At 39.3% G+C, this 72,089-nt stretch overlaps 5 protein-coding genes across 9 annotated transcripts in view; 4 read left to right on the forward strand and 1 right to left on the reverse strand.

Annotated features, from left to right (window-relative positions):
- The first annotated feature begins 9,139 nt into the window (after positions 1–9,139).
- mrps16 (mitochondrial ribosomal protein S16) lies at positions 9,140–11,747 on the forward strand. The gene is made up of 4 exons (XM_026305801.1): positions 9,140–9,280; positions 9,520–9,550; positions 10,437–10,703; positions 11,082–11,747. The coding sequence occupies exons 2-4, from the start codon at positions 9,538–9,540 to the stop codon at positions 11,210–11,212; spliced, it is 411 nt and encodes a 136-aa protein (XP_026161586.1). The 5' UTR covers positions 9,140–9,280; positions 9,520–9,537; the 3' UTR covers positions 11,213–11,747.
- A 3,495-nt stretch (positions 11,748–15,242) lies between these two features.
- Positions 15,243–23,554, forward strand: LOC113130016 (mucin-3A). The gene is made up of 8 exons (XM_026306302.1): positions 15,243–21,619; positions 21,725–21,849; positions 22,013–22,077; positions 22,172–22,374; positions 22,518–22,683; positions 22,800–22,964; positions 23,091–23,161; positions 23,499–23,554. The coding sequence occupies exons 1-8, from the start codon at positions 15,364–15,366 to the stop codon at positions 23,552–23,554; spliced, it is 7,107 nt and encodes a 2,368-aa protein (XP_026162087.1). The 5' UTR covers positions 15,243–15,363.
- A 3,439-nt stretch (positions 23,555–26,993) lies between these two features.
- On the reverse strand, positions 26,994–33,191 carry errfi1a (ERBB receptor feedback inhibitor 1a). The gene is given in 5 exon segments (XM_026308117.1): positions 26,994–28,920; positions 28,922–29,970; positions 30,174–30,262; positions 30,450–30,655; positions 32,993–33,191. Coding segments are annotated over 4 exon segments (1,320 nt in total). The 5' UTR covers positions 30,602–30,655; positions 32,993–33,191; the 3' UTR covers positions 26,994–28,890.
- Positions 33,192–61,874: 28,683 nt separating this feature from the next.
- On the forward strand, positions 61,875–65,786 carry tas1r3 (taste receptor, type 1, member 3). The gene is made up of 8 exons (XM_026307420.1): positions 61,875–62,077; positions 62,177–62,477; positions 62,829–63,185; positions 63,291–63,707; positions 63,785–63,982; positions 64,095–64,215; positions 64,735–65,105; positions 65,199–65,786. The coding sequence occupies exons 1-8, from the start codon at positions 61,875–61,877 to the stop codon at positions 65,784–65,786; spliced, it is 2,556 nt and encodes an 851-aa protein (XP_026163205.1).
- A 3,217-nt stretch (positions 65,787–69,003) lies between these two features.
- Positions 69,004–72,089, forward strand: part of odad1 (outer dynein arm docking complex subunit 1) — a 5,497-nt gene continuing 2,411 nt past the window's right edge. The window contains exons 1-9 of one of the 5 annotated variants that reach the window (XM_026305891.1): positions 69,004–69,090; positions 69,666–69,749; positions 69,860–69,956; positions 70,043–70,232; positions 70,334–70,459; positions 70,585–70,698; positions 70,808–70,875; positions 70,977–71,164; positions 71,895–72,029. In XM_026305891.1, the coding sequence (XP_026161676.1) occupies positions 69,683–69,749; positions 69,860–69,956; positions 70,043–70,232; positions 70,334–70,459; positions 70,585–70,698; positions 70,808–70,875; positions 70,977–71,164; positions 71,895–72,029 (985 nt within the window). In that variant the 5' untranslated portion in view covers positions 69,004–69,090; positions 69,666–69,682. Of the gene's footprint in view, positions 69,750–69,859; positions 69,957–70,042; positions 70,233–70,333; positions 70,460–70,584; positions 70,699–70,807; positions 70,876–70,976; positions 71,165–71,894; positions 72,030–72,089 lie in introns of all 5 variants that reach the window. The other 4 variants (XM_026305894.1, XM_026305892.1, XM_026305895.1 and 1 more) reach the window with 4 other exon arrangements.

The following is a 72,089-nucleotide window of genomic DNA, read 5'->3' on the forward strand; positions in this document are numbered from 1 at the left end:
TTTCCTAAAGCGTTTTTCCAATTTCTGGGGACATTATTGCCAATGGCAAGATCTGACTTTGTTGACAAGGAGGCAGATGTTTTTAAACATAATCTTACATCTGCACTAGTACTTGAACCATACATAAATCATAAGCTGTTTCTCTCTCATGATAGTTGGCCTGACTTCTGTTGAATTTGAAAGTTCTGCATGCAAAATCTGTCTGCATGAAATGAAATAGTGGCCACTGTGATAAACTGCCATCTAAAGATTTTAAGGAGGAAGTTGCTAAATGCCTTATGTCCCAAAAAATAGTGAACAATTGGCCCTTTTTAAAAAAAAAAACAAAAAACAAAAACATTCAGGCTACTTGTAGTTTCTCTACACTGCCTGGCTCAGTGCTCTGCAGATTGATTCCTGGATGCTGTGACACGCTGCTTCAATAGTGACAATGTCTACACTTCCACCCCAGTCTTGTTAACTTGTTGACTTATTTTCACATCTGCTCATGGTTATCCACTTGTGTAATCACTTCCTCATGTGAATTGTTTTATCACAATAGAGCAAGCAGGAGAGCATATCAAATACACTTTTAGAGGAGACTGGTGAAAGGCTTACTTTGTGTTGTAACTTTAATTAAAGAAAGCTGGGTTGAGATATACATCTCGTTGTATGTGGCACAGGGAGGAGCTGTGAACAGGCATGTAGGGCCTGACAAGGTGATGTTTGGTTAATAAGGAGAGCAAAGATGCAGGAATTCCTCATATCCATTTGGAACAAGTTAAAATATTTGTGAACCTTGCCTGAACTCCCTTGCCCGTCCAGTCTCCACATGGCTGGCTCAATATAGCACATATAAGAAACACAGAAGTATAGCACATAAGTTTCGTAAGGTTTGGAAAATGTAATATATTTTCAAAAGAACAGCAGAGAAATTTGTTTTATAATCTCAGAAAGACTGCACAGCGTTGTATAAAAAATGTCAATACTCCTGACTTTGTTTGAAACGGTCCTTTATCCATTAGTGGGTCCCAACTTCCACAGTGACCCAATGAATTTGAGGGTTCCAAAATGGGAAATATTTGAGAAAAAATAAAATTTATCAAACAGATTTTTTCTTATTATATACTAGATACTTTCATATCAGATGCCGAAAAATCCTTCAAATGAAAAAAAAAAACAGTCAAAAGGGGAAAAGCCACTCTCTGGTTAGACTGCTCAACATGCATGTCCTAAGTCACAAGTTGAGACTCTTTAATTCTGAGATATCTAAAGCCTGAAACCACTGCTTTAGATCACATGGCTTCCCACAACAGCCTTACTTTTCCTACATCGTCATGCACTATATTCACACATAATGTGTGGCAGGGGAGTGGGAAAACAACATATGTTTTGTTGACATCTGAGTCTGGGGTCTGAGTTATGAGTCATGGAGACATCTATAACTCAACCAGTGATCAAACACAGCCAAAGGCCACTCATAGGGGGCAGCCCTCTGAGGATTTCCAAAGAGTTCAGAGGTATCAGAGCGAGGACGAATGGTACAAGGATGTCTGAGAAACAAAAAGTGGTAGCAAGGGTAAAAATGAAAAGACAACGCAGTCATATTAAGCCATGCTTTAGAAAAGTAAGAGTGAAGATTGCCTCCTTTTTGCAACACCACTAACAGGCCGATCGGTTCTGCAGAAAATAACAGGGAGGTGACATCACATAAACAGTCTCAGCTGGATGGGTGCAGGTGGGTGCACGGGTGGCAGCGGCGGGCTGGAGGTTGATCTGTGGCAGAGTGGGTGACATCCTGTCACTGCTCATTATAGTGTGAATTCTGTGTATCCTCAATAACACTTTCGCTTTGCTCATACAGGACAAACTACTGATAGAGGTCTGGGGAAGAAGTAAATAGAGCAAAAATCCATTTTGATCACTAAGGAAAAGATGTAAGACAATAGAAATGGCAGACAATACGCTGCATATAGGCAGGCTGTCTGAAGTCTGGAAATGAATGTGATCTCACAGTTTAAAGCCAGAAATGAACTGGAAACAAAAAAAAAAAGTGGAAAACACAAGGCACATACAAAGCACTGATGGTGACTGTTGTCTCCTCAGTGCTCGTTTATCCTTCTTAAACACCACAATATGCTAAGAAACCTCTTGTCTGTAGATCCTGAGGCTCTTATCACCCCACAGCAGAGCTCACCTGTCCTCTTCTGTTTAATGCAAAAGAAAACCAATAAAGCACCTCTTTCTGTTTTACTGTCACATGAAATCATACTTCTAGTTTAAACACCCCAATGTTTAACATTTGTTTACGTAAGGATGGCGTTGGATGGTCCTGAGACTTTAACGCGGTGCCTGCTACTTTGATTTGTGCATAAACAAGGTGGCATGCCATAGCCAACCACTGATCTCGTGTCTTTGATGATTCGCTTCAGGCCGGCACAACGCGTTGAGATAATGCAACATTTTAAACGGTGTATAACTAGTCATGGCCGCCTACGATGTCCCTAAGATAAGGCTGCTCTTGGTTTAGTGTCAGTTTCTTTAAATAAATAAATAAATAAAAAAGGTATCACTACAGTTACACAAGGAGTAATCTTAATGTTGCTACTGGGTGTTCAATAAACAGGTTACACTAACATTTAAATGTGAAAGTTCACAGATGAACAGATTTCCCTGAAGCATGCGTGAACATCTCTGAGACTAAGTAAAAAAAAAAAAAAAAATAGCAAATTGGATGAATTTGTCCTTGATGATGTTTGTTACTCTCTTCAAAATCCCTTCAAAGGTTTGACTAAAGCAACCAGAATGTGTTTTCTATTAATCCAAACTTGTTTAAGTATTTATTGGTCAAACTGAACTATTATATACATTTACATTTGTCAAATCTAAACTCAATTTTGCTCCATTAAGGAAAATCAAGTATGGCTGCCTTAACATTCCCTTATCTGAAGTAAGGAACAGGTAGATAATCTACAATGTCTTTAAAAAACACAGTTGTTAAAACTCCTTTTTTTGGGCTGTAACAACAACACTGGACACCAAGAGTACACTGAATCCTTTAGTGACTGTAAAGGAATACTGTGGGTTGCTGGCATCATTTCATTACAGTGGCCAGTGTTACAATCCATTTTACACGACCAAGAATGCTGTGTGTGCGTAGTGTACTTGTGTGTGAGTGTGTGTGGCATGTGATTGTACCAAAATGCTTGGGTATCACGCTCTGATGTGCATGCCAAATCCACTTGTCCTCTCACACAACCTACCAGTGTGGCTCTGCCGTTTCAGCTCTGCCAGCAGAGGTCTGAGGAGAGCAGCAGCACTGGAAGCAAGTCACGACCCCCTATAGCAGAATTCACAACGTGATGTGCGGGCTGAATTTGACCAAGAATTACTTTCAACCAGCTATAGTCATCCTGCCTACTTTCACCCTTTGCTGACTGATAAATATTAAGTGGTGTGTAATATAAAATTCAGGTATTTTCCCCCAAAATGAAACTATATATTTACAGTTTTAACCCACATGCAATTATTTTATAGTATATTAGAATAAAGTTAAACTACTACTGTTGAAGTTTAGCATATAGCAAACTTGTGTGAACTTTTTTTGGACTTTGATAGTGGCATAAGAAGTATTCTGATATTTTAGTAGAATAAAAGTAGCAATACCATAATGTAAGACATTGCTTGTCTGGTAAAAGTTATTCATGGCAAAAGTAACTTAAGTATAAATGCAGAATTATTTTCAACAAAGTTTACAAAAAATGTTAAAACTAAAAGTATTAACTTTGCAGCCCAGTGCTGATTGTCAGGTATGTATTATTATATAGGCTAGTGAGGGTCACTGAACTGGAGCCAATTCCAGCTGACACATGGTTGAGAGGCAGGTACACCCTGTGCAGATCACCAGTTTATTGCACATAGAGACACACGCACACTCACACCTACAGACAATTTAGAGTCACCAATTTAACCTAACCCCACAGACACACACACAGACATGGGGAGAACATGCAAAGTCCACTGAAAGGCCCCAGGATCAAACAGGTTTTAAACCCAGAACCTTCTTGCTGTGAGGCAACAGTGCTAACCATTGTATTACCATTCCAATAAAGGCTATTACATTAAAGTATAATTATCACTGATGCATAAACATATAAAAAGCATTTTAATGTTGTAACTGGTTAAGATAGAATTAATTTAAGTATGTTATATACTGTTTGGTAATTTTATCACTAACCTGCAAACTGGTATGGTAGGTAAATATGTTCTGTAGTTCACTCTGAAGTACAGTGTTGCTAAAGTATAAACTACCTGAAAATGGAAACAGTTCAGTCAATTACAAGTTTTGTTATGAACAATCAAACTTTTCGTTTTGTCTTTGATTGAAGTATTTTTATAACAACTTGAATCCTATTAAAATATTATTTTCCACCTAATATAACAATCAATATCATGCTATCTATCAGATAGCATATCTAGCTATGCTATCTGTAGGGAAGCCACTCCAACCTCTCACTGGTTTGAGAAACAGCTCAAGAATTGTGAAAAGTAAATCAGGCAGACATACATGTAAAACATGATCACAAACATTTGCTTTCTATGCGACTTAACTGGATGTGTATGTATTGTACTTTTGTACTCACTCCTGCTTCTAGTGCTGATGAAACAAAGTTCATACAGACATACATGACTATCTTGTGAACTTTGTGTTCCTAAAATGTAAGCTTTATCCTGATATTTGATGCCTACATGATGCCACATAAGACTGTCCCTATGCCTCACAATAAGTCTTTCTCAAGTTTCAATAAGTTTCTCAAGGCCGAACCTGTTGAAAGGGTTGTGTTGTAAATGATGTTAATGATTTTAAATGCAATTAAAATCCATCCATTCTTTGCAGATGTGTGAAAAGGCAGACTAGGACCATTTTTGGCAACCAACAGATTTGCTTTTGTTATTACACAGTGACAAAACAGCAATATAAATGACATTTAATCAGATTGTCAGGACTTTAAGATATTTGTCAAATAAAAAGAGAAGAAGAAGAAGAAAAGTGTTGACTGACGCAAGCAAATATATATATATTTACAATATATACAATACAATATATAATACATACACAAATCTTAGAGAAAAAGTCTCTTTGTTAATGAAGATAAAAGTAATGCCTCCATTTTCCATGCCATCACAATTAGTTTCACCACAACCATCTGAAAGAACTTTCCAGTGAAGGGAGATCACTTGACCCCCGAATCTGTGACCAAATCATGTCCCTCCATTAGGTGCTCTCTGTAACCATAAAGTCCAACTCTGCGCAAGCCACAAGATACAGATACTTAAAAAAAAAAAAAAAAAAAAAGCTGAGAGCATCACAAAGAGCTGATGGACCAAAAGTCACATGATGCTTATGATTGAAAAGATCCATTATCCTGACTAACCCAGCTGAAAAATCTAAAGCAGATGCTGCTTCTTAAAAAAAAGAACTTAAAACAACAAAAAACTGTCATGTGGTTGAAAAACACACATTCAAAATGCTATGCTTGATGCAAATTTATACACACATTTTTTTAAACTACATGCCAGTAGGTTTGGACCAGTTTCGATTAACACCTGCAATACAGCATGAAAGTATACTTCTTAACTTTACTAATTTGTACTGACAAAATGCATTTTCTTATGAAACGCAAAATTTTTCTTTCATTTAGATAAAGATAAACTGAAGCATTTAGTTTCCTTTTATGGGTTGGGAAATCCTCCAGTTCCTTAAGATAAATAAATCAATTAAAAAATTGTAACATATTTTAGTACTGCATAGGAGGACTGCATAAATGCTAATTATTTATAACACGTCATAATGTAGCATTGTAACCATTTATTGATGTGGCTGTCAACAACTTTAAATCCAGGTCAATGTGAATGGCATATTAACAAAAAGATACTCTTGGAAGATACTCTTCAAAAATAAACACTTTAATTGCATATAACTACATAATGCGTTAAGATATTTGTATACTGCATATAAATGATCACTGGTTTAGAGATGGGATAGCTAATAATTATTAATAAATATTTTCCTGATAATCTACCTTAGAAATTTTTTTTTTTTTTTTTTGATGCAGCAATGGTAGTCAGAAATATGTAACGTGAAATATTTTACGTTGTTCGAGAGGCTGGTGTGCCACAGCAATTCAGTACACAAGAACTGAGGTGTAATTTTATATGTGGTAGAGTAAAAAAATTATAAGGAACCTCTGTTTGCTTTGTATGTTTTTCCTCTAGTTCACATCACATCAGAGGTTTACAGTGTCAATATACTTCCCTGCATTATTTTGAGCAGTGCATGCTAGTGTTTGCATGCTCTCCCAGTGTTCATGTGGATTTCCCATGAGTCTGATATTTAGAAACGCTCATTATAAAGTTCTGAATTCAAAGGAAGAGTGAAACTTTGACATTTAGGGAAATATGATTATTTGCGTTCTTGTGGAGAGACAGATGTGAATATTATTATCACTCTTGTATATGCCCAGCAGCTGATAACTTAGCTTAGCACAATCAGTAGAAACAGGAGGAACAACTAGACCCATTCTGTCCAAAGGCTATTAAAATCTGCCTACCAGTATCTCTGAAGCCTATTAAGAAGCAACCAGGGGGGACTCCAGTAGGTTTACTGCCTCCAGCCAAGAAAAAGTCTAACACCCCTCCCCCCACCCCATACAACAGATAAATGCTTTTACACTTCTGTTTACATATGATTAAACAAAAGTGGCATAAGGTGTTAACCTGTGAGCTTTAGAGGTGCTAGCAGGTGGATTTTGTTACCACCAGATGTAGCTATGCTAGCTGTCTGCCTCTGTTTCCAGCCTTTATGCTAAGCTAAGCTAACCAGCAACTTTAAAGCTAACAGATATTATCTGTCTCAAAACATGGAACTATTATTTTAAATTTTGTATTTCTTGTGTTTAATTTGGACCCATTACGTCAAACAGATTCAAACGTTGCCTTAGTTGAGTTTACAGGGGTAATGAGAGGTGTTTAAATCCAGAATATAAAACTCGGTGTTAAGAAGATATTAGTAGCATCTTGCACACAATCAAATTAAATTCATACAACTTGACTTCATCATTTAAAGCAGACTCCTGCTTTTTCCTTAGTAAAATGGTCATCTGAGCGTCTCTAACTGAACTGTCACAGATGATTAGAGGAGGAACAACTCGTCTTGGTATCCCAGAGAACATGGGGTCTTCACGAGAGAGTGAGCCACAACTAGAATCAATGTCACCGTTCAGATAATCACGCATTGCCGATTCACCATGTAAGATGCATTTTGTTTGCTGCCTATGTGTAAAGCCTCTATTCATTTTCAGATTTTTTTTTCCAGAGGAGAAGAAAAAAACATGGTCAACTCAATAATGACAGCTCCCCTTTAAAATTTCAGTCCTGTTTTCTGAGAAGAAAGTGTTTGGTGCTACCTTGTTTATCTGGTTTCTGAATGATTTCAAAAGTTTCAAATCTTTTAAAGACTAATATGCTTGTAACCTCAGTATTCTTTTCAACCAAAGACACACAAGCGTTTGGATAGTGTAATACCATCCATCCATCCATCCATCTATCTATACCCGCTTATTCCTTAACCAGGGTCACGGGGATCTGCTGGAGCCTATCCCAGCTCTTTTTCAGGTGGAAGACGGGTACATCCTGGACAGGTATAGTGTAATACACTAAATCATTTAGATTTGTTTTAAATACAGAATACTGTCAGGTACTTTACCTTCTGACAATTAAAGCATTCTACTTAAGTGTTTGTCATGTCTTGAAAAATTACATTTTGTAATTTTGTACAATTGTTCAAAATGTGGTTATTATCCTTTGCTGAAAGCACTTCAAATAACATTTATTGAAGGGGTTTATGTGTATTCAATCCATTGAAAGATAAGCATATTTTAAAAATATAAAAGTCATTTCTAGCTTTATGTATGAAATGTCACACCGGGGCAGTAGGATATTTTCAGAATTACAAACAAGGGCCCATCTCTTTTATATGTCTGCAGTGACCTCTCTTCAGAGAAAACCATGTGTTTGTCACACACACAGATACAGAAAAACAAGCTTTACACAACAGGAGTGTGAAATCACTGTTCCAGGACTCGGGGTGGGGGGGTGGGGTTTAGTTGGCTCCTAGTGGGCAGAAATGTCTTTTCACTTGAACGATATCAGGCAAAGCAATGACCCCTGAATTCTTAATCACTCTCAGGAAATCAGAGTTATAGCTCTGCAGTGGTCAGCAGCGGTAATTGATTTGAAACTTGCTGCTGCTGTAAGACCTACAACACGTAGAGTATAGACTGAACAATGTGAGGGATAACATTAGTGTGGTAACCAGCACTGTCTTAACCAAAGATCCTTGCTGGTAGATAATATTTACATAGTCATAATGCTAAACGTAACAGCTATTGTTTCTGTTGTATCTGTATAAAAACTAACATTACACAAACTAACAAAGCTTTGTGTCTAGGTACTTTCATAACTGATGTCATGATGTTATGAGACTTACAATGAATGTATTAGTAGAACAAATGTAGTTACTACTAATAAGGCTCAAAAATCTGTGGTTTATTTCTCAGCAAAAGCAATAATACATGAGCACAAGTATTTGTACTTATGTCATGTTTAGGATTTTTACAGTTTATATATTCAGTATGACAAAATACAAAACTAACAATATAAAATATGCCTACTAAACTTTAAATTTATTAAATGATTAAAATGAATTACATGCATTAATAATATTAATATATTAGCCCTACTTTTCCTTTTAATAATCTGAGGCTCATACTGTACATGTAAACTTATTATACCACATAAATATGTCATTTGAAAGGCTACTTCTAATAGTTTTTTTTAATAGCATGGGGTGGCCCACATGTTTGGCCTAAAATAAAAAACCTAAGCAATGTGTGAAGAAATAAAGGACATCTGAATACTTCAGCATGGTCTAATAAAATCACTTCCATTTACAGTTGCAGTTTAGTGTCAGCTCCAGGTTATTTCTTCAATACAGATTCATCATATAGTTTTGGACAGAAACATTCACACAGTAAACCTCAAAGATCTTAGTGTGGCAACAGCGCCATCTAGCGTCACGGTGACACAATAACGCCGAGGCCGTACGTCACTTCCTCCTTAAACATGGCCGCGCAGTGACAAATGTTACACTGTTCCTGCTGAAAATTGACATTTAATAACGTCAGCGACAATAAAGAGGCGACGTCTCGGGATATTTTGATTTACGCCGCTTAACATTGATGTAGGTATTTTCCTTGACTGTGCTCATTTCTAGGTAGTACGTCGGAGTCACACAGGACGCGCTCTACTGTTAAAGCTAGCTGTTAGCATTAGCTTCATGGCTAACGGGAGGCTGTTGCCATGTAGTGACATTGTCAGGGTTTTTGGACGTTTAAGTAAATCTGAAGGTCACATATACACATACACACACACGCACACACACATATATACACAAGTTTAAAAGTGACTTTTGTCTTGCAGGATAATCCGGTGAGCAGCATGGTCCATTTATGTGAGTATGAACAAGCTGAGGATTAGAGGTTTTTTTTAAAATCTTGTGTCCTTACGGACATGGGCGGAGTTTTAAACAGGATAAGTAAATATTAACACTTTATAATAGAGCCTGAGATTTACTGTGGTTTGTTTTATGAATAAGGTCCTAATAAAACACCATCTGGTTGCCACTGATACTTGAATGTAAGCACAGTGGAAGAAAAGAACTCTTTCAATTAATAATACAAATGTTTATTCTGGTAATCTGTGGAGTGCAGTACTTGGTGACCAAACTGAAGTGTAAGAAGGAATAATAAGGGGAGAATACGTTTCATGTACATGTATAATAAGCAGTAGGCATTGACAGGTTCTTGGCGTAAAAGCAAAATAATTTTCCTGCCTCAATCTGAACATATATATTTTATATATTTCATAACTCAGTTTATAGTTCATTAGATACAACACACCGAAATGAATGCAGTCTAGCCCTACAATGTGTCCTCATAAAAGTTACAATGTGAACTTTCTCTGTTATAGAGAGATACTGATGCAGGCAAAAGTAGTTCCTTCAGGTGGCTTGGTTTTAAAACAGTATTGGATTAATCCCTACAATACAACACATCAAGTGAAATAAAGTAATGAACATTTGTTTAGTCAGTACTACTTACCTCACCTCACTTCCCTCCATTTTGTTCAAAAATATTAATTTTTACTAAAGCAACATGTACTCACTTCAGGTCAGTTTTAATCTGTGGTAATCTTGTGTTTCATGACATTTAGTCTGCTTCTCAGAAAATGACTTGGAGACTGTGTATAGTGCCTGTGAAATTACAATCTTTACTGTAGAAAGTGGTTTATCTATCTCTCACACTGACAATCCCTAAAGTGCTCATTTCCTTCTGCAGCATCACTCCTCCTAAAGAAGTACCATGGCGGTTACGTTGTCATCCGGCTAGCTCTTGCAGGCCACAAACAAGCTAATAGACCCTTCTATCGAATTGTGGCAGCTTACAACAAACGGGCAAGAGATGGTAAATATATAGAGCAGCTGGGTTCTTATGATCCTCTCCCTAACATCTACAACGAGAAACTCGTCAGCTTCAACTATGACCGAATCAAGTACTGGATCGGCTGCGGTGCACACCCTACGAAGCCAGTGGCCAAACTTCTAGGTGTGTATTAACTACAGCTTTTAAGCTGGATCAACATTGCACAATTTTATTGTTGACCTGTTCTTGGAACTGCACTACTTGCGTTGTGTTTTATCACGAATATTGTTATGTGCCAAGTCCCGTGCATGCGTGCGTCCACGGTGTGTCCTCAAAGACTTCACCCATGCCCTCTAATGGATCATACCGATTCAAAATAATGATGAGTTGGAATGTTGACATGCTTATCCTAAAATGTAGGAAATGTACAAGGGATTAAAATTGTTTTAAAATGATGTATCAGCTCCCTAAGTACCTGAAAGATTTTGTCAACTGTAGGCAATATCTTTATTTACAATCACTACGAAGTTGTCTTCCTCCTTCCTTTGTCTCTTTCTGCAGGGTTGGCTGGATTCTTCCCATTGCACCCCATGACAGTAACAGAGGCAGAGCGTCGCAGAGCCCAAACACATCTGACTGAAACAGGAACAGAAGATAGTCTGGAGAAGGGACAGAATCAAGCTGAATTATGAGAAATAGATGAGGGACTGTGTTTGTACAAGAAGATGTCACAGTAATTTGGAAAGAGAGCTCATTGATTTGTTTCCTCATTTGTTGGGTGGACTGCAGCATCAAATATGTTGTCATATACCTGTAGTTCTTCTACCATAGCTAATAGCAGCTACTGTATGAACAATTTGTATTAAGTAGATTCTTCTGACGTCAGTGGCAAGTTGTGTTTATGAAAGTGTTATAACAGGCAGTTGTTTATATTAACTATTATATGTGACTTAATTAAAACATTTCAATATTGTCACATTTGTTGGAGGTGATGTTGCAATTTTCTGTTACATTTTTAAGACCTGTATATATGATTAACAGCAAGAATACCAAAAAATGAATTTTTGTTCTGTTCCCTTTGAACCTTATAATCATTCCTCCCTCTTTTGTCTCTTTTTTTTTCTGTTCTTGGCATGTAAATATGCACACATGAATCAACAGTTAACATCAGTAATGTCAAACACAAGGAAAGAAATCAGAAGTGTGTGCGTTTGATATGATTATTGTTAAACTTCTAAGCACTTAATTTTTTTTGGGCTCAATAGCAAGTTCTCCACCCATTCACCGCACCTACTGTTAACTCAAAAAGATGTAATGGAAAATTTTTTTGTAATTTTGACATTGTAAATATGCTTTTTATTTCCAAAACCTGTACATTTTTTACTACAGGTTCTAGCATTAACAAAAATGCACCTTAAACATAGTAAATAGTTTCTGAATATATTTGACCATATTAAAATGGGAAAAGGAACAGTAAAATTATATTGATGTATTTATATAATCACATGACAGTGTTTCCCCATCAACAGGTCATTGCACAAAGAGGTTCACTGACAACTCTGTGTACTTTTTTTGTTAAATCATAACATACCTAAATGTACCTAAAGGTATTTATTTACATTGTTTTGGCTTTCTGTTTTCTCTCAACAGTAATGACCACAGAGACAATTCAGATGATTTAAACAGTAAACACTGGTGTCACCTGTCACATGCTGATCCTTGCATGAATAGTCCCATACTTGAAACTGCTTCAGGTTGTGATAAAAAAAACTAATATGAGTCAAGATACACTTGACAACACCCAGGCGTCCATTTGAAAATGCAGCAGAAACAAATACAAAACTTAAAGTTATGCTGTTGACATTAATTAATTTCCGTTAGATCTGTGAAACAAAAATCTGTAACATGTAGGCATACAGTAAAATTGGCATATTATGAAATTATAGCAATCTACCATGAAGTAGTGAGCAGGAAACAAAATGTTTTTTCCATTTCATAAATTATTGTCTAATAAGTAAACATGGGTGCGGAGAGATTTACCCAAACCATTTGTGGCTTCGTGAGAATTGTATGCTCATATCTCATATAATGGAGCTATTGAAAATGATTATTAACTTTGCTGGGCTGGGTTTAACAGTCTATTTATAGCATTGATTCAGCTGACTATATTGCTGCTCAGTACATGCACACTCACTAACAAAAACAAAATAAGACGTGTTTATATAAAATGGTTTTAAAAACACTGTATAAATCAATTCTGTAGGAAACTCAGTATAAACCCAAGTTACTGTAAAACACTGAGCACACAGTTTATATCAACAAAAACAATACTGAGTAAGACTTGTGCCTTCCCTGTCACAAAATAAACCTTGGGACATGTAATTTATGTCAGCGAATGTAATTTATGACAAAGAAAATGTCATTTAAGAATCACTATAATAATTCCTGTATATCAACCTCTAGGAAATTTGGTTCAACCACAGTTTGTTACTCTTAGCCAAACCAACCCTTAGTGTATGGAAAATGCTAGCAACTACATGACAAGTGTATATTAAATATCACTGGTAACCCTGAAATTAAATGTAACACTTTGTGATTTATTTCTTTGTAGAGTTGCTCCTAACCGAACCTCTCTCCACACCCACTCACATCTTAGTTGTGTTCCGCTTTACAATCACAGTGACCTGGATAAACAAACATTCAGGGTGTGAGTCTACTTACGGTGAACTTCACAACTCTCTGCCGTGCCTATAATAGACAAAAAGTTTGCTTAGGGAGGGCACTATATCAGTAACAAGCCCAGGTTGATCACTGATGACACATAGAGTAGGTCTGATACTGACAAATGTTTATATGGCCTAGAACTGCCAGCTGGATCAAGCTTAATTTCCAGTTCATAGTTCTCCTTGAGATTTTTTATATCCTTGAGATATAAAAAAAGACTGAAAATTACAGAACATCTAAGTTATTCTGGTTCATGAAGTGAAAGACAAGACATGGCAATAGTTATAATACTTCAGTTTTATATATTTTAGATGATTGTGTAAATGTACAAGAAAATGGAAAAGCGGATTATCTTTGGATCCAGTAATTGGAGAAGGATTTTCACTATTCTTACAATCCTTACTTTTTTTATCATAGTCATTGCACTTGGTGTGTTCTACGCACAACAAAGCGGTAAGTATATTATTTTTGTATTTCTGTACTGGATAAACAGGTGAGCCACACTTACCTCAATTTACTAAAAAAGTATTTTGGATCTATCAACCTAAGAAACACTTATATCATTACACAGTGTATTTGATACTGCTTTATTTTGAGATAATTGAAAGCAATGACAATGTTTGTGTTAACATATTAATCCTCATGGAGTTCTTTTTTTTTTTTAATTAGTGTGTGTAACAATAAATTGACCATTTTTGTTTACTGATTTATGAGTTATTTTACCTTACAGATAACCAGGAAAAGTATTTTTTCTGATTAATTTTCAAAACGTGTTCAAAAAAATTGAAGAGCACTGGATGTGAGCAACACTGTTCACATAAATTGAAATAACAGACTGACAGTAGATTAAATGGCATTTAATAACTGCAAAAAAGAAAGAGAGCAAGAATACAAATATTATAAACACACAATATGTGAGAAAAGTTAATTATGACGTATTCAATGGAATTTTTGTTATGTATGAAATTGGGTTTAAAATTAGGACTGCTGCAGTACGTTAATAAAACTAAAACATCCAACAAGATTATATCATTACTGTTAATTTTGCAGACATATATAATTAATAAAACATTAAATGAGAAAGTGTTGAATTGAACTTAAATTAATTTTCAATGTAAAAATGAAAAGTAAGGATGCATGGAAACTAGGATAGACATAAAAATTAATGTAACATGTTCAAATGTTGTATTGTTAAACAGGAAATCAAAACACAGGACAAGATGGACCTAATGAAAAATGGGGAAAAGCACAGAGATTCGAGATTCAAGGCAACAAAATATCACACATGAACGGGACAATAACTAAATTATCAATTTTAAATGAAAAACAAGAAAAAAATGAGGAAAAATCAACAGAAATGGTTAACACCATGCCTGAGATGAACGAAAGTGGCATAAACACACATACTGAAAACTTAATGCTGCATTTAGGAAAAACAGTGACTGCAGCATCGGCAACTGAATCCATATTGTCAACGTCATCTAATATTGTTCATACAAAAGCAGAAACTACAATGAAAAATGCAGAGATTACAACTAGTGTTTCAGAAACCTCTTCAGCAGAGCCTACAATCTCAACTCAGCCTATGACGGTCACTGCAACAGAAGAATCCAAGACTTCTTCACATTCTTCAACAACTTCCAGGTCCACAGAAACATCAACCGGTCATGAAAGTGACCAGACAGAAACAACTCTGCAAAATACTTCACCAACTACAGTTTCAACACCTTCAACATCAGCAGTGATCTCCACTTCAGCAACTGAATCAAATGCTGCTACATCATCTCAAATTACTCATACAAAAGCAGAAACTACCATGAAAAATACAGAGATTACAACTAGTGTTTCAGAAACATCTTCAGCAGAGCCTACGGTCTCAACACAGCCTATGACGGTCACTGTAACAGAAGAATCCAAAACTTCTTCACATCTTTCAACAACTTCCAGGGCCACAGAAACATCAACCAGTCATGAAAGTGACCATACAGAAAGAACTCTGCAAAATACTTCACCAACTACAGTTTCAACACCTTCAACATCAGCAGTGATCTCCACTTCAGCAACTGAATCAAATGCTGCTACATCATCTCAAATTACTCACACAAAAGCAGAAACTACCATGAAAAATACAGAGATTACAACTAGTGTTTCAGAAACCTCTTCAGCAGAGCCTACGGTCTCAACACAGCCTATGACGGTCACTGTAACAGAAGAATCCAAGACTTCTTCACATCTTTCAACAACTTCCAGGGCCACAGAAACATCAACCAGTCATGAAAGTGACCAGACAGAAACAACTCTGCAAAATACTTCACCAACTACAGTTTCAACACCTTCAACATCAGCAGTGATCTCCACTTCAGCAACTGAATCAAATGCTGCTACATCATCTCAAATTACTCACACAAAAGCAGAAACTACCATGAAAAATACAGAGATTACAACTAGTGTTTCAGAAACCTCTTCAGCAGAGCCTACGGTCTCAACACAGCCTATGACGGTCACTGTAACAGAAGAATCCAAGACTTCTTCACATCTTTCAACAACTTCCAGGGCCACAGAAACATCAACCAGTCATGAAAGTGACCAGACAGAAACAACTCTGCAAAATACTTCACCAACTACAGTTTCAACACCTTCAACATCAGCAGTGATCTCCACTTCAGCAACTGAATCAAATGCTGCTACATCATCTCAAATTACTCACACAAAAGCAGAAACTACCATGAAAAATACAGAGATTACAACTAGTGTTTCAGAAACCTCTTCAGCAGAGCCTACGGTCTCAACACAGCCTATGACGGTCACTGTAACAGAAGAATCCAAGACTTCTTCACATCTTTCAACAACTTCCAGGGCCACAGAAACATCAACCAGTCATGAAAGTGACCAGACAGAAACAACTCTGCAAAATACTTCACCAACTACAGTTTCAACACCTTCAACATCAGCAGTGATCTCCACTTCAGCAACTGAATCAAATGCTGCTACATCATCTCAAATTACTCACACAAAAGCAGAAACTACCATGAAAAATACAGAGATTACAACTAGTGTTTCAGAAACCTCTTCAGCAGAGCCTACGGTCTCAACACAGCCTATGACGGTCACTGTAACAGAAGAATCCAAGACTTCTTCACATCTTTCAACAACTTCCAGGGCCACAGAAACATCAACCAGTCATGAAAGTGACCAGACAGAAACAACTCTGCAAAATACTTCACCAACTACAGTTTCAACACCTTCAACATCAGCAGTGATCTCCACTTCAGCAACTGAATCAAATGCTGCTACATCATCTCAAATTACTCACACAAAAGCAGAAACTACCATGAAAAATACAGAGATTACAACTAGTGTTTCAGAAACCTCTTCAGCAGAGCCTACGGTCTCAACACAGCCTATGACGGTCACTGTAACAGAAGAATCCAAGACTTCTTCACATCTTTCAACAACTTCCAGGGCCACAGAAACATCAACCAGTCATGAAAGTGACCAGACAGAAACAACTCTGCAAAATACTTCACCAACTACAGTTTCAACACCTTCAACATCAGCAGTGATCTCCACTTCAGCAACTGAATCAAATGCTGCTACATCATCTCAAATTACTCACACAAAAGCAGAAACTACCATGAAAAATACAGAGATTACAACTAGTGTTTCAGAAACCTCTTCAGCAGAGCCTACGGTCTCAACACAGCCTATGACGGTCACTGTAACAGAAGAATCCAAGACTTCTTCACATCTTTCAACAACTTCCAGGGCCACAGAAACATCAACCAGTCATGAAAGTGACCAGACAGAAACAACTCTGCAAAATACTTCACCAACTACAGTTTCAACACCTTCAACATCAGCAGTGATCTCCACTTCAGCAACTGAATCAAATGCTGCTACATCATCTCAAATTACTCACACAAAAGCAGAAACTACCATGAAAAATACAGAGATTACAACTAGTGTTTCAGAAACCTCTTCAGCAGAGCCTACGGTCTCAACACAGCCTATGACGGTCACTGTAACAGAAGAATCCAAGACTTCTTCACATCTTTCAACAACTTCCAGGGCCACAGAAACATCAACCAGTCATGAAAGTGACCAGACAGAAACAACTCTGCAAAATACTTCACCAACTACAGTTTCAACACCTTCAACATCAGCAGTGATCTCCACTTCAGCAACTGAATCAAATGCTGCTACATCATCTCAAATTACTCACACAAAAGCAGAAACTACCATGAAAAATACAGAGATTACAACTAGTGTTTCAGAAACCTCTTCAGCAGAGCCTACGGTCTCAACACAGCCTATGACGGTCACTGTAACAGAAGAATCCAAGACTTCTTCACATCTTTCAACAACTTCCAGGGCCACAGAAACATCAACCAGTCATGAAAGTGACCAGACAGAAACAACTCTGCAAAATACTTCACCAACTACAGTTTCAACACCTTCAACATCAGCAGTGATCTCCACTTCAGCAACTGAATCAAATGCTGCTACATCATCTCAAATTACTCACACAAAAGCAGAAACTACCATGAAAAATACAGAGATTACAACTAGTGTTTCAGAAACCTCTTCAGCAGAGCCTACGGTCTCAACACAGCCTATGACGGTCACTGTAACAGAAGAATCCAAGACTTCTTCACATCTTTCAACAACTTCCAGGGCCACAGAAACATCAACCAGTCATGAAAGTGACCAGACAGAAACAACTCTGCAAAATACTTCACCAACTACAGTTTCAACACCTTCAACATCAGCAGTGATCTCCACTTCAGCAACTGAATCAAATGCTGCTACATCATCTCAAATTACTCACACAAAAGCAGAAACTACCATGAAAAATACAGAGATTACAACTAGTGTTTCAGAAACCTCTTCAGCAGAGCCTACGGTCTCAACACAGCCTATGACGGTCACTGTAACAGAAGAATCCAAGACTTCTTCACATCTTTCAACAACTTCCAGGGCCACAGAAACATCAACCAGTCATGAAAGTGACCAGACAGAAACAACTCTGCAAAATACTTCACCAACTACAGTTTCAACACCTTCAACATCAGCAGTGATCTCCACTTCAGCAACTGAATCAAATGCTGCTACATCATCTCAAATTACTCACACAAAAGCAGAAACTACCATGAAAAATACAGAGATTACAACTAGTGTTTCAGAAACCTCTTCAGCAGAGCCTACGGTCTCAACACAGCCTATGACGGTCACTGTAACAGAAGAATCCAAGACTTCTTCACATCTTTCAACAACTTCCAGGGCCACAGAAACATCAACCAGTCATGAAAGTGACCAGACAGAAACAACTCTGCAAAATACTTCACCAACTACAGTTTCAACACCTTCAACATCAGCAGTGATCTCCACTTCAGCAACTGAATCAAATGCTGCTACATCATCTCAAATTACTCACACAAAAGCAGAAACTACCATGAAAAATACAGAGATTACAACTAGTGTTTCAGAAACCTCTTCAGCAGAGCCTACGGTCTCAACACAGCCTATGACGGTCACTGTAACAGAAGAATCCAAGACTTCTTCACATCTTTCAACAACTTCCAGGGCCACAGAAACATCAACCAGTCATGAAAGTGACCAGACAGAAACAACTCTGCAAAATACTTCACCAACTACAGTTTCAACACCTTCAACATCAGCAGTGATCTCCACTTCAGCAACTGAATCAAATGCTGCTACATCATCTCAAATTACTCACACAAAAGCAGAAACTACCATGAAAAATACAGAGATTACAACTAGTGTTTCAGAAACCTCTTCAGCAGAGCCTACGGTCTCAACACAGCCTATGACGGTCACTGTAACAGAAGAATCCAAGACTTCTTCACATCTTTCAACAACTTCCAGGGCCACAGAAACATCAACCAGTCATGAAAGTGACCAGACAGAAACAACTCTGCAAAATACTTCACCAACTACAGTTTCAACACCTTCAACATCAGCAGTGATCTCCACTTCAGCAACTGAATCAAATGCTGCTACATCATCTCAAATTACTCACACAAAAGCAGAAACTACCATGAAAAATACAGAGATTACAACTAGTGTTTCAGAAACCTCTTCAGCAGAGCCTACGGTCTCAACACAGCCTATGACGGTCACTGTAACAGAAGAATCCAAGACTTCTTCACATCTTTCAACAACTTCCAGGGCCACAGAAACATCAACCAGTCATGAAAGTGACCAGACAGAAACAACTCTGCAAAATACTTCACCAACTACAGTTTCAACACCTTCAACATCAGCAGTGATCTCCACTTCAGCAACTGAATCAAATGCTGCTACATCATCTCAAATTACTCACACAAAAGCAGAAACTACCATGAAAAATACAGAGATTACAACTAGTGTTTCAGAAACCTCTTCAGCAGAGCCTACGGTCTCAACACAGCCTATGACGGTCACTGTAACAGAAGAATCCAAGACTTCTTCACATCTTTCAACAACTTCCAGGGCCACAGAAACATCAACCAGTCATGAAAGTGACCAGACAGAAACAACTCTGCAAAATACTTCACCAACTACAGTTTCAACACCTTCAACATCAGCAGTGATCTCCACTTCAGCAACTGAATCAAATGCTGCTACATCATCTCAAATTACTCACACAAAAGCAGAAACTACCATGAAAAATACAGAGATTACAACTAGTGTTTCAGAAACCTCTTCAGCAGAGCCTACGGTCTCAACACAGCCTATGACGGTCACTGTAACAGAAGAATCCAAGACTTCTTCACATCTTTCAACAACTTCCAGGGCCACAGAAACATCAACCAGTCATGAAAGTGACCAGACAGAAACAACTCTGCAAAATACTTCACCAACTACAGTTTCAACACCTTCAACATCAGCAGTGATCTCCACTTCAGCAACTGAATCAAATGCTGCTACATCATCTCAAATTACTCACACAAAAGCAGAAACTACCATGAAAAATACAGAGATTACAACTAGTGTTTCAGAAACCTCTTCAGCAGAGCCTACGGTCTCAACACAGCCTATGACGGTCACTGTAACAGAAGAATCCAAGACTTCTTCACATCTTTCAACAACTTCCAGGGCCACAGAAACATCAACCAGTCATGAAAGTGACCAGACAGAAACAACTCTGCAAAATACTTCACCAACTACAGTTTCAACACCTTCAACATCAGCAGTGATCTCCACTTCAGCAACTGAATCAAATGCTGCTACATCATCTCAAATTACTCACACAAAAGCAGAAACTACCATGAAAAATACAGAGATTACAACTAGTGTTTCAGAAACCTCTTCAGCAGAGCCTACGGTCTCAACACAGCCTATGACGGTCACTGTAACAGAAGAATCCAAGACTTCTTCACATCTTTCAACAACTTCCAGGGCCACAGAAACATCAACCAGTCATGAAAGTGACCAGACAGAAACAACTCTGCAAAATACTTCACCAACTACAGTTTCAACACCTTCAACATCAGCAGGGATCTCCACTTCAGCAACTGAATCAAATGCTGCTACATCATCTCAAATTACTCACACAAAAGCAGAAACTACCATGAAAAATACAGAGATTACAACTAGTGTTTCAGAAACCTCTTCAGCAGAGCCTACGGTCTCAACACAGCCTATGACGGTCACTGTAACAGAAGAATCCAAGACTTCTTCACATCTTTCAACAACTTCCAGGGCCACAGAAACATCAACCAGTCATGAAAGTGACCAGACAGAAACAACTCTGCAAAATACTTCACCAACTACAGTTTCAACACCTTCAACATCAGCAGTGATCTCCACTTCAGCAACTGAATCAACACTGTCATCTTCACCTTCCACTAGTTTTTCAGAAACATCTTCAGTAGAACCTACTATCTCAACACAGCCTATGACAATACAAACGCCAACCCTTCAGAATACTGAAACTACAAAAACAACTCTGCAAAGTCATGTCCCTACCCCCACTACCACTACTACTGTGATAACACAATCTGTTCCACCCCCATCTACTTTCACGATGAAGCCAAATACTACAGTTACACTCCACACAGCTTCAAGCACCAGTCCGCAAACATCTTTGCCAACTCCACCAACTGCAACGGCTTTAACATCAGTGGATCTCATCAGTGTGAACACGGTTACACCAGTTCATCATTCAACATCCAACATGAGCCCCCTTTCAAACTCTACCATCACTGTCACAACAGTGTCTACAACTCCTCAGTGTAGTGATGAGGACTGTCAGTGTGTTTGGGGTATCTGTAAATTCAATGCAACATTCGGACGATGTCAATGCTACTGTGAAGAGTTTGTCTTTGGAGATACCTGCTCTTTTGGAGTAAATAACACCTCTGCTAATATTGGTAAGCTTTATTTCATCCAAAAAAATGCTTTTTTTTCATCGTGCAACGATAGGTTAAAGCCTTTTAGCAATGTATTAATTTTATTGGTGACATAATGTTTTACAGATTCTGGAGCAATACCAACTCGAAAAGCACATTTTACTTTGGAAATTCAGATGACTTTTCTGGCAGCATTTGACAATTTAAACTCTCCTCAGTCACTAGAATTCATCAACAAATTAGAACTGCAGGTGGACCATCTTTCTTTATTATTATATAATCAGGTGGTAGAGACACTTTGTAGTGTATAGACACTATAAAGTGTTTTTTTCTCTGCAATTTTTCATGTGTATATCCACTAAAACAAATTTGTTACCATAACTGTGCTTAAGTCACATCCGTCCTCTGTTTCAGCTTCAACTCTTATGTAAGGAAGCGGATCCACAAACTTTTACAACAGTAAAAGTCGTAAAATTATCGTAGGTTTTCATTTAACTTCACAGGTTTAAGATACATTTTAGTCAAGTACAAGATCATTGCTTTTGGTAATTAATTTTTTTTTTTTTACTGTAGAAATGGAAGTGTTGTTGCAGAGAGCGTGGCAGAGTACATCTATCCAAACAATGAATCTCAAATTCATTTTGTCAACACCCAGCTTACTGGTGTGTTGACTGATATCCTAAATGACACAAATAACCTCATTAAGATCTCTGAGGCTTTCAATAACAAGAGTGTGACATTAAATAGACTCCACTTCAATCAACCTCCAATCAAAAGTAAGTTTACTGTTCTAAACATGTGTAATTAACTCACAGATCTTTTGTGCAGTGTTCATTTAATATTTGCTTAAAATTATGTATTGGTATTATGGTAAATGTACAAATGGATGCTGATGATTAATATGCCACTTTATCATCAGATATCAGAGACCTGAAGCCTTATGTTAACTGCAGTCAGTTTGCTAATTACACTGCTGAGATCCATAATGGCCAGTGGCAGTGTGTTGGACATTGCAAAACAAACCCTCATTACTGTCATGGAAATGGACAATGTTACAATGAGATTTACAAAGGGCCTATGTGTAGGTAAGACAAACCATCAGTTTTTACATTAACTGCAAGAAGCTTAAGCATATTGAATAAGTTGGCTCAGTATATAAATTTAATTAATATAAACTCACTCTTTTTGTCTATTAACTCAGGTGTTTTGAGTCCAGCCTGAAGCAGTTTTATGGCCCACAGTGTGACCTCCTTCGCTGGGGTCCAGGTTTCTACGCAGCACTGTTTGGCTCATTGGCGGCAGCATTCCTGCTCTTGATTATTATTGTCACTGCTATCATTGTCAGAAATAGAAATATGGGCTTTTGGTAGGTTGTGATGCCTTTAATTCATCTTCCCATATTACAAGATGCAAAAATTCAACATATTTTGTTTTTGTTGGCTTATAATCCTGAAGTCACATTGATATGTAACATTGTCTGTCACTATTTTAGGAGCAGAAGTAGCTCCTATAACAGAAGACTTTCTGCTTTTTCTGAAGATTTCTTTGACTTCTCTGATACAGGTACACAGTATGTCTTGGTGTGTTTTTTAAGCAATTGCTGTTGTGATGGGTTAGATAGATAGATATATAGCAATTTCTCTGCAAAACCACTAAACATTTGCATTTGCAAACATTTCATATTTTTTCCCCAGGAAATCACAATTTGGGATTGGCAGGCATTTAGGCATCAGAGGATTTTAGGCCATGTCTAGAAAATGGTAATACCCAACTGCAAGTATTCTTGTTTACTGGTATAAAGTCTATATAACCACTGTGCACAGAAAAGCACAAAGGCAGATTGGTAAAATTACAGTTAAAATAAACACATTAATATGTGATCTTTCTTTTGTGTCTTCAGATCACAAGAAGACATCCAGGGGTGTTGAACATCATTCGATCATCAACCCTATATGAAGGCTACAGATCAGATAATTTTGTTTTAATTCATGTTTGCATAAAAAAGTATTACAGATCAATATGCAGTAGCAATGTGTATTGTACATGAACTAGTACTACTAGTACCTTGTTGATATGATATATTTATGATTTTATTTATCAGTTGTAATTCACTGTATCTCTTGTGCCCTTGTACTGAAATGAACACAAAAATACAGCTTACAGTGTTGTTATTTCATGCCATAGCCATTTGTTTTTGCAGTCATTTAAGCTTTTTTACATTTTTACATTTCTCTCATTAGGACAGTATTTTATGTGTTGTCCTGGTGGCTTTTGCTGCAAGCACTGAATATCAGCCTAAACTAAGAATGCACAAAATACTTTCAAAAATATAGAAAATGAAAAAAAAAAAACAAAATTTAAGTTACTGGAAGAATAGAATGAGGACTTTGGATGCTTTAGATGAACACTTTGCTGACATGACACAAAGCTGAACATGGAATGTCTATTTGGTATTACTCATCTAAATGCAATGGGCTGTGCCAATTTATCAAGCTGTATACTTTGTCTAATATCTGCAGTATGCTCATACAATGCAGTAAGAATTAGTACAACAAGGTCACAATCACACATAAGCCAAAACACAGTTAACAGGCATATGGCCACTTTGAAGAGTTTTCAAAACGTTTGTTACCAGAGCTCAGAGGTGCAGCATCATATCATGTACCAGCATGACAACTATAAAGTCACCAAGAATTAGCCTTTTAACCATACATACAGGAACAACAACAAACCCGTTAATGAATACTTTACACAACCTGTTTATCAAATACTGACGCTACTGAACTGTTGTCCCTTAAGCCTTTGCCAGCATGACTTCAGGCCTGTTTTGGTCTGTACCTGACTCAACCTTTTACACAGTCAAAAAGCTCCTGCAAAAGAATTTACATTTCCCAAATCACTGCAAAAGCATTTTGTATTATTATTATTATTATTATTATTTTGCAACAGGTTAGCACACACAGTAAAAAAAAAACAAAAAAAAAGTCGATGTTTACCTGTTTGACCGCTTGTGTGGGGAGACATGTATCCAAGAGGTAAATCCAGATTTCAACAAACAAAACGCACCGAGCTTCAGCTTAGTAAATATGTTTGTTTTTTATGGAGAAAATGATCAAAACTATGGCCTTAATATCGTATGGCCATTAACCATCCCGTCCCTATGTTTTATTATCTCGTGACTCTGCCTGAATTAAATTTCGCACCTGAAAATAATTTAGTTTTATTCTTTAGTAAAATTTTGTATGTTTTTTTTTTTGGTAATTTGATAGCCTATTTAGACCATTTTAGATATGTTAATAAAATATATTAGTTTCGTTAGTAACTTTTTTTTTTTAGGTTCCAGTTGCCTCCATCTTTGTTGTGTACAGTTACCATGGTTACTGGTTTCACTCAGCAATGCAGAAGCTTCATATACAGTTTGACTAAAATCCAGCTTTACCAGTTGTACTCACAATTAGTTTTTAGTCAGTAACGCTCTGGCGCCCGACATTGGCGCTTCTTGGGTTTTAAAAGAGGTTTTCGTTATTAGTTGCATATTTCCCGCTTAGGCCTATTAATTTGGAATCATTTTACAACTGAGGTCTGGGGGACGAATGATCTGTGTAGCATACATGCAGCTTTATCATACCCCCCTAATCTTTAGCGAGGTTGCTTGTGAACATCCCCCAGCTATACAGTGTCCTCTCACTAGATGGCACACACACACTCATTTTGATAATGTTTTACTCTTTCAATTTGTGAGGACAGTGGGACTGATAAGGGAACAAAGGGGGAATTAAAGCAAATTCGAGTGGTTAGAAAAGGTTTCATGGTTTAATCACTGTCAGCAGTCTCTCTTTAGTTTTAGGCTTCAAACTGTGTAGGTTCTGTCAGCATTAGATAATAACAGCTGCAGTGTAATATTAGTGTTGCTGTCAATATGACTAATTGTGACTCTGGCAGCGATGAGATCTGTTTTTGAGCTGTCCACAACTCAAAATCACATCAGTACTGCTGGTCCCCAGCAAAAAGTCTCATCTGACCCTTTTATGGCTGTTTGTCTCCACCTAGTGTCTGGAGGCAGAAGGCTAGTTTCTTTACCTTTACTTGATGCACTATATTTTACTCTGACTTGAGTAAAATTTAACCAAAAGCACTTACACTGGAGTTAAATATTCACCACAGTCTATTTGTCACAGTAAAAGATAAAAAAGTCATACCAAAACAAAAAGTCAATGCAAACAATGGAATTAATTAGCAGCTTTTCCAGTTTAGCTGCAAGCTTTTGAAAAAAAAAAAAAAACTGGGTGTATATTGATGCTATAGGAGCACTTTTATCACACATTATGGAGTTATTTCCTAAATTTTATTCCCAGTACCACCAAATCTTAATGTAGTGCAATCTGTGCAGCACAACAGACATGCTAAAAGCCAGACATACAGTCCATATACACAGACATACACTCCTCAAAGACCTGCAGACTAATCGGCAGAGGCTAAATAGCAATTAATGAGGCAGTAGTCACTGTAATAATTCTTATCTTGAAAAATGAGTTTGCGTTACTCGTTAATCCATAAAGGGTGGCAGTGAAGGACTTAGATCTATTTCGCCAAGGCCAAAAAGCAAAGATTTCACAGAATTGTAGTGGCCCCATATGCCTTTTTGGTCCAATAAATTCTGATAAAATGTCTCTCAACTTAAATGTCATGAGGACAATAATGCTTTTAGTTCAATAAAAGTGCAAGTTTGTTGGTTTTTATTCATTTAGAATTAAACCTCAAACTTCGTTAATTCATCTGGCACTGGATCCTTCTAGCACCCTTCAAAAATGAGCTTCAAAATGAGCAGTCTGACATTCTTCAGCTGCTGTAGTCACCACTGAAGGTGTTGCCTGGCAGCTCACCCAGATGAAAGGGTTTTCATTTGGCCTAGATAGTTCGAACTACTGCCTTTGGTTTTATTGAAAATATAAGGCAAAATTGCCGTCAAGGTGGTTATATTGGACACTGTAACTGCAACTGAATTGCAGCTTATTCAGTAATTGTTTGACCTCTAATGCTCTGTTAGGTTCCCTGTGGTTTTGGCTCCTTGCCTAACCACATGGACTGAAGACAAGAATAAAACAATTGCAACATTGCTAAGTGCTTAAAAACCAGTGGGTGCAAAGCTGGTTGCCACTGAACATCCAAACAGTCATGAAGGAGGAGATTTTTTTTTTTTTTTTTTTTATAACCAGGAAGGGGAAGGTAATATACTGTACACCTGTCAGTCGACCATTGTAAGTTACTCTTCCTTCTCTGGATAGAGGCCAGTCACAATAAGTTACAGAATGAGGGTGTGTGGGTGATAAAACAGGCCAAACAGCTGAGTTGAGAGTTTACTCTTGACAGATTCGAGAAACAGAATGAGGCAGGCTCATAAATAAGTCATTTTATTTTGCTTATAGACTATATACTTAACTATTCATAACAAATGGAATTGTTAAATACTGTACACAGCATACTCTCCCAGTGCATATATCTTCACAACAGCAGTTATTTCTTGATAAACTAGTCTTCATTCAGTTCTATCATTTCTATTAAGACATGTGAATACCTTAAGATTAAATAGTGTCAGTGTATGATGTAAACATTTTTCAGACATTTAAGTCAGAAGGAATATTGTGTTGGCAAGGTTTTGTGAGCAAGTGGGAGAGAGAAAAAGTATACTTCAATGACCGTTTGACCTTAGTAGTTCTTAGTATCTGTTTCCCCACACTGAACACCGTGTTTGATACCAATGGTTACTTCAATACCTGTGCTACATTTACTATATCACCCTGATGCTTCCTGAATAATCTACAACAATAAAATGTATATATTTTCTAGGCCGCCAGCAGCCAAAGTCTCTCAGACCACACCCACTGCAATCATGTAAGGCAGGAATGCATGAGCAGAACAGGAAAGTCTGTGTCAGGCAGGTAAACCCTGCACTGTCTTTATAATGCATCTGTTTTACCAGGTTAGCCTAACATCTCTGTGATCTGAGATGTGCGTGATATAAAATCTATTTAAAGATATCTGGTTAGAACTGACTTTGTATTACTCAACTGTATTTCAGTTTTGTCTCAGGTCACTTATGGAGTTGGTAACCTCATGTTTTGTATTAATTTCAATTCCATTGCTATTGGACACAATTTAAATGGAGAGTGTATGAAATACAGAATTAATATCAAAGGGAAGTAGTGTTTTAGCCAAATTTGTTTCAAGCAATGACTCAGATTGACTGAAAATAAGTTCCTCCAGAGTTTAGACAAAATTTCAGTAAGAATAATATATATATATATATATATATATATATATATACATACATATACACATAAGAAAGCCATCAAACGTGTACACTTTTTAGAGCACTGCACTTAAAAGCAGGCATTGCACAACAAGCAATGCATAGTAACAAGCATGGTTGACTTTTCTACCGAATTGTTCAAGTCATTCAATATAGTATCGCCAGAACGCTTTTCCAACTGCTGTTCACATGCATGCATACACAAACATGTTCACGCACATACATACACACACAATCATCAACAGACAACCACACCATATGAGCTGCACTAGGCATTCCAATGGAAACATGCAGAGCTACCAACTATGTACCCACCTTTTCGTACAAAATGTACTATGACAAAGTGCCATGTGGGAAAGACACATTTAGCGTACACAAAAAGAGTAAGACTGAAGCTTCATTAAGGCAGGGAAACCATATGAGTGTTGACATATAGCAAGCAGAATGGAGATTTATGTGCCAGAATCCTTCATTTTGTTAAAAATTAATTGGCCTTGTGTTTAGACTTCATATATTAAGTGATACTTGGTTACATTTTGACCTTTTGTCCTGTGAGACGCAAAAGCATGGTCAAAATGCCCCAGTGTATCTTATAAACCAGCCTCCCCCTTACAGACACAAAACACTGAGCACGAGGTTCAAGGCCTGCTTGTACCTTCTGACTGTGCCACGTCATCAGCAAAAACAAGTCACACAATAAAAATCATATCAAAAATAAGCTCTAAAATGTTGAATTTTGCTCACAATCTATAGTTAGAGATATGATTTCTATTTAAAGTATCTCAGCTGTGAAAGCTATTCAACCATTATCAGTAACTGAATACAGTGCGTGCATACCCTGTGTGTTCAGAATACATAAGGGGTTAAAAAACAAAACAGGAAAAGCAGCAGTTTGAGTGTTTTTAGAGTCCGGTTTCACCATTTTGTCGAGTGGTTTTTGCTTATGTGCAGTACAATCATTTGCTACTTCAGCTAAAACCTTTCAAACTAAGTCCACATGTTTTTCGCCTGGTGTGGCAGTCCCAGTCTGATTCTGGTACATCTGTATTGTGAGCTGCAGGGCTGTCCATGATCCGAAGAAATTTTTCTACATACGGTGAGTCCACGGAAGCAGACTGCTGAGGGAGTAGATAGTAATGTGTGGCGCTGGTCTTCTCGCCATTTTCCATAACAGGAATGATGATGGGGGGGGGCTCACTGTTCTGTCTCTGTAAACTTCGACCTACATAATTAGGATCAGGTGCAAAGCTTTGGGTTGGGGGCATCACCCCATTGACGTATGTTGGGAGGCTCTTTGGGCTGGGGGTACGAGAGCTGGTTCTAGACAGTGGTTCCCTTGGGGGCACCTTGGGTGGTTTGTCCTCATCACTGTAAGCCCCAGATGAGACCTCTGCTGACCAACGGCGGCAGTCTCCTGTCTTGTTTGTGCGGGGAGGGATCGGGGGTGGCACCTCTGACTTATCCATACTATGGGTATAGCGTTTGTAGCATTTGATGTGCAGTGAGGGCTTATTAAAGCATCCAGCTGGGCCAGAAAGAGAGCGACGTACCTTCCTTCTGTCCTGCTGTCTGTGCGGGACCACTGACTCAGCTTGTTCCTGTCGCTGTGGCTCATATTGTTCTTGCACTTCCTGTGGAGGATGTGTCTGATGGTGCTGTTGGCGCTGCCTCTGGCTTTGTTGTCCATTAGGACCATCATAGTAAGCATAGTTAATCTGCCCACAGTCCCTTAAACTCCTTCTGCTGAGGACTCCATATCGAAAAGGAGATGATTTGGGACACTGATCGGCCACCAGACGGCAGCTGTCATCTGAAGTCGTGAAAAATTCTACCTCATTGTCCATAGTCTGCTCAGGGGAGATGTCTGTGCGTGGAGGGATGGGGGGCAGAGGCTTGGAGCATCTTCCCAGTGTCTGTGATGGGTTGCTGCCCTTATACATCGAGAGCCTCTGGAATGAAGGGACCACCTGGTCATCAGCAGGACTTGGGATAGAGGGTTCTGTACTAGAGGACGGGGATTTCTTTGGAGGTAATCTCTGTGTGCTGGGACTGTGGTTATGTCCTGTAACAGCAGGAAATTGAAAAAAATAACATCAGGTTAATGGCAAAGTATTTGATTAACACAGCAGCAATTTACTACTACATCATTCACTGCAGTAAAAAGGACTCCAACTAGCTTTCTATAGATTTCTGGTGGTGGTGGTGGTGGTGGTGGTGGTGGGGGGGGGGGGGGGGGCACAAAACATGCAGATGACATACACTTACTCTCAGAACTCAGAGATGATGGGGGTGGCCCCTTTTGTTGGGTTCCATAGCTGGGATCTCTGTGTGTGGTGTTTATACTGAGGCAGAAGCTGTTAAAAGACAGAAGTTCATATTTTAGAATAATTTAGCTTTAAATTAGCTGAATAAATGTTTCTTGTTATTTACAAGAAATCTCAGAGTGACCTGGACCACAAAAGTTAAGCATGTTATGTAGATATAAAAGGCACCCCCCTTCTTCCTCTAACAGACTGCTAGCCCTGGCACCTGCACACTCACTTGTTCAAATTATGGTGGCAGCTCCAGGAGGGTTTGGATCCAGCCATGCTGTGACAGTAGCTGCCCCGCAGGAAGGGGTTTTCTATGGGAAAAGAGATCTCCTGGGCAGTCAGGCCCACTGTGGACATGCTCCAGGCACACTCGGGTCGCATCAAAGCCAGGAAACACTCAGATCACCCGGCTGGCTGCCCCTACTTCTGGTGTACCTGGAACACAGCCAAGACAGCCATGAATGACGGTGAAAGGATGTTGAAAGCAAAAGCAGCTGAAGAGAAAGAACATGTGGTACCACTGAAAAGTACTCTCAGAAAGCAGAGCCAAATCTTGTAGTAAAGCCAAGAAAAAAAGAGAAAACACCCATATTGGAATATAAAGCAATTTGCAGAAATCTCCTCTGCTGCTCACCAGAGTAAATATTTATTTATGGCCTTGTCTGTTTTCTATAAGAAGAGACAATTCCAACAAAGGAGTGACAAAAGCTCAGTTTGACAGGACTTTAGGACATTTGTGTCCGAATACACCCGGGGCATATAAACTGTAATCTTCAAGGTAGAAGACTTTTATGTATAAGTAACTATAAAAATGTAGAAACTACCTTATCATTTTTAAGCAAATGATGACTTTCAGAACATGGAAACAGTGAGAAAAATGAGTCCTTAATGACTCGAGATATTTAAAAAATAAAACAAAACTACAGAATACAGTACTCAAATTCGACATCACAGTATAACGATTGAACCAACTTTCAAATGTCTATATCCCCTCTTTACAGGTTTTACAGTTTATTTTAAAACTTGGCTGTGCTCCGGTGCTGCAGTCTTGCTTGTCCTGAACAGAGAAGGAAGGGGCTCCTCCTGTTACCAGAGATTTACCAGAGATGTTGCAAGATGTGCTCATGTGAAATGACCTGAATGTTTGCATCATGTCACATATGTGTCAGGGCTGAGGAAACGCCATATAGTTTAGAAAGTCAAATAATATGTTTAAATATGTACAGCCTTTATATTTTAAAGTAAGTGTGTCGGGGGTAACTGTAGGTTTCTTTGTTGTGCGTTATGTCTGGGCTCACTGTGATGCTGGCCGTGCATTGTTGCAACAAATCTTCTAAGGACTTCAGTGCACCAGAAGCAGCCTCAACAGTAATAATTCTATTTTTCAGCATGCATGAAAACGGGTGCATCCATAACTCTGGTGATTATCTCTACTCAAGACCACAAATGAGGTGCATGCACACCCGCAGACCCCCTGTCCTCCTTATAATATAGCAGTGATGACTGAAGAACACAGCCCTCTCTTCCTTGGTCTCCTGTGGGCCATATTTATGTGCTGCCCTGACAGCTGTGAGAAACAAAAGCTCTGAAACAACAGGAAGCCTGGGGCATCAGCCTGAGCCAAACTGCCCAACAAGGCATGCCATCCCCACTGCCCAGGACCGTCGATTCGGTTCGACAGGGACGGGATGCAACATGATCCATGATAATGAACCCCCAGGAGGTTGTGCTTCCTCTTGCAACAGGTGCAAAGACAGTTCGCTCTGGCAGTTAACCATAGGAGCATTTACAGGCAACAGGATTAAATAAATGACATGTAGTCATGCAGCGCAATAAGGATAATGTCTTTGAATCACTAACCCAGATCATTTGCCCAGAGAATCTGACAGTTTTATGGTCAAGTCTCGCCCTTATGTGTTCTGTCCTGTGCGTACTAGGTGGACTGGCTCAATCTGTGCGTAAAGATAACACCGAACCCCTGGGTGCTGCAGAAAGAGGAGGTATGCTCAAAACATCATCAGATAATTCGCCTTTGATACAGGACTGTAATAGTCTCTCACTCTCACACGCGCGCGCGCGCGCGCGCGCAGACCTTGAAAGACGGAGTTCACACCCCGCTTATGACACCCCTGCAGCGGTTTCCGAGCAACCATACCCGCTCTACCTGTGCGGCAAGCAAACAGCGCGCACACCCCCTCACTTTACCGGATTGAGATAATAATGGCTAAAAGCTCTGTAGCAGGCAGGTGACTCACACCACAACACACAAATCAGCTATCTGCCAAGGCTGGGTAATGATGATACAGGATGGATTGTTATTTCCCTTTTTATTTTAGCGGAAAGGCCACAGACCTTGTAGATCCCTAGAATCAAAACCAAATTATTGGACTGTAATTGGCAAAAAAGTTAAATAAGAAACCTAGCAACCTTCATCCAACATTTTTAGTAGATTTTATAGTTATCATACAAATACTAAAATATAATCTCAACAATTTGTTCCCATTTTGTAGCTTGTTTTTGGTAGATCTTTAAATATCATCCTGACTTCGGATTAAACAAATAAACAGTTTCATCATGTAAACGGCTTGCTCTGTCCTTCAATTTATTTAAAAAATAAAATAAAAATTGAAAAAGATTCAAATAAAAACAGTAGGACCTGAGGTTGCATCAATCAGAGCTATGCGTCATGCTGGCACCAACATACAAAACAATAGAAAGGCGAGACATGGGTCCAGCCTTAAGCAGACATTTCACATTACTCTCTGAACTCACCGAAATAACGACGCAATTCTCCTGCACTGACAGTCCCCCACGGACTCCTCTTTGGTTAAATATAGCTCCTCGCTTTTGTTTGGGGGCTCTGATTCAAGTCTGTAATCTTCAGATGTCTTATTGCATCAGGAACAGGGCGCCACAGAATTGATGACGCTCCGGTTATAATGTGACACTTTCAGATAAGTCTAGTATTGTATGTGTAGCAGAGCATGTCTTATAGACTAACCCCACACTAGCTCCGCCTTGCACACTTGCCCTTAAAGGCGCAGTCTTCGTTTTTCCCGACGTGCCTGCAGTGTACGTGCAGCGAGAGAGCATGGCTGCATGCGAATTGCAGAATCGCCTCGGGCTGGGCCAATTTAAGTTAAGTTGCTGCGACCGAAGTCAGCTGTGTAAAATTTCTGTTAACGTCAAAGGACTGACGAGGTGTGTCAGTAGATGTCTTTAGACACTTGTGCCACATCTGTGAATGCATCACGTTTGCACCATCATCCTGCAAGTTTACCCTTCTAAAGCCAGTGTTATGATTTAAAACGTGTCTGTTGTGTGGTTTCATAAAGGATAAGCAGACATGCTGCAGTCTAAAAGTGAACAACAAAGTCAGGGGCACAACGATGTCTCCAGGGAGGATAACACAGGTAAAGACATACAACAAGAAACATTCTTATCTGCACAGTTTTCTGCTACCAAATGAATGGAGCCCAGATTGTCTTGCCTCTGGCTTATCAGATCACCATAGGCCTTTTGTTTTAGCTGAACCTGTTCTCTATTTACCTGACATCATGTCCACTTAAAGAGAGAAAAAAAAATAGATGTAGTTTAACATTCATATATTTTTTTCCCCATTTTGTTGGTGTTTGTTTCAATTTAGGGGAAACACATGACTAAAACAGAATATGCAAATCCTCACGCCCTGTGTTTCCAGTCACTTTTCCTACTTAGACCTTAAGTGGTGTTGTATTAACTATGTCACTTAACCAAACTGTGCTAAACAAACCCAACACTGACATGCACACTAACCAAACACGGCAATACAATAGCTACAAACAACTCGTGTGTTGAATCAGTAATGGCAGAAAGCAGAGGCGTGTGTGTGTGTATATGTGTGGAGAGAGAACACAGTGTTCTTGTTCCTAGGTTTGTAAATCCTTTACAGCTTGGGCACGAGGGCCCCTCCAAACCCAAAAGGCTTATCATCACATACTGGATCTACACTGACCTGGACCTCACTAATCCCCCTTTATAATTTCAGGCACATGCTTGGGATTCCTCTGGGGCAGTTGTGACCAGCAGATGAAGGGGCGAACAGTTTGCTAGGTGAGATTTATAGATTGTGTGTTTTAATGTGAATGAAGAAGATTTAAGAGGGACCTGCTCTAAAATTTGAGGGTGGAAGAAATTCTCATTTGTAGCAACAATGATAAACTTAAAAGCAATTTAAAGGTAATTAAATTCAGTCCAATAGCTGACATTATTATGCATGTTACTTCTTTTCTGTGCTAATTCTATCAAAACTCTGTGCATGTTCCATCGAACAGATGCAGTCAGTGGGATAAATAGGCTTCATGTCCAAACCATCTCTCCTCCCACTTCTGCCCCCTCACCTCCCTGCCTGTGAGCTGCACTGTGATGTCATTACTCACAGGAAGCTCCTTATAAAGTTCGCCAGGGAGGGGAAAAAAAAAATAAAAAATGAGTGAGGGAGGGAGATCAGCACCCATAGTCAGACACAGCGCTGATGAGCTAGAACATATCACAGAGGACATTCTTCTCAGGAAAAATTACTCTGCATTTTTCTTTGGTTCTGCTTCATGACTCATAATGAGATGTAGCCACCACATCCAGCGGTCTCCCCCTCAAAAAGTGACACCTTCGCAGCGTTTTCCTTTCAGCTGTGCTCAAGGCAGGAAGGAATTTCCCTTTGTGGCTCACACGCCAACACAATGGTACACTTATGAAGTGACACCACAGTCTCTCAGCTGATTAATATAATTCTCTCCGCGAAGAGGAAGGGTGGAGTTTAGTTGCATACATGGCCAATAATTCTGTATCGTCAGTGTAAATCATTTATTTACCAAGAAGGTCACAGCATTGATTCCATCTGCCTGCAAAGGTAATTGAATTACATGTATATTCAACCTCTGTCCAAAGTTCACAGTGATATAAAAAAAAACAGCTGCAAAAAGGCGAAGCATATTAGAGTGACATCAAACTGATTAGCCTGTAGAACATTACGGTTTTGTGTTTGATCTCTTTACATTGTTCCTCTTTAACAAAAGCTGTCTCATTGTAAAAAAACCAAAAAAAACAAAAACCTATGTGATGTATTTTGTAGCTACAGCAACTTCAATCCATCCATCCATTATCTATACATGCTTTTTCCTTACTAGGGTAATGGGGATCTGCTGGAGCCTATCCCACCTCTCTTTGGGTGAAAGGCAGGGGTACACCCTGGACAGGTCACCAGTCCATCACAGGGCCACACAATGACAAACAACTCTCACACTCACTCCTAAGGGCAACTTAGAGTCACCAATTAGCCTGACATACAGTGGGTACGGAAAGTATTCAGACCCCTTTAAATTTTTCACTCTTTGTGTCATTGCAGCCGTTTCCCAAAATCAAAAAAGTTCATTTTATTTCTCATTAATGTACACTCAGCACCCCATCTTGACAGAAAAAAACAGAAATGTAGAAATTTTTGCAAATTTATTAAAAAAGAAAAACTGAAATATCACATGGTCATAAGTATTCAGACCCTTTGCAGTGACACTCATATTTAACTCACATGCTGTCCATTTCTTCTGATCCTCCTTGAGATGGTTCTGCTCCTTCATTGGAGTCCAGCTGTGTTTAAATAAACTGATTGGACTTGATTAGGAAAGGCACACACCTGTCTATATAAGACCTTACAGCTCACAGTGCATGTCAGAGCAAATGAGAATCATGAGGTCGAAGGAACTGCCCAAGGAGCTCAGAGACAGAATTGTGGCAAGGCACAGATCTGGCCAAGGTTACAAAAGAATTTCTGCAGCACTCAAGGTTCCTAAGAGCACAGTGGCCTCCATAATCCTCAAATGGAAAAAGTTTGGGATGACCAGAACTCTTCCTAGACCTGGCCGTCCAGCCAAACTGAGCAATCGTGGGAGAAGAGCCTTGGTGAGAGAGGTAAAGAAGAACCCAAACATCACTGTGGCTGAGCTCCAGAGATGCAGTAGGGAGATGGGAGAAAGTTCCACAAAGTCAACTATCACTGCAGCCCTCCACCAGTCGGGGCTTTATGGCAGAGTGGCCCGACGGAAGCCTCTCCTCAGTGCAAGACACATGAAAGCCTGCATAGAGTTTGCCAAAAAACACATGAAGGACTCCCAGACTATGAGAAATAAAATTTTCTGGTCTGATGAGACCAAGATTGAACTTTTTGGCGTTAATTTTAAGCGGTATGTGTGGAGAAAACCAGGCACTGCTCATCACCTGTCCAATACAATCCCTACAGTGAAACATGGTGGTGGGAGCATCATGTTGTGGGGGTGTTTTTCAGCTGCAGGGACAGGACGACTGGTTGCAATTGAAGGAAAGATGAATGAGGCCAAGTACAGAGATATCCTGGAAGAAAACCTCTTCCAGAGTGCTCAGGACCTCAGACTGGGCCGAAGGTTCACCTTTCAACAGGACAATGACCCTAAGCACACAGCTAAAATAACAAAGGAGTGGCTTCGGAACAACTCTGTGACCATTCTTGACTGGCCCAGCCCGAGCCCTGACCTACACCCAATTGAGCACTTCTGGAGAGACCTGAAAATGGTTGTCCACCAACGTTCACCATCCAACCTGACAGAACTGGAGAGGATCTGCAAGGAAGAATGGCAGAGGATCCCCAAATCCAGGTGTGAAAAACTTGTTGCATCATTCCCAAGAAGACTCATGGCTGTACTAGCTCAAAAGGGTGCTTCTACTCAATACTGAGCACAGGGTCTGAATACTTATGACCATGTGATATTTCAGTTTTTCTTTTTTAATAAATTTGCAAAAATTTCTACATTTCTGTTTTTTTCTGTCAAGATGGGGTGCTGAGTGTACATTAATGAGAAATAAAATGAACTTTTTTGATTTTGGGAAACGGCTGCAATGACACAAAGAGTGAAAAATTTAAAGGGGTCTGAATACTTTCCATACCCACTGTACATGTTTTTGGACTGTGGGAGGAGTACCGAGAGAAAACCCACACAAGCATGGGGAAAACATGCAAACTCCAGACAGAAAGGTCCTTGATGGGTTGCAAACCTGGGGCCTTCTTGCTGTGAGGCACCAGTGCAAACCATTCACCCACCGTGCTGCCGCTACAGCAACTTCAAATGAAAGTTCCACGATATGGCCATTCAGATATTTTAAAATTTACCTACAGACATTGTGTGGGTCTGACAAGTTTTTATTATTTATTCTTATAAATTAGTTTGTGACTGTTTCAGAAAGGCTCTTAATAAATACTTTACTGTTACGATAATAATGAATGCCAATCATTTCCTGACTGTAACAGTAGCCACAGAAAGAACACACTTATCATTTCAACATGACTGTATCCCGCCTTCACTTTTCACACATGAGCTGTGCGTCCACTCAGTGCAGCTGTGAGGACCACAGCCAAGGTTCAGGCTGACACATCGCAGCGTATTTCTGCTGGATTGTGGTTTTGTCTGGCGAGCCCACACACACTTGGCTCCTGCCGTGGAAACAAAACACAAATCCCCAGGCAACGGGTTGTCATCTCTCACTATAACGTAAATACAACCATATTAAAATATTTCTCCTTGTTCACCATACCAAATGTCTGAGTGTCCTCCAACTGTTTCATTTATTAATCACTTCCTGTATTGGTACAAAGACTTCTGGGAAATGGAGGGATTTTAGGGTAAATTACTTCACATGCAGGTATTTTTTATTTTGGAAAAAAAAGAATGAAAAGCAGCAATAACGAGTCATCACTACATTACTACTGGACATTGTTATGTTGAGTGGTACAAACACAGCCACAGCCTGCTCTTAGTAATGGGTAGAGCGAGCCAGTCCGCCTTCTTGATGATGACAGGGTGTGTTCAATCCCCAGCACCCAAGGATCACTTTTGACATAGATCGGGGGAGTTATTGGTGATCTAATCTGACTGAGACTGAATCAAAGTCATGTTAATAACTGTTAGTGCAGCTATGATGTTTTAATGTTGGGAAGTACTAAACAGAATGAGAACATGCTGTATATTACATTCACAGTCACAGACAGTCCCATGCAGACACCCACACAAACGCTCGTGATTTGTGGCTGATGTTTGGGGAGAAGCTGTGAAAGCGACAGCTGTGGAGTGATGGAGAAGGTCACGTTGGTTCGACTCTCTCCATTTCTTCGTTAAGAGCCAAATCTGCTCACAGGCTGCTCCACTGGAGCTCTGCAAGATTGACTGACACAGATGGAAACAGACTCCTAACTTGCCTTGTTTCCGCCTCACAACTAATATTCAGTGTGCTCATCAGTTATCTTCTGCCTGCATTTTCATTGTCTGCTATGGCTGCATTATTGAATCCTTGAGGGTCTCATGAAGAAGTACATTACCAGTTTCCGCAACTGTAATGCAGGTATTGTATTTCAAACAGTCAAAACAGGAGTTTCTGGCATTTGGCCAATGAGTATCCCAGGTTTCCGGTGTTCCTGATGTAGAGGAGAGGGTTAAGGCTTCACTTAATGTCGTAATCTATTAATCTTAAGCAAGTGAGTGTTCTGAGAGTTTGCTCTTCCCTGATTTCCTGGTTTAGCCTCACTCATGAGGGATATTAGAAACACAGGACCCCGATTTTTCTGATAAAGATTTCAGATGTTGTCCACCAAGGAGATCACCAGGCTTGCCATCACGGGGGGGTGTTCATGTAGGTATAAATCAATAGCCAGAGGATTAGGAAAGCATTGCTCTCTGGGAATACAAATGTGTAATGAAGGATGCAGTCCACATATGCGCTACAGTCAGAAAGCTGAACAAGTCCTGTCACACACATTTTTCCGTGTGTGAGTGCGTATGGAAATGTGCATGTGGCAGGACCCAGTGACATGGGCTGGGTCATTCAGTGCAGAGTGTGTGTATTGTCAGAGTCCCTTTTGTTTCCCCTGAAAACTACCTGAACTAGCAGTGGGAGCAACCGCATTAATTCCTTACAGCAGAAAAGCTCTGGATCACTGCTCACCCAAAGCAATTAATGAGCGAGTCTGCATGTTCAGAAGAATGCAGAACAAGTCCAGTTCCCATTTTCCGTCCCCTATGAACAGGTTTGACTGTGCAGATGCATATGTTTGGGGCAAAATGTGGTGCTCCAGGGAGAGAAGCATGTGTGGGTGGAAATGCAAAGTCGTGCCCTAAGCTCTATTGTAAGTGTATGAGGACAATAGCAACCTTGGGGCTACATGCTGAAAACTAAGCCAGATGAATAACTAAACTGCCGTCTCCACCGCAACATAATTTGTTACTTTTCTCAGGAGTTTATGCAAAGTCACATTAACTCAAGTCAATATACTGAAGAACAATGAATTTTTGGACAAATACCTTAGAGCTATTAATGCCCAGGAAAATTATTTATTTTCATTTGCTCGTTCATGTTAGACTATTAACATGTATATTGTTGTAATGATTATGAAGTAATGAAATGCAGGGTGGCACAATGTTAAGGCTGTACTTAAGAATAACAATTTAAAGATATATCATTAAAACATTTGTATAAGTATGACAATGTGTGTATAATTGCTGGGTATGTGGGTGCTGTGGTACGTTTCAGTATATAAAAATGAATAACTGTACATATGTCACAATTGTGACACATGTACACACATGGACAGGTGAAAATTTATAAATGTAGACAAAATAAGAAAAACAAATGCTGATGATTCCACACAGTGCAGGAAGGCTCATTAAAAGTTTGGATGTGTGTAGGCAATAATACAAATTATACATATCATATAATGTATGCTTGGGATCATTGAACCTGTTCTGAAGGCTGATGATATCCCAACAACATACATGCTTTTTCTGTAATACAGTATCTACATCTTCATATGTATCATATTTACTGGCTTAGATTGTAAAACAACTAAAAATGGAGAGACTTGTTCTGCAGTTTAGCAGTGAGGCTTCGATAAAACACTAGGCAAAATATAGGCATCACTGGAGCCACCCTTGCTCCTTTGTAAATTTAGCTCTAACATTTAACATTCAAAGTCAAGCTGAAATACGGGCTGTAATTATCCTTGAGCTATCAGATTATTCTCAGCTCTGCTGTAAAATAACGGGTTATCATTGCTGTACACCCTGTTTTTAAAGTGCAGTCTGTAACAAGTGAAGGTGTAGGTTCTCGAGGTCTGATGTCTTGGAATGAACAATTCTGTTCTGTAATTCTGATTTTGCGTCTCAAATATATTCCATGCTTTCTCCTACAGGACTACTGTAAACAGGTAACAGCTTATAAAACAGAAAGATCATTAAGACAGAGGTGATGAAATGCAGAATCAACAATTCTTAGATCTTGTAGATTAAACAAAAATCAAATTTTATCCTTGACTTCTTTTGACCTTCCAGAAAGCTGTGCAGATGCTCTCCCCTACTCTCTGCTTTGGTCCCTGGCAGGAAGTAAATCAGCCAGGGAGCCGCCCCAGACCAAACACTCCAAGGGCCTCTGGTGCCTGAAGGTGTGTGGGAGGTGTGCACTGAGCTCACGGGGCACAGTGTGCTTGTTACTTCCTCATCAAGTAAAAAAACAGATTTGACTGTACACACAGACAGGCACATAAACTCATATTGACTCATGCAAAAATGTGTGCACACATAGACGGCTGCACATACCTGAGTTTACACACATGCAATAGACAAACATACAGACAGAGAGTCAGACATACTTAAGTCAAGCATCTTCATTTTCAGATTTTCCACTTTAAACTGTGCTATGAGAGCAGTTGACTATACTTAAAACCCTTAATCCACACATTTTCCTCTAAAACTGTATTTACTGTGAAGTCTTTGACATAATTACACCATCATTTGGAGCCTTGCCTCAATCTCCTAATTGAAAATCATTGTTAGATATAATCTGCACAGACATAAAGTATCATTTTACACTTCTATAGGATATCATACTTACAGATGTGTCCCTCTGACCTCAGACTGTGTGTGTTGATGGACTGGCTTTAAATAGGGGCTCATGTTGAAGTGGTTAAAACACACTGTGACACATGTATGCTATCTCCCATTACTCGAACCAACCCTGAACATGTCTGACTTCAGAAAACAATTTAAAAGAATAAAGATATGGCAACTTTTCACAAACGCCTTCATTTCAACTATGTCTTTTCAAGGGGTTCAAACTTATTCTTACCAGACAATGGCCCTTAAGCACACCTCTCTCTAACAAAGCACAGCCTGATAATTATCCCTACATAATTAAAATACTGCCATAATACCCTAAAATAACTCAGTATACACTTGAGCCCAAAGCCCCAGATTAAAGCATGTGTAATTTTCCATAACCATGTGTGTCTGTGGCGTCTGAGACATCAGTATCTGTGTCCTTCATTTATAGGCGACAATTTCCAGCCATCTAATTACTAGTCATGCTTCCCTGACAACGATAAGCTGAGCTGTCCTGAGTACCATTGATAACCTACTCCCATTTGATCATATTTATTTCTGCAACTCTTATCTGCTTGCCAGATACATTAAGCTGCATTGGCTTCTGATTATATCCACAAATGCTGACGCATGAGGCTTTACTCTCCCACAGATTGATCATTTCATGTTTTGCATCATGAAAGAAACAGAAGGACACCCAGAGAAAGGTGAAAGACAGACCAGACAGACTAGATGTTTTTTTTTTTTTTCCTGAGTTCAAGCTGAAAGCAAGAAAGACGGTGACAACAGAACAATATCAAAGAGTCAGACAGTAAAGGTAGTTATGTTAGATATAGTATGTGCTAAACACAATTTATACGAAACAACAAACAGATATTTGGCATATCAATTTTATGGAATATTACGGATTCTTCTTGTTTTATATAAAAAGGCTATTGTACTTGTGTGTGTGTGCATGTGCATGTGTGTATGTGTATGTGTGTGTGTGTGTGTGTGTGAGCTTTGAGCTTATCCTGCACAGCAACTCTGTGCAGGATAAGCTAATTAGATGTGTTCCCACCAGAACTCACTAATTATGTTCCTGCTCATTAAAATGCTGAAACTAGCTCTTTTAACATACTGTCTGGAATGCACCAAACACCAAACAAATCCCTTTAAAAACATTTCTGATTAAGAGGCAAACAATTAGTGGTTTAAATGAGTATCCATGCTGTTTGTAATGGGAAAGCGTGATAAAAATTCAGGAGGAAAATGCATTTTTACATGAAGGTCCAGTGATGTGCAGCTTTGCAGACTGTTTATGATTTGTAATGGAGTGTCACTTCTATGACAGTAGGGATGTGTAGCATACTAGAACAATGATTAACTGATCTTTGCTAGACTGTGATTCTGTTAATCTTATCATTTAATTTCCCACGTTGAAAGGATTGCCCTAAATGTAAAAATGGAAGCTCTTGTTTATATAAAAAAAATGCTGCTGCATGCTGAGTGTGTGCTTCGTGTATTTTTGTACAATTGCAGTTTTTGTTGATATGACCTTCTAAAGTTGTCTTACTAGGACCTGCTAATTATGTTCATGTCCTTTAAAGTACTGAAAGTATCCCTTTGAAATAGTCCATGGAATGTTTCAAACACCTGACAAATCCCTATAAAGTTTTTCTTTTCAGATTAAGAGTCAAAAAATCAGTAACTGTAATGAATGTCTATGTTCTGTGCAGTGAGAAAGCAAGACACAATTCAGGAAGAAAAGTTGTTTTCACATGAAGTACAGCTATCTGCAGCTCTGCAAATTGTTTACTATCTGTAATGGAGAGGGGAAGCAGTGGGACTCTAACACATTCTCCCAAGCTCTGCCCAGCACTAACTAGTGGATGCATACCAAACTAAGGTCAGATAAGATTGTAAGTCATTGAAAGGGCTCCAAAACACCCAGCTCTTCCCTCCACTATTCCAACAGCTCCTTTCAGGGATATCTCTACTTGGCCTTTTATCAGGGCAGGAAGCACCCAGCCGAGAGAGACCACAACAGCTCTGCTTCCTATGGCTTTTCCTGCCCTGAAAAACTGGGCTAATAGGAAGCAGATAAAGCATGTTACAAACTGAAAAATGTTGAATTGGTGTCTATGAGAGTCCACATGTACATACAGTTTGTCCAAACCCATATGCGCCTGTGTCATTACAAGATTAAGAGTGGGACAAATAACGTCAGCACAGCATGAAGAACAGAGCTTGGGCAGCACTTCATGGGAGCACGTCAACAGATTGTTGGCACTCTGTGTGAGAAGAAGCAGACATGACACTTGATGTGTTTTCCCAGTCCCCAGTTCCCTTAGTCAGAACAACAGTAAACACACCAAAGAGGAACGGATTCTGTAATGGGAAAGACTTAAGCCTGATGGATGTGCTGGCCGGCACTGAACACCTTACTTGTACAAGAGCACAAGCACCACTCCCTGCTGTCTACTGGTCTTTTTTGTTTGCATAGGCACGTGTCCATGTGATGTAATGCAGATCTCTCATGTGATATGGCTATAGCCTAGCAAACTGAGCTGTGTCATGTTGTTCCAAAGCCAGTGTAGTATTGGTCATATTTACACCTTTAGCCAGGAAGTCAAAAGGAATTTCTAGGGATAAACATTCATCTACTAAATGGGCTTGATGATTCACATGGAAAGAGGGCGTTAGAGAGGAAGAGTGCATGAGGGAGTATGAGAGAGATGGGTCAGGGAGTAGTCACAGGAGGGAAGCCACCCACACTTACCACAAAGGCTTGAGTCATTCGGTTTGGATGGCACACGGCTGTGGGACAGGGACATTACGCAGGGTCTCCCTTCCAGGAGGTGTTGCCTGACCCTGAGCTATAGCAAAGAATAGGACCCAAATCACTGACAGCAGCTTTCCTGATTGGAGGCACAGTAACAGTGGCAGCTGATTAGAGTAGGCACACAATTATCTAAATCATGACACACAACCCTGCAAAAAACAAATTTTCTTGTTGTAATGAGTGTAACCCCTACAACAGACATTACTGAAATCTCAATGACTTTATGATCCTGTGTCTCTATGAAGCTGTTTCACCGATCACATAACAGAATCATTGATTTCTGTGTTGTGCTCAGAAAAAAAAAAAAAAAAAGATAAACTGTCTTCCTGATAGTGACACTACTTTCCTTTATATGCCAAACTAAAACATTTGAGAGAAAAGTGAGCTGTGGTGCAATGTTCATTCTACAAATATGTAGCGTTCTTGTTCAAGTTAGCATGAGTCAACATAACAACATGAGTGGTTATGAGCATATGTAACACCTGATGTTTTTGTTTGTCTTAGCGTGTGGCCTCCCTTGACTGTTTTCATTTCACTGGGTCCCTGGTCTCTCACTGTACGGTCTGTTTCTCTCCAGCTTGCGTAGCCATGCTGATAAAACCCTATGGACACTGAGATAAGAGCCTGTGATTACGACAGGTAGAATACTTGGTGTGCACTATTACCAGGGCACAACTCAGATGGAGTGCACAAATCTATTTTTGTTTTTATCCAGCTCACCAGGGCTGAAGGGTGTTTCCTGATTGGATATGTTGAAATCTTCTTTGCCTGGAGAAGCAACACTACGACACACAATCTAAAAAACCTTCTTGGAGTGCAGGCTTGTGAATGACATGATTACACAATAGCCCACGGGCCACATTGTGTTTTTCACTACATATATTTAATTCAGAGCAGGTACCATTCAGCTGGGAGAGATGCAGAAAACTACTGAAAGACAAAAACTGGAAAAGGACTGTATAACACTGGGGAGATATTATATATTTTGAATTTAACCACCTGCACAAAAACAGATTATTATCATCCAAAAGTTATTGTGATGTGTCATTCTTCCGTGCCAAAGTGTTACCAAAAGCCTGGGAAAAGTTAAACAGTTCAGAGCCAGCTCATCCTGGAGTCAAATTCACTCCTTATGGTAAAGACCTCAGTAAGCTCTGGACCCAACCTGGTTTGTTGGAATAATGTTGCGGCAAACCCGTGTGTTTACAGAGCTTCCCATTGTGGTAAACATGGATTTAAAAAAGTCTGACAGCTTTTAAAATCCCACCACCCACACTGTCTCATAAAGGCAAGACGTGGTTGAAAATACAGCTTGAACTGGGTGCAGACCTCCTTGTCTTTCCACTAACTGCATTTTGTGTGGCTGACTGGTTTGAGTCTAGTGTTTCATACACATACAAAACCCACACATTGTTTGTTTTACTTGTTGCCCTAGTGATAGTGGCATCTCTCAATAGTCGACCTGAATAGATGCTGTGGGGGTAGAGTTAGGCACAGTTTAAATCACTTCTGCTAAACTTATGAGAATATAAATGGATCAGCCATCCTATAATCTACTATAATGGCAATCTCTCCTGGCAAATAAATAATGGTGGATTTATTTCCTCTTTGTAACACTGAGCATACAGGTTCTTCTTTGTTTAGATTTAATGTCAACTGCAGATATATACTTATGCTGCTTTCCACAAAATTTTGTCTTAAAAAAGTAAATAAGTCTCAAACAATGTCTTAAATAAGAAATCTTTCCAATAGTTTAGAACAAAATTACATGGTCCCCCTTAGTGTTTGATTGGTAACTCTACCCAGTGCGAAGGAAGTCTGGAGTGTCTGTATGTGGCACTGGGAGTCTGTTTCTGGAGCGACAGTCATGGAGAGAAACCAAAACAGAACCTCCTGGGCCAAATGAGAAGGGGTGGGGGTTGTATGTTGTTTGTTTCTGGATCAGGAGGCTGTTCCTTTTCTGTTCTGTTAGCTATTTGATAGGCAGAGGGATATATTACTGCTGTATGATTGCTTTACAACCCATTGGCACCAGACCGTCTGCTTCAGGTAGGATCTGCACCTGTGTTCAGCAACTGATAGAGCACAAACACACACACACAGGTCTACAAACAGCCAACTAAGGCTTTCAAGCTGAGTGTCTCCTCAATCATATTACTGACACAATACTATCACTGCTGCAGGCAATAGAGACCTTTGCTACAGATTCTGATAATATGAGCATATATATTCTTAGAGACCATGAATGAAATTACAAAGGGTGCTTTATTTATAAAAAAAGGCTTTGGCAAAGAGTGATCTGTGCTGGGCCCACTGATTGAAAAAATAATGCAAATTCAAATAATTAGAGACTTTTAGACTGAAAATTTTAGCCTTGTTATCAAGAAATCAAAGTGTTTGAAGGAAAGACTCTTGCAGAGGGTTCAAATCCTTGTCAGATAATCGTGGAGCAATACTGAAGGTTTGTCATCTGTGACTGGTTGGACCTGATCTGTCACATGTATCTCTGTCCTCTCGTTGAGCACAGAGGGTGGGGTTCACCCCTGGCCTGTCTGTGCTGCAGAGTTTTAAAAAAATGATTTACACTAAACGTCTCTGTCCATGTAGCTGAGCCTATTCTCTGTTTTGAAAAACAAAATGTATTCTCACAAAGTAAACTGGTTAAAAAGCATTTTCTAAGTAAATGAATTAGAGTTTAAGATAAATGTGCAAACTGAGTAACTAAGTATATCACAAAAAATTATTATGTGGCAACTTTCTACATTAACAGAATTCTCAGAAATGAAGGATGGCCATTACTGGGATGTTCTGACAACACACAACACAATGACAACGTGATGTTTATAAAAAGTGGCACATATATTTCTAGCAGCTTTATCTTCACAGTCTTTGATGCATGACTAGAATCTCCACTGCAAGCACTCACAAAAAACAGGTCAGCATATTGTGCAACCATTTGGCACAGAGAGAACTGTATGTCTTAGGTTATGTAAGTAAATGTGTGCATAAACATGTACTAAAATTGCATTTTGCAATCAGAGTGTGCACACATGTGCATCATAGATTCTGTGTTTGCACATGTAGAATTTTTGGTGTTTCACATTTTACAGACAGTCTGCAGATCGAAATACAACTAGATGGATCAAATGTTGTACCTTGTACTAAGCGTGTATCTAAAGAAAAAGAAAAAAAGCTTGAAATGTCAAACAGGAAAATCAGGATGTATGAAAACAGAAAAATGTGTGGCTGCAAGGTTAACCCAGTGTTGTACAGGAGAAAGGTCCTGAACGTTGCATCCTGATCTTAATAAGTGACCCCTTTTAATGTTTCTTATCACCTGTTGGTCTGTGCTTACACATGTGCACTGCAGACTCTGTGTGTCATATGGCCACGGTTTACAAACACCGTCTGTCTCCTGTTACTGGACACCGGAGCTATTCTGGCCTTCTATTCCGATGTTCACCATCCTAGTGTCCGGTCTCCATGTGGAAGTCTGCAAGCCAAGGTCAACAGGTCACATTCCTCCAGCTCTTTGGCATTCTGCCCCAGGGTTCAAGTAGTGTGGAAGCGTGTGTGTGTGTGTGTGTGTGTGCGTGTGTGTGCATGAGTTGTTTGTCTTGCTACAAACTGCATTCTGTTAGAGGAGAGGCATTGCACTGGTGACAGACAGAGGTGTGCACACATACACACAGAGGCTGTATCTGAAATATAGAGCTTTAAAAGGAGATGTTACACAGGAGCAAGATTAATATGGCTGTCTCCACACATACTTTAAACAGTCCTGGTTGGCTGGGATCTGAATGCTATGACAAACTGCTGTTTCCTCACGGGTGGACACTGATCCCTCAGGATCAATTGCGTTCAAACATATTTTAAGTCTATCTGGTTGATTTAGACTTTGTTTACTTGACACTTGAGCACACAAGTGGAAGTGAAGACAGGACAGCACTACAGTGTTGGGCAGCTGAAAATCCTGTGATTGAGATCAACCAGTGGACCAACCCAGTGGATCAACAAAGAAATCAGAGAAGATTTAATCAGTAAAACTCCACAGAATGCAGCAGGACATAGGCCCTGTCAGATTATGATTCATGTCTATTATATTATTGGATTATTACTCGCCATTTACATATAATAGCATTTTTTCACTGTAGCTAGCAGAGAAGTTACTTACATTTTGAGGAACAGTTTAGTCTATAGGAAGGCATCATTTCAGTCATTTCTAAATTTGGTCATGTGTTCTGTATCTAAAATCATAATCTGCAAAGTAATTAGTAGTAGTTGTTATGTAAATTAATCAAGTTTAAAAGTACAATATTTGCCTTTAAAATATATATTTTGAGTGCATCATCCCTAACTGCGCGCAAATCTGATGAAATAACTTCAAGATACATCTCTGACTGGATACACACAGAGACACACACACACACACGCACGCGCAGTGTGAGGAAACAGTCTGACATGTTTGTTTTGATAGCCCAGGGAGCTAGAGGAGGCCCAGGTAATCCCAAGATGAAAGACATTCTCTTCTGCTTTTCTCTACTTCCCTCGCCAGCATCTGGAAAGGGAGGAACTATCTGATGAGTCCATAGAGGGAGTCTCTTTCTCCCCATCAAACACACACACACACACACACACACCCTCACACACACACACACACAGGACACAGCAGATCTCTGTCTGTGTGGACAGAGTGGCACTGTAATGCTTACTACACCAGAAATCAAAATCATCGAATGAATGAAAAGAGAGACATCTGCTTTTGGACCAAACGACTGACCAGACAGCAGTCTAAATATTTACAGTACCTCTAATGGGACAAAAATGTAAAGTGTGGCCTAAGGGTGGTGCCTGGTGGGATGACCACGTCATTACATACATTTTGAAAAAATGTATCTTCTAAATATTGCACATTTTGGTCATCACATCACAATCAGCCTTTCAGGTTTAGCTGTTGTCTCAGACCTGATGTCTGCTTTGAGCCAAACGTTAAGCATTTATCTTGCCTTGGGTTAGCATTTTGTCATAAGTACTAGTTAACATGTGACACTAGCATTTTAGAATGGTTAACACTAAATGTCACCCAACATTTTAGCATGCTAAAATGCAAAAACATTACTATTACCATAGGTAATATGTAAACATCTGTATTTGCATGAAAAAAAATAATAATATTATATAATAATATAATAATATTTCAAGCGCCTTTCAAAAAACTCAAGGACGCTTTACAAAGACAATAAGAAACACTGATAAAACACAATGATAAAACACAAAAGAACAGTAAATATGGAGCAGTGTAGTTACAGGGAATATGATATTTTGAACAGGTGAGTTTTGAGTCTGGATTTGAACAATGGAAGAGAGTTGATGTTGCGGATGTCCAAAGGTAGTGAGTTCCAGAGTAAAGCTCTGCCCCCCATGGTGCTGAGACGAGCAGAAGTGAGGGTGAGGTGGATGGAGGAGGAGGATCTAAGGGAGCAGGAGGAGGTGGTGATATGGAGAAGGTCAGACAGATAAGGGGCGAGGTTATGGATGGACTTGAATGTATGGTGGAGGATTTTGAATTCACCTCTGAATTTGACCAGTAGCCAATGCAGATCTTGCAGGACAGGGGTGATATGGTGAAAAGAGGGGGCTTTAGTGATGATACAAGCGGCTGATTTCTGGACTAGTTATGGAGGGAATTGTGAGGGAGACCATAGAGGAGAGAATAATCTATATGAGCTGGGTGTCATCCGCGAAGCAGTGGAAATGGATGTTGAATTTGCGGAGAATATTATCAAGTGGGAGGAGGTAAATGATGAAGAGAAGGGGCCGCAAGACCGAACCCTGGAGAACACCTGTGGTGACGGGGAGGGCTGGGATCTGAAAGTTTTGAGTTGGATGAACTGAACTTGTGCCACCTGAAAGATATATAGTCGAGGGGGGTATGAGTGATGCCAATGGAAGATAATCTGTTGAGGAGGATGGAGTGACAAATAGAGTCGAAGGCTGCACTCAGATCAAGGAGAATGAGGATAGTGACTAAACCAGAATCAGCTGAAAAAAGGTCATTCCGATTTATCCTTTGGGTACTAAAGGCTTCATAAAATTTCATATCTCAACTACTTGATGAGGTATGTACTTTAGTAACAACCAACAGTCTGCTGTGAAGTTGCATGATACAAAATTCAGAGACTGCAGACTGGTATCATTCATTGTATTGATGTGTGCTTAAATATAGACGAGCGACACATCAGTCTGTGAATGAAATAATGAAATTTTAACTGTTTTTTACAATTTGAGCACAAAATATACATCATACCTTTAGGGTTACTTCTAGTTTAAAGTTATAATTACCTGTAAAATTACTACAAATTAACAGGGCTCATGGCTCAAACCTCTATATATTCTACTCAACCTTACAGGCCTAATAGGTTAAATAAAAAACATTAGATGTTTTATTAATAGCAGGACCAACTGAACTGAACCCAAACAAGGCTATTTCCACCACTTCCTGGAGGTCTGTTCCCTGAAATTCCGAGAGTCCTGCCGGAAATTCAACATGAAGCAACAGGCTGCCCCCCTGAAAGGGTCGCAGAGTGTGAATAAGTCCACAGAGTGAACATGGCCGTGGCTGACAGACGGACTGAGTCAGCGCCACATTCCAGTGGAGTCAACCATCCACTTCACCCTCTGCACACACACTCATGCCACACACACACTTGCATCACCTATTTATGTGTTTTTGTTCTCTTGCATACAGTACACTTTACAGGTGTGCCAGGTTTGTACCATCCACTTCACTATGACAAAATATTTCCTCATTTCTCACGTTTCCACATTTCCCTTTTATTCACTGCCTCAGTGTTTTTGCCCCTTTGAACATGTGAAGTTTGATATAATTTAGAAATGCATAAAAGATTCTACCTGCTTTTTTCACTGTAATCTCCTGGTTTGTCCACTTAGCTAGAATTTGCAAACACACACACACGCACACACACACACGCACACACACTCACTCACACACAATATCTCTCCGCTCAAGCCAGGGACAACTACAACAGTGCTGCCACATGAAGAGGTCTAGTGCTAAGTAGCTATGTAGTTCCAGCAGGCAGGAGAGGCTGGCATGACTGACTGTAAATGCATCTCTCTGTGGACAGATCAATACAGTATTTCCTATGCAGCTGCTAATGGATGTCTGGATGCTGTACTGTCAAACCATCTCAGCTTGATTCATTTGCTCACAGACTTAAACTGCCACGATACTTCATCAGGGCTCCTTTTCCAATAGTCACATAGCATCTGAAGGCCATCCAGACCTTTCTGAAACTGGACTCCGGGGACTGTGTCCATCAATTTCTATAACTCTCTAAAATCAACAAACTTTCACATCCACTGTGAAAGAAATCAGGGTTTCAACTTTCTAAACTCTTTTCTCATTCGTCAATCACACAACAACTCCTGTCACTTTTCATGTGAATGCAACCATATGAATGACTTCCAGGAGAAAATGTTGAAAAATGTGTGCCATTATTGCCATATTTAAACATTTTTGATTTTTGAAGTGGCCAGGCAACATATCAAAAGTCATAACTAGTTCTGTTTCAGGATAACCTTTCCCTACTCCTATCCTATATCAAACCAGTCAGTCCTACCTTACAGGAATCAGTTTTGTCAACTCCAAAAAGAGGGCACCTGTACATGTGTAAATCTGGTGTTTTTAAAAAACAAAGCTGAATTAAACTTCATGAGCAAATGTGAATATTATACCTCATATTAGGGTCAAGGGTCGTGCTGATATACTGCTGTGCCAGCCTCCACTTTTCTAGGAATGTTTTTCAGGTTTCTGTACAGGCTGTTATTCAACAGCAAATAAAGTTGTTTTTTTTAACAGCCTTTTCCTGTGCTAGGTGTGCATATTTTCAAATCTATCTTAAACCAATATTCACATGCTCAATGTCAGTATAAAGGATGGGCATGTGAATATTAAGACAGACGTATAACATGAGAAGCCATTATTGTTTAAGTATTATTTCAACACAGGGGCCTTGTTGTGTTCAAACAGGAAAGGACTTGAAATAAGATGAGGCCACAAAATTGGAGGCCAATCTTGCCTATAATATGTCGATACTTTTCACATATTTAAATCTTTCTTGGTCTTGATCTGTGTTAAAGTGAAACTGAGTTTCATAATTTTGAACTTTAGCAGTGTGTTTGCCAAAGCGCTGTGCAAAATGTGACACCTTACTTGAAAATATTTGGAAAATGGAACTCTATATACAAATAAGTAAATGTATAGCAATCGACAACTTATAAAACGCTTTTGAAATGTAACTGTAGCATGCTGTTAAACTGTAGGCCTATAGTATTAACTAAACCACAAAGGTAAAACTGCAATAAAAAAAAAAACAGGAGAATCTTATTTTTTATGATGTGTCATCAAATAAATAACAATAACAGACTTCATCAATCAATCATTATTAATGAACGATTAAATGAATTCTATTTTTAAAATGACTTTAATGTCAAATGACTACCTGTCTCATTGTTCTCTCTCTTTCACTTCCTGTAGTGTGAAACAGTGCAGGGCTGTTCTGCTTTGCCGTAAAGGTGTGTGATTAACTCTATGTGAGTCAGATACAGGTGTTTTGCAATTTAAGAGAGGCTTCTAACACCACCCCCTTCCTCAGGTTTTTTAAGCTTATAGCTGTGAGACAGCCTGCATCTTCACACGCAAGCCAGCTGTCAGTCAGGAGAAACCACAGCACACCGGTTAGCGTTCATTACGTGGGAGACAGTTGGAGGGTATACAGCTGGGGTGTCTGTGCTTACACACTAATAAATTTACACCAGGCTTAGATTATGAATAATTCCTCTTATGGGTGGAAAGTAGATAGTAAATAAAGTTTGTACTTACTATGTTAAACAGAAATAAAAAACACTGACAGGGGCAAATATAGACCTTCAGCTAACATATGCACTATATGAGGATCTTAAAACCTTAAGAGACCAACAGGGAAGTCTTCCTAGACGGAGGGACTTTGGACAGGTCATCCAAATCTGGGGTCTTCTTTCAATCAAGTGCCCTACCCTGTATCACAGAGCTAGGCTGTCATCATGACTTCTATTACCAATGCATGATAATGGTGATGACTGGTATTGTCACTTGCCTGGAGTAATGCAATGTGGATTTTCCTGTAAGGTCACCAGAGTGACGCAAAGCCTGTGTCTCAAGAGAACAAACTGAGTCACCTATCCAAATCAAATACAATATACCTGTCTGTAGGTACATCACTTTCAGAAGTCTTTTATCTGGTGTTTGAAATTGAGTTTTGCCAAACCTATAGTGTTCAGTAAACACAAAAAATGGCACCTCTCTTCTCCCCATATGGATTTCCAATTTTACTCCCACAGGTCAAATGAACTGATACTGATACGTATCACATCTTCGACATATGTCAAGTTTATACATGAACAAGTGGGGCAGAGGACTTCTTAAAGGACAATAACACTTTTTTGTATTAACATGCCCAGGTGTATGCTCAGCTCAGGTTTTAGCTAGCAAATGGTGTGGGGAATTTTTTTTGTCTAACTTTAGGCTGTAACTTTGGAAGACAACCATTAAGTTGAACTAGTCCAGACTTCTAAAGCCTCATATGAGCATATGCTAAACTAAAATGCATTTTTTGGACATCACAAGGACAATAAATGTTTTCCCTATTCTTTCAGTGAACTGTACTGTGTATTACCCATCCAGCAGGAAACAGCAGACAAAGTTAGTGACGGAATGGTGAACATAATAGAACAGGTAGCTTAAGAGCCACATAGATTTCTCAAGCATTAGTGGAAACCAAAAGAAAGGTCAAATTAAAGTGAATCTATGTGTAATATTGTTGTGTAACATGTAAGTTTATTACAATTTATAGATAAGATATACTATACACATACATACACAGAAGTAGAAAAAACTGATCAGCTTTTGTAGTTTTAAACCCCAGTGAATTACTGTTCCAAACAATAACTAAAAATTACATTTAGAATATATTGTACAGTAGTGTTTTGATACACTTAACATACTCCCTGAAAACCCTTCTTTTATTTCCCTTTTCTTATTCTATTACCCTTGTCTTTGCTTCCTTGTCTCTCATTTCTGCCTTCTGTCTCTCACCCAAATGTCTGCCCTTGGGCCCGCGGCACTAAAAATAATTGAAATAGTGATACACTGTCAAGCAGTCTTAATGAGCAGCTGGAAACTGCAGTGGCACTATAGTTGCCAGTCATCTGCAACTCAGTGATCGCTGGAAAATCTGGAAAACCAGTGATGGAGAGATAACAGTACACTGTAGGCCACTCTAGTTAATGATGTTCAGAGTTACCTGCTTTGCTTGCTAACGAGCAGCTAGCTAACAGCCAGTGTTTCCATTCATTATACAAAAGGATTTTGTGTTTCCATTTTCATTTCCATTTAAGAGGCTAGCAAATCTAAACTGCCTTTTTTCATATAATTTGGAGATCAACACAAACCATATCTGAAGCTATGCATTTTGTCTTGCCACCTTCCTCAAATAAAAATTATACACAGAGTATTGATGCATCGTGTGATCACATTAATAATGCATTAATATACTGTTACAGGAAATTCTCATTTAACAAGAAAATGCAACTGAAAGCATGAGTCCTACCTCACTCACTTAACATCTTTATGTTTGTGGTGCGAAGCATGAAAAGGACTATGACTGTAGACAGAGTCAGGTTCCCTGAAATGACTGGGCATGTAGCTGCACGGGGCAGCTCCTAACCTGTGCTGAGGAGGACAGACACCCTGAGGGTCAGACTGTGGTAGTTGGTATGTTTCTAAAAAAAGGCACCCCCTTCCTCCTCCTCTGTTCTTCACAGCAGATGTTGATCTCTATCTTTCTTCAGAAGGAAGCAATTATTGAGTCAGAGGGAAGGACGCACCTCCTTTTAATAAACCCACATCAAACAATTAGGTGACTGACAGCCCCAGAGCATGAGTCACATGTTGGATGGAAACAGAGTGAAAAGGTTCAGCAATGACAGAGAGAAAACTGAATTAAAGGTCTAAAGAGAGGCAGAGTCATGCAGTCAGGACATAGACTCAGGCACCAGACATCCCATACCTCCATTCCCCTTCATTTCTCTCCTCATAAACAGCATGTCCCTCCTCCACTCAAGCTGAGTAAGCGGCCACAGAACCTCCTATTACTGCATCTTCTGTCTTTCTAGCTACTCTGACTGTATGACTCTTAACCTCTTTCCACTGTCAGCTCAACCTCTTACATAAGGTTGACCTGGTAAAATTCCACAGTGCCTGCTTTCTCCCTGCTCCACTAATGTGTCTTACCCTGTGGTGACAACAGCTTCTTACTGTTCGAGTCCAGCGGCCCACTCATAGGATGTTTTTCCAGCTGCTCGCAAACAGGCTACCTCACATCAAATGTGGCTTGCAGTCAAACAGAGGATTTACCTTTACGAGAGTACATAATGTGAACACAGTGTGTCATTGTTGTAAGATGTCTGGCCTCCTGTTCTGGAGCATCTACTGAAGGTACGCGTGAACGGGGAGAAGTTTTAGCCACCACTGCTCTGACATGAAACAGCATGTTTATTTTTAGGGAATTAAATGACTCTTGGCTAAATGTGCACAATGCAAATGAAAGAAGTTGCATTTCCTATGGCATGAATTCTATCTATACTATTTCAAGTTTAGTTTATCTTTTAAAATTTCTTTTTAGGTTCTTGAACATCTTAGTGTTTTTTTTTTGTTGTGTGTAGCTGTAATAAAAATAATACAATAAACAAATTCAAATTAACCCTGTAATAACTCAGGCTTTGGGCCACTAGAGGGATGTGTGTTCTTGAAATGTCTTGCTCCTGCTGCTAAATGCACCACATGAAAAATGACAAAAAGAGGCACAAAACACCTACAAGATCTAAAACTTTTGGCCCCACCTCAACCAAATAACACAACATTGTGTTTTCAGTGTTTAATTGCTATATTAATATTATTTTAAATACTACTTTAGGAAAGTCTGCCCATCCATCTATCATCTATCACTTACACTGAAATAGGTTCACAGGTGGGCTGCAACCAATCTCAGCTGCCTCTGGGTAATACAGATCACAGTCACGTTCACACATAGGATCAATTTACAGTCACTAATTAATCTAACCCCCAATCTGCAGGTCTTTGGACTGCGGGGAGGAAACAGGTGAACCCAGAGAAAACCTATACAGACATAGGGAGAACAAGCAAACTCCACACAGAAAGGCCCCAGGGTCGAACTTTAGAAAAGCAAGTAAATGCTTTAGGAAATGGCTCACATCACCAGTTCCCTCATGTGAAAAAAAAAAAAAAAAGTGCAGCAGGAGAGCAGACAGCGATCACAGATAACCCGTCTGATGAGTCACAGATGAAGGATGACAGATGAGACCTATCAGTTGGCTCAGAGATGTAACACAACACCACAACACAAATGTTGGTGCACGCACACGCAGACACAAACACACATATGCATACTCACACAAAGTCAAACACAACACATATAAAGTCAGATTTGAAGTGCTTTATGCTGCATTACTCATGTCCATTTAAAATCCACAGAGTGAAACATCAACAGAAAAGATCAGTTACTTCCTGACTAATGCAATTCACTAAAGAAAGAAATCTGAAAGAAAAAACAGAAAGTGCAACTGTAGTGCACTAATTTGTCCCTGTGCTAGTGCGCACATTTGAAAAGTATATCTGAATTTGTTTGTATATTCTGATCATAATGATGTTTCCTTATCAGAAAACCAAATAACCCCTGTGCTCAAGATGCCATGACATATTTTTTTTCTGTTCAACATATAGAGCACAGTAGCTAGATGTACTCCCCTGCAGCTTTGTGCAGGTTTCCCACTGTTTGCACAGCTCTGGATCTCCAAATGAAAGATCATCATATCAGTCATTATTGTGACATTGCATTTTAAGGTCTTTGGTAATTCTTTCAGTCACTCACTACTCTCTCATGGAAACCTCTGCCCTCAGTCAGAATAAATCATTCAATTTTTCCAACATTTAAAATAGGAACTGTGCTTTTTGCATGAAAGTTGTTTGCAAATCACTTTCCATTTCATTTCACACAGAACAAGCTTCCAGTAGAAGGCAAAACACTTTTTGCTTCCTCATTCAGATTATTCAATAAGGTCACAAAATTGCTATTGCTCCAACCCCATGAACAGTCATGGACTGAGCCACTGCTGTGTAAGTAGCAGAGCAGACTGTCAGAGTGAAAGACTCCTGTCCCTGATTTGAACTGTTGAACTGGTTTTCAGAGCCGAACACTTTTTTTCCCCCCTGACCTGCAGGTTAGCCAATCTAGAGTGCAAACACAATTGTTCCGGTACTTGGACAGTGCTAACACAGTTCTAAGAAGTGAGTTAATTTGTAGTTTGCTCTTTGTGGAATTTTATCAAAGATTTCTCCCTCGCTCTTTATAGCAAAATATTGCTGCTATGGCTAAAACTTCCAGAGAAAAATGTAATAGGTTTTAAGCACTGGGCCACTTTGTTTATATATCTCTGCACATGTGTATGTATGTGAATACACATGTTGCAACACACTTGTGAGCCACACAAACACACACGCTGAAGACACGAAGAAGAACAAGTTTTACTGCTGGAGGACGGGAGGATGAATCCTTCATTTAACCCTTTAGGGGGAGGCAAAAACACTTTCAACATATGCATGCAGTCAGGCTCTGATGATATGCACAGGCTTTTCTGCATGACATCGTAAACTGAGCCGTCTTACACCATCACAGCTGGTTCAATCCTGACCAGCCGCTGACGTACATCAGGATCCCATCGTTCCCACAGTTTCTCCAGCATCATTTCCACAAAGCTGATCAAGACAGATGGTCTCATGTGCAGCAACACAGTTTAGTATTCCATTGCCTGACTGGCTGTCCTCACTCTGCACAGAGAGGCTGGCTAATAATTTGTCAGCCCCTGTGGGGTATGAGGCCAACATGTCAACAACAGGCCCAGTGTTTCTCGGCCAGCAATGGAGATTAGAGAGCAAGGCTGATCCGGCAAGGAGGGGTGAAGGGGGGCAAAAGGAAGCAAGGGAGAGCGGGTGATATTCCTGGGTCATTCTCAGGAAGGGAATGTAACTCAGACTGTGTTTTGCAACAGTCAGAGAAAGAAAGGGCAGTAGTGGTATATTGTGTTTGCCAGACACAGTACATTAACATTGGCACAAAAGTGTCCTAACATGCGAGAGTATCTATTTCTTCACATCAAGACATGCATGGTGTGTCCTTGCTGCAAAGCACGTCTGTGTTTTCTTAATCTGAGAAGCGTTGTGAAATGTTCCCTCCTCTGCAGGTCACAAGGCTATCCCCGTGCAAATCTACAGACATACACAGGAAAACTGTTTCAGAGTTGGACACAACATGCTTCTTCACATCCTCAAAGAACCATAACATGGGAACCAAGAAAGTCATTTTAGCATGTACGCAGGTTGACTCCCCTCTGTTATCAGTTGTTCAAACAGCCCTTTGCTACACAATGTACCTGCTGCCTGCACGGCTGCAGTAAGCTCCACCTTCACTCCATCACCACCAACTCATTCTGAGTTTTCTCACCTGAGCACCTCAGCTCCTAGTAATATAAAATTTCCCATTTGTATGTTCTAGTAAAGTGCCACATTTAAACAGCCCTGCAGGCAATACAGACTGTATGGGCCCTATAGGTGAAGCCAATAAAATGCACACATCTGACATCTAGTGGCAGAGTTAGGTAAGTTTCTGCACTCATGAGGTGGCACTGTATAGTCTAAGTAGGCAACATTCAGAGTCAGGGTACTGTTAAAAGGTTACCCAAAATATCAAAGAAAATTGGCATAGAGTTTTGATTTTAATATATCTTCAGTGCATACAGGGAATATTTCTTTTCAAGAAGGTAGTGCAGTTGAAAGTTCATTTTTCAGTGCACTGAGCAATATGCTGGATTTCTGAACAGTTCACCAAGTAATTCACCATTTGGACCTGAATAAGTAAAGTAAAGGGCGAATTAACCAATGAAAAAAAAAGCTTTTCTAAAACAAAATCAGCACTTGTGGTATTATGACATTATGTGATAGTAGGTAATCTAACTACTTATGTTAGCAGTAGCAAGAGTGTCTACCACAGGTCAGAAACACCTGAATGATTTTATAAGGGAATCAGGAAAATCCTAAAATCTACACATATTAAACGAAACCTGTTTGCATGGCAATTGCCCTTGAATCTAAGGTTTAACATGCATTCAAAATGTTAATAACTGAAACCACATCCAGATCAGCTCTAAACTATCTCCTATCATATACAATTTCATGTACATAGATATGTATGTACTATTATGTATTTTAAAGGATCTCAGTGTATAAATGATGGCAATAATATCCAAGTTTGTACCAGGCTGTTGAGAAATTCTTTAATAGCTGGAAACAAACAGAAAATGTGTTGGCATGTGTGCAAAATAAAATGAAAGCTTTTTTTTTTTCTTTTTGTAGTTGCAAGACAAAAAAGTGAATGTATGTTTGAGGAAAAATAAAACCCACATATCTGAGTTGTTAATCTGAATCTACTGCCTGCACATAAGGAGCAAACACCAAGCCTGAGCCTGCAGCAACCAAGCAAGATCCAATCAGGGACATGAAAGCCGCTTTAAATGATTCTGCAAATAAAGAGACCCTCCTCCACAGGGAGGAAAGAACCTTGAATGGTGGCCTGTGATAAAACAATGAACTGTAGGTGGATCACGCAGACAGGCTGTACTAAAGAAAAACTGACTTTCATCAGCAGCCTTCTTACGTCAAGATGACGAACAAGATAGGGAAGAGAATACTGGCTTTATGTGCCTGAATAAACCCTTCCTGTAACTGATACGTCTAGCAATCAGGCCTGTTCATGTTATAAGATAAGTGTACATGAGATGGTGATACAGAAAAGTTGCATTAATGTATAACTGCAAGCGTCTACAACAGTGCACGCCAAAGACATTCAGGTCTAATATAAAATATAAGTCTAGTTAATAGTTTCACACATCAATATCTGTGAAAAAAATGCGTAACAAAAAATAATAATATTGTGCTAAAGTGTATTGGACAAAGGAAGCTGTTTTGTCTGAGTAACATGAAAAACCATCAACTGTTTTATTGCTACTGCAACCCAAATTACTGTATGCTTCATTTGGACTCAACTCATTGATGAATAACAATTATGTGAGCTCCTGATGCGGTTTTTGGTTGTTCATAACATTAAAATGAACATTTTTGAATAGTTTTGATCTGTTAGTAGGACGTAACAAAACAGAGATGTTGCCTTGAGATTTGGCAATTTTTCACTATTTTCTGACATTTTATGGGAAAAATAATTAATCAATTAGTTTAGAAAATAATTGGTGAATAAATAAATACCATCATTAATCAATAGTTGCATCAGTATTGACTTAATTATATTACCATGGAATGTGAGTGCAGTTTACACTAAGTATAATAAGGTATAAGGGAAAACCTTGAACAAGTATAAAGTACATACCTGAGAGCCACATAGACATGATAGTGTGAATGGTCGTCTGTCTATATGTCAGCAGCGATTCAGCTTAGCACAATCAAATTGACTTGCACTGGCGTTTTTCATGTTTCCCCAAATTCATGTTGGTTTTGTCTGGGCTAATGAATAATAAAGTTTCCACTTTCTAATTATCAATATTTCAGAACAATGTTCTTCAAAGTGCTTTCCAAGATAATACATCAGTAAAATATAATAGCATAATAGTTGTTTTCAAAGTTCTCTTACAGAAAACAGCTTTAAAAACAAACAACCTGGACATGCAAGAAAACAATGAGTGTTATGAAGATCAACTTTAATGCTTGTCCAAATTGTATAAGTCTGCTGTAGGTTTATGCAAATATCCTGGGAGGAAAATATGACAATTTGCTTGTATGGATGAACAACACTGCATGCAAATGAATATACAAAACCAAAACTGAGGTGAATGCAAAACGTGACAAAAAATAAAAAATAAAAAAATAAAAAAAATAATTAAAACATGCATTAAAACATATCTCAATATATATGGCACTTTTAACATTGTGACCAGCAGGGGAAACACATAGGCTTATTAGTGGGTTTCATAACTGTACAATGGCTGCAATAATCGAGACAAAGTAGTATACATTTTCACTAAGATGACATGATAAGCAACCCTCAAAAACTAACATTTGCAAAATGATAAATGTGAGGTTTAGCTATGATAACAACTCTGGGCAAGTAAGCCAGAAGGAATTTACTCTATGTGCTCATCTCCTGACAGATAGTTACAGCAAAGAGGATAAAAGCGCAAACCACAAGCAAATGTCAGGAAAATACTCCGGAAAGATAAACACCACCTGCACAAAACACACACGCAAATATACATGAGAGATAAAGCAAGTCTCTCCATTAATACCATAAAAATGTAAAAACCTATAGTGGTGTCAAATAAGTTGATGCATGATGATGCACAATTTGTTCAGAATTAAGAACAAAATCAGAAAAAATGCCATTAATATGACATTTTTAAAATAATAATAAATTATATCTTTAATGTTACAAGAGGCTAGGGGTGCCTATAGTTTACTTCATATCCATTTATACCACTAATTTAAATGTAGGTTAATATTATAAGTCCCATTTCACACGATTTGCAGTAACTTTGCAGTAACTTTTTATTACACCTTTAGGTAGGCAGGGAAGGGAGGGACCAATTGCACCAATGCCCTTTGGGGCTTACAGGTGATTTTGCATACAACATGTCATGTAGTACTGACACAAAAACATCCTACGATTATTACTGTAGCTTCAGTATCCAGCTTAACAGCATCATGGCTACACCTTTCATTCTACTGCTTCTGTGGTATTCATTTAGACTGAGCCACAGTGTCTATGCTTCCCCTGAATGGTTCCGCAATATTTCTACCAGCCTCTTCAGTTTGCCTGGGGACATTATGCTTGGAGGGCTCTTTCCCATTAACCTGCTATCCAACGTCAGCCAGAGCAGCGAGCCTGACAACATCATCTGTGAAAGGTAATGTGCAAAACATCATTTTGGGGAAATATAGAAATATGTATGCTTAATCTGACTAACAAGGCTTCTACTTTGTTTTTCATGCCTGATGACCCACAGTTTAAATAAATATGGACTGGGCCTCGCTCTAGTAATGAAATATGCAGTGGACGAGATTAATGCAAACCATATTCTGCTCCCTGGCATCAAGTTGGGTTATGAAATCTATGACACATGCAGACAACCTGCCATCATTGTGAAGCCTAGTATTTCCTTTCTCACTGCAAAATCTAACAAGGCACTATCTGTGGACTGTAATTACACTGACTATGAGACCAGCATATCAGCCGTGATTGGTCCTCAAAGCTCAGAAATGGTGTCAGTCATTGGAAAACTCCTGGGATTCTTTCTGATGCCACAGGTTTGATTGCTAATGAGTCATATAGTATAGTTATATGTCCTTTTATATATATTCTCTTTCTCAGCTGATTTGACATTTTGTACAAAAATTATTTCACATGTAAAAGTAAACCTAAACAGTAGAGCTAAACATTTGCACCTATAATGTCCTATAAATCTTCAATTACTAAGGTGTTAGGTGGTGATTTATTTTTGACAACACAATCCCACTTGGAATGCAAATTATACTGCAACCTTAGTAAAAGTACATTAGACCTTGTGTGTCAATAATAGGCAGGGATGAATAACATTATGCAGTGAAATACTCTAATTTTAGTTGAAATGTGCTGTGATATAACTCCTCTCATTTCAGATTAGCTATGGTGCGACCAGTGATAAATTCAGTGACAACATTCTCTATCCGTCATTCTTCCGTACGGTGCCCAGTGACAAACTTCAAGTGGATGCCATGGCACAGTTAGTGGCAAAGTTTCACTGGAACTGGGTTGCAGTGTTGGGCAGTGAAGAAGAGTATGGACAACAAGGTGTACAGCAGTTCACCAAAAGAGCAGAACAGCTGGCTATCTGTGTGGCCTACCAGGGGTTGATTCCAGTATACACTGACCCTCTACCAGCAATCAAAATAATCATTGCCAATATCCAAGAAACCAGAGTTGGAGTGGTAGTGGTTTTTTCTCTCGTAGAGCCAGCTGAAACCTTTTTTAAAGAGGTTAGTGAAGCAGAGAATTCTCAAATGATCAAATAAGTGTTTCATGCTACTCGTAAACAGATTATATGTAATTCACTATCAATCATCCAACCAAATCCTTTGCAGGTTATTAAGAAGAATTTAACAGGTGTGTGGATTGCCAGCACAAGCTGGGCCCTTCATAACCGACTGACTTCTCTCCCCAATATCCAAACAGTTGGTACAATCATTGGATTCATTGACAAGACAGAGATTCTGGATCTACTCACTAACTACACACAGGAGCTTTTGATCAAACTCAGTGAAGAGAGAGCAAATATGTCGTCTCTAGCACCACAGCCTGGCAATCCTAAAAATCCCTGCCCAGAGTGCAGGAACTTGTCACTTGCTAATATTAGTTTGGTAACAGATGGCGTATTGAAGCGAACAGCTTTCAGTGTGTATGCTGCCATCTACACAGCAGCACAGGCACTGCATAACCTGCTGGGATGCAATGCATCTACCTGCATGTGGGGAAATGAAACCAAAATCTATCCCTGGAAGGTGATTTTTGTTTTTTGTTTAATTTAATTTTAATTTAATTAAAATGACTTTTAACAACAATGCTATTCTTTTTGCAGCTGTTGGGGGTTTTAAGGAAGACTTCTGTCAATATAAAAGGAAAAAATTTAGTGTTTGACAGTAATGGCAATCCAAACATAGGATATAATTTGGTTCAGTGGGTTTGGACAGCCTCGGGTTTAGATTTCATAGTTGTTGGAAGTTTTCATGAACAATTGGCCATCAACATGTCCCTGTTCAAATGGCATACTCCAGAGGTAATTTTCAACACTTTATTCGGAAACTGAAATATAATTCTTCACTTAAATTTTGAACTTTTTCCCCCTAACAATCCTAAACATCCTAAACATAATGCCACAATTTTTGCAGGCTCCCCGGTCCACCTGTTCAGGGGCATGTGCAGAAGGACAGGTCCACAGAGTCAAAGGCTTCCACTCCTGCTGCTTTGACTGCATTGACTGTTTGCCAGGCACATACAAGGCAAATCCAGGTAGTGTGGTTGTCCATACGTCACTCATATACCTGACCCCTAACTAAAGGAGAGGATTGTGGGAAATATGTTTATTTGCCACTTGAAGTGTGAAAATGACTATTTAAGGTTTATGTGCAGAACTATTTCTTGCGCAGGCACAATAATTAAGATACACTCCAGGATGTCACATGCGTGGCCAAGAAACAATCCTTGATGTTTTCACGTGTTTATCTACAGTTTAAACAAATGAGATTTTTCTGTAAATTAGTGAGCTTTAGAGGTGCTGATAGGTTTTTATCTTTGGATATAGACAGAGTAGCTGTTTGCCTGTCTCAAACTAACCAGCTGCTGGCTCTAGCTGCAGATTTAGTGCCCAAATATGAGAGTTATATCAATCATATGTATCTTAATAGAAAATACAGCAAAGGTATTTGTGAAAATGTTGATCTTCTTTTTTAATGATATTGCAGTCAAAACATTCATGGTTTGTTTTGTTGGTATGCATATTAATTTATCATGTTGTGCGTTCTGATTCAGATGACATCCAGTGTACTACGTGTCCTAAAGGTCAATGGTCCTACACACGCAGCATGAATTGCACTGTACCCACCTTTGACGTTTTATCCTGGAACACACCTGAGGCTCTGCAACTGCTGCTGACTGGGTTCCTGCTGCTGGTATGTTATGGGTCAGTAGGAGTTGTGTTCCTGAAGCACAGGGGGACCCCATTGGTAATGGCCTCAGGGGGATTCTGGAGTTTTCTGGCTCTGTTCAGCCTGATGGGCACCTGTCTCAGCCTGCTGCTCTTTCTGGGACAGCCAGGGGACATGGTGTGTCGTCTTCAATTGCCCCTCACCTCCATTTTCCAAACAATCACCCTCTCCATAATCACGTCCATTTCACTACAGGTGAGGAATGAGAGGTAGAACATCACAGAAAAACATCGTAGAAAAATAAAGAGTTTACATTGTAATCAGGTTCAACACTCTCTTTTCAAACAGATATTCTATGTGACAGAGTTCCCAGAGACGGCTGCTTCTTACCTGCAGATAATAAGAGGCCCTGGGAGCTGGCTGTTCGTGCTTGTCTGCTGTGCTGTGCAGGCTGGTCTCTGTGGCTGGTTTGTCCAGGAAGGGCCCACACTGTCTCAACATATGGCAGATATGAAAATAAATTTTGTGAGGGCCTTCCTGTCATGTCCAGTCTTACCTTTGATTGGATTTTTTTTAATGCAAGGTTTCAATGCTGCAATGGCTCTAACATCATTCATGTGCACCTTCATGGCAGTGAAGCCTCTTCATCAGTATAATCTTGCCAGGGACATCACCTTTTCTTCCCTGATCTACTGTGTACTGTGGGTGATGTTTGTTCCGATCTACATAGGCTTGACTAACAAGAATAGGACAATTGTCCATGTTTCATTCATCCAGGCCAGCAACTTTGGACTGGTGGCAAGCTACTATTTCCCAAAATGCTACTTGCTGTTGAAGAAACCAGACTTAAATATACCACAGCACTTCTGCACCTTTCTAGAGGGTGTTCCACCAACTCCAGCTGAGGAGGAGCCACAACCACAGTCAGAGAAATAAACAAAGACACACTGTCTCTTTCAAAGTCATTGAGATGTCATATTATAAATAAACGTCCTAATAGAGTATATCTGAAAATCATAAATATTATTTGCATGGCTTGCACACACATGCATTTCTTAGTTTAGGCATAAATGCTATAAAACTTACAGTTCTGTCAGATTAAGATATAAAATGTATTTTCTGCATTGCTGAATTAATATGTAATCATATGCGTTAGACACATTAACTGCTCATGTACCAAGTATAGAAACAGTACATTTTAGAATGTAAATGTACATTTTGCATATTTCCATCCAATAAACACTATATAGTAGGTTGATATATGTAGTTGATTTGTATTAGCAAATAATTTTTTACAAAAAAATCTCTTATTCTGCTGTCAAAATGTTACAAGAAATATTATCGGCAGAAATGTAGGCTTACTTAAAGTGTCAAAAGTAAAACTAAAATGAAAAAAGTAAAGTAAAGTTTTACAAAAGTAAAACAGGTAAAATGGCCCCTGTCATTGTTCTAAAATAAATGACACTATTAGATTATTACTGATGTCATAACATACGGTTTAAGTCAAGGGGAAGTTAATTTTAAACATTGTCTTTTTATACACTGTTGGGCCGTGGTGGAAGATACCCACCGATATATGACTTAAGTAGAAATAGCAGTAGCACAGTGTATAAATACATTTACAAGTAAAAGGGATGCATTTCAAAATGTACTTGTGGGCATTAACCTTAACATGAAAATGTAATTAAACATAAAAAATCTTATGCAGAATTGCCCCTCATGTATAGTGTGCAAAGGTTTAGGTCACAAAAAAATACACTGGCGATGTGTGAATTACACAAATAGTGTTTCATTTATTAATTAACACATACAAAGTGCAGTAAAGGGAACCAAACCTAAATCTAATCACTATTTGCAGCATTCCCCTTTGTCCTTAAACCAGCAGCAGTTTGACCTGCACACAGTTTCTGCACACACTGACTGACTGGCTATGGTTATTCAGGTCTACCTGCAGTTTCTTGCACACCTTCTATGTCATATCAGTAATGTTCTTTGACTTTTCAAGTGCTTTCAACACTATTCAGCCCCACCTGCTAAGTGCAAAGATGCAGGATATGGAAGTTCCCGCAGACATGGTGGAGTGGATCAAAGACTACCTCACTGGGCAGCCACAGTATGTTCGCTTAGATGGCTGCATATCTGATGTGGTGATGAGCAGCACCGGTGCACCCCAAGGAGCTGTACTGGCACCATTCCTGTCTACACTCTACACCTCAGACTTCCGCTACAACTCAGGAACCTGTCACCTCCAGAAGTTCTCTGATGACTCTTCAATCTTTGGATGCATCAGTAATGATAACGATGAGGAGTACAGATACTTGATAAAAAGCTTTGTTGATTGGTGTAACAACAACAGTCTAAAGCTCAATATCAAAAAAACCAGAGAAGTGGTGGTGGAGGAGCAGGAAGACCCCAGTCCCTGTCTCCATCCTTGGAAACGAAGTAGAGATTGTGGACTCCTACAAATACCTTGGAGTCCACATTAACAACAAACTGGACTGGTCAAACAATACAGATGCACTCTTCAAGAAAGGACAGAGCAGAGTGTTCTTCCTCAGGAGACTGTGTTCCTTTGGTGTGTGCAACAAGCTACTGAAGATGTTCAATTAGTCTGCAGTAGCAAGTGCACTGTTCTTTGCAGTTGTGTGCTGGGGAGGTGGCATCAAGATTGGTGAGGCCAACAGACTAAACAAGTTGACCAGGAAGGCAAAATCTGTTTTTGAACTGGAACTGGACAGTCTGGAGGTTGTGGCAGAGAGGAGGATGGTAGACAAAATCAACTCCATACTGGACAATCCTGCCCACCCACTTCATGAGGAACTGTGGCGAATGGGAAGTTCATTCAGCCACAGACTAATTCCTCCTAAAGCCAAGACTGAGAGATTAAGGAAGTCTTTTGTGTCCACGGCCATAAGACTCTATAATTCCACAATATAATCAAAAATGCACACACACACACGCACACACCTCATACACAGGCAAGCACGTGCGCACGCATGCACACACACACACACGCATGCATACACGCACGCACACACACACAGACACACACACAAACCCTCAAAAATAAATAATTACTTTATTACTTTTCTAAATACAAGTTAATTACTTTATTAATTACTATTAATTAATATAATTTAAATAATACTAAATTTAATAATTTTAAATTAGAATAACTGCTGTAACAATTGAATTTCCCCTTGGGGATTAATAAAGTACTTCTTTTTCTTCTTAACAGTGCTACATTTTGGGTTGTCGGCAGGATTTACAATCTTATCCTAAGGACTAAAAGAATCTGCAGTGATGAGGCTTCGGCCTACAGCTGGGGAGAGGCAAAATATTAGTGAAAAAGAAACACAGGATTAAAGCACAAAAATAACCATCTCCACAACAGAAAACACCCAATACACAACCAATGATCACAAAATAATGTCACCACCTAAAGTGAACCTCCACCACCCCATATAAAATACTTAAAAACAAGATAAAAATCTATATAAAACTAACAGCAAGCAGCACTGACCCTCCATGACTTCATGATCTGGACTGTTAGGACCCAGAAACAATCATGTGCACAAACTTGCTCATAGGAAGAGCACCTGTGACCTTTAAAGACTGGGTCAAATGACATGATCACATGACCGTTCCTACCCCTGCCACATCTCTTTGTGCTTGGTTTGCATCTCTTTCATTTTGCAGATGAAGCCCCTGACTTCAATGCCTGTTAAGAATAATAATAATAATTCAGTGTTTATTATTGGAAACAGAGAGTAGTGCATGGGAAATGTAGCTACTCTTGGACCAACTCAAGTTAAACAAGCTACATATAGATCTGTCTGAACCTTGAGTACAATTGATATTTATGGCACTGATGCATTTTCTTACATATTTAGGCTTTATCCAGACTTGTGTATTCTTTTCTTTACATTAGTGACCTTACCCTGACTTCTTGTCTCCTGGCACCGTCATTTCGTTCCCACCCAGGCCAAATAAGTAACGAAGATACAGCCCAGGTAGCAAGGTGTTTGTACAACCTGTGACAGGCATGTTTGAACCTGGATGCCGGTGTCAAGCCTTTACCACCGAACCTGTCAGTTCTTCGACTTTCATGCAGCCTGACAGACTGAGTTCAGGGATCGGCACTCCCATATTCCTAGCAACGGTTGCTAACAACTCAGGCTCCTGCTGTGTGTTTCCTGAGGGCTGTCATTGGGGTTTTACTTTTCCAAAATTTCATCTGGTGAGATCGAATCTTATTTATCCTAAACCACAGGGACTTTTTCAGTACATCTAAATCGGTAACTGTGACCAAGTCAGTTCAAGTCTTTTGTAACAGGAACCAGGCTACAGCTGTTTAAGATCGCTAGTATAGGCTATTGTTTAGTTTTAATGGCCTGTCCCTGTAGATGATGCCTTCATTTTATGGTTAAAGGTGAAATAGCAACATTTTGTATTTTAGGAAGAGAAATAAAACTAACGCAAACTATATGTTTCAAGCAAAGACAAAAATATACAATCTGTGTTTCACTCCAAAATCAATGCAAGGAAAAGGAATAGCTCATTTTTTTCTTGCTATTATACTCTAGTGATTCACTTTAATATAAAACAAAAAACAAAGTGATTATTGATTGGTTTCAAAAAAGCTTTTTTTCAGTTTGAGAGGCTAAATATCTGTGTGATTAAATTTAATGGTCAAAGGGCAATAACGTTTAGATATTTCCAATCGATATTTTTTACTTGTGAAGGTATTTCGACACTGTGCTACTACTTTTCCTACTTAAGTCATAGATCGGTGGGTGTTTTATTTTCATCCAGAAAAGCCCAGTGTAACCATGCCTCGAGGAAGATCAGCCACAAGTGCCCACTCAGACAGCAGTGAGATGGATAGTGATGGTACAGGTAACGTTGCTCATGGGATTATTATTAAACTCTAGATATTGATCCTCTCCCTTGCATTGCCAGCTGCATGGAAGAAACAGCTCTAATGTGTATATGATATTTTTAAACAGAATCAGAGATAGCCAAACTGCAGAGACAGTTCAGAATCATGGAGGGAGATCGACAGGCCTACAACATCCAGGCCCGCGAGCAGATCCGCAAACAACAGTAATGAACTTTATGGTTATATCAACTTGTCAGCAGTGTGTGTGTTTTTATTCATCTGATCAGCTGTTTGTGTATAATGGATAAAGGCAGGAGATTGACAAGCTGCTAAAGGAGCAGGAGGAACTCCATCGAAACCTTGGCGCATGTAAGAGCATGATCCGCCAACAGCAGGACAGCGAGGACACCCAGAGTCTTCGCACCCTGCTGGAGCAGAGAGACATGCTAGAGGAAGAGCTGGAGAAAGAGAAGCAGTGTCAAAAAGACCTAGAAAAGGAGGTTAAGTTCTTAAGTTTACAATGTATAATACTAAGTCTAGTTGTATTTCATATTATTGATATTTTTGGTCACAGTTTATGACATGTCTGTATTGTGGACAGATCTCAGCCATGGAGTTGAAGCTGTTAGATCTGAGAAAAGGGGAGACCAGTACTAGTGATACACAAAGGTCTGAGGTATGGCGGACTCAGAAAGCCACACGCACTTTGGAGTACAAACTGAACAGAGTGAGTGAAACTCTTCTTCTCAAAATGCATAGAAACCAGACTGAGTGTTAGTATCTGGTTCTGGCTAGATGTCTTATTATTGTGTCTGGTTTGTAGACAATGTTCGTGTATCATTTTCTCTCCAGGCCTCAACTCGCTTCAATGAGCAGCTGACCAAGAACAGCCACCTGAGAGAGGAGTTGCAGACTCTTCATATTGAGCGTGCTCGTTTTCAGCAACTACACAACAGGCTGGAAAAGGTCAGAGGTCAAACAGTAGATTATTTAGAAACAAAGCGCCAAGTTTTTTACACTGGTTTACTGTTGTCAACTAAAAGCATGTCTTTGTGTTGGCACTTGTGTGTTGTAGGAACTGCAGCAGCTCCGCAAGAAGATTGGGGAAATCATCAACCTGTCTACTACTGCTTACGATGCAAGGTGAAATTTGAAATAGTTTTGTAAGGAAGTAAAAATCAATATGGTATGCACCTCTTGATCTTAGTTATTGAATGTCTTATCGATAACCCTTTCTACTTTAGAGTGGAGGCTCAGTCAAAGATGACCATGATGAGGGAGAAGGCAGTGAAGGACCTTGCCCAGTACAATATTGAGATGAAGGAACTGGAAAGGGTTATTGCACATGAGTGTATCCTGAAAGATTTTATGACCACCAAGTGCAGTGAGCGGACCGGGCAGGACGACAGCCATGAGATGGGGCACAGACGATGTAAGACACAGCCACATTTTTGTACCTCATAATACAGTTTTGACATCTCTGATATTTACAATAATGACAACACTGTTAGTGATGATAATAATGTTGACAAATTTAATGTTTATTGAGTAGGGAATCCCACCAATTTTCATCTTACCCTACAGAAATGCCCTGGCACCACCAGGTATAGTATTGTAAGTTGCTTGAGCACAAGAGAGAAGAATTCCATAGTAAAAAAAAAATTAAGCTTCATGTCAGTCAAATCTGGACCTGACAAACTAATAATTATTTAGGATTTTTAAGCAGAAACACTCAGACAGAACCTAGTTTAAATGCTTTATAATGTTGTTGTATCACATATTAAACCAATAAATATAAAAGTACTACAGAAAAAAGCAGTGTTAATACTGCTATTGGCTTGGAAACTAATAAAAGTGTGAAAGTACACTCAGTCCTGCCAGAGTCCTTGAACAAAAAGGATTTTGTTCACAGTGAATATTAAATTGTTTCAACAAGTATTTAGACTATTACGAAATGCAAAATCTTAGCAATTTACTTGGGGATTTTTAGAGTGGAAGATTATGTTATATAAATTTGCCATTGTTGGTTAAGGTTTACCTAATACAAGCAGCCAAACTAAGGAAAAGGTGATTGACAAGTCGTGATGGTAGCCTTGATGACAATGGCTTCGATACAGTCCTGATGATTTTCATATGGTGTTGATGGTGATTGTTTGTCTCAGCATCAGAGGTGAAGGAGCAGAGGAGGATGGACTCTGGGGAGGCGTCGCTAGATGCTCTAGAGGAAGTGTTTGAGAGGATTCAGACAGTGACAGGAGAGGACAACCTGGACGTGCTGGTCACCAAGTTTATTCAGGGTAAGTCGACTCAACCTGATGCTTTAATACTCATTCATACACAAAGAAAATGCTGGTTTG

The sequence above is a fragment of the Mastacembelus armatus genome, chromosome 5 (assembly GCF_900324485.2).
Source record: "Mastacembelus armatus chromosome 5, fMasArm1.2, whole genome shotgun sequence".
Taxonomy (NCBI): domain Eukaryota; kingdom Metazoa; phylum Chordata; class Actinopteri; order Synbranchiformes; family Mastacembelidae; genus Mastacembelus; species Mastacembelus armatus.

Coding starts and splice junctions, on each gene's coding strand:
- mrps16 (XM_026305801.1), top strand. Junction 10,704..11,081: donor GCCAGTGGCCAAACTTCTAG/GTGTGTATTAAC, acceptor CTCTTTCTGCAG/GGTTGGCTGGATTCTTCCCA.
- LOC113130016 (XM_026306302.1), top strand. CDS start 15,364: ATGAAAAATACAGAGATTACAACTAGTGTTTCAGAAACCTCTTCAGCA. Junction 22,078..22,171: donor GTAAAAGTCGTAAAATTATC/GTAGGTTTTCAT, acceptor TTTTTACTGTAG/AAATGGAAGTGTTGTTGCAG. Junction 22,965..23,090: donor AATAGAAATATGGGCTTTTG/GTAGGTTGTGAT, acceptor TCACTATTTTAG/GAGCAGAAGTAGCTCCTATA.
- tas1r3 (XM_026307420.1), top strand. CDS start 61,875: ATGGCTACACCTTTCATTCTACTGCTTCTGTGGTATTCATTTAGACTG. Junction 63,983..64,094: donor TCAAATGGCATACTCCAGAG/GTAATTTTCAAC, acceptor CAATTTTTGCAG/GCTCCCCGGTCCACCTGTTC. Junction 64,216..64,734: donor CACATACAAGGCAAATCCAG/GTAGTGTGGTTG, acceptor GTTCTGATTCAG/ATGACATCCAGTGTACTACG.